Here is a 66,383-nt window from a genome sequence, read left to right on the forward strand (position 1 = left end):
GAAATTATATGGCCCACACAAACCCTCACAAGAAGACAAAGCTAGAGCTGAAAATTGTCTCCAAGATATTCTGGGGTCTGAATTCTGGCATTTCTATTTTGCCTGTTAGCCAGATCAAGGAACTGCACTGACACAGTTTAATCAGAAGAAAACTATGTCTTGCACTAAATATTCTGAATATCAAGAAGGTTGTTCGTACCTTAGATGGGTTATAGTTCTATGAAAACGTTCTCGAGTTCCGATTTTATCCAAACTGGTTCAAACCTAGTAGAGTACCAGATTTAAGTTCTGTATACAGAAACTGTTTTTTTCAGAAAGAGGAAAGAAGGAATGATTCCAGTGCTACAGAAGCCATATACTTACATTGATGCATGTTTCCCAGTCTGCTGTTTCTTTTACCTGGCGTAAGAAAAAAAAAAAAGAGAATAAGAGAAGAAAAATCATTGGTAGGGAGCACAATATGAAAGAGCTGCTACACAGAAGAAAATGACCGAATATGTTAGGAAGACTGTTCAAACTCCAGATAAAATTGCTTAGCAAAATAAAGTCTTCACAGTAACAGCGGTGCAATGTAAGGCTCGAATTTGCAATACCTGAAATTCTTACCACATTAGGTAGTCTTTCCTACATGATTAATATATAAAATTAGACATTCTAGGATTGTGAGTAAAGTTTTGTTAAGTCAGGCCTCAAAGTTGTGCCCTTAAAAATGTTGAGAATGCACCTGTAAACAACATTCGCACATTTTTCAAAGGGAAGCCTGAAACTAACATCACATCTAAGTATCAACAGCAGTGGTCTACAGTCACAAAAAATACTTCTTATGTAAGAGACAAGAGGTGCTTAACCGGACATTGAAAGTAAAATGGACTCATCCTTCCCCCACCCTATGATGTCCTTGTTTCATGTACTGTTTTAAGCTGCATCAGAAAACTACTCACACTCCTGAAGCCCTTCAATATGCTAATTCAGTATAGCTGTACAGGTGGACCAATGAAAAAGGAAGATTTACAGGACGGACAGCTTTCTGAAGAGATTCAATTCTCACTCACTGTCTCACACGTACATCTTGTGCTGTCAAAGGACTCTTTGGTGAGAACACAATACCACATCCTCTGGGCATTCAAATTTCTGCTGCACTTAACAGAAGCATCCAAAATATATAATCATATCGCTGTAAATTAGAGAAGAGAAGCAAACTGCATGCTTGATAAATGGCGTGCAAATTGCATGTTGATCTTTAGCAAAAATTAAAATTTAAAATGGCAACAATATCATCTTTTAATACCCTCACAGCATTGCTAGACATTTAGAAATGAAATTACAAGTCAGTCTAGGTTATCTAAAGGCCTCAGCCACAAGAAAACTCATGTGAGATCTCCCAAACAGGACATAATATTAGCAAAAGAAAGGCTGAAATTGTAGGCCTATTACTTCAACTACTGATTGCTATCCCAGCTCTCATATCTTCTTCCTTTCCAAATTGCAAGAATTGCGGGACAGGAGTTGTCTCTGACTATGCATCTGTATTGCGTCTCTTATCCACGTACTCTAATGTAATACAAATGAACAAACAAAGAACACTAAAAACATGTTTAATTTTAACGAGAGACAGAAGGAGGAGGAGAGAACAGGTTCTCTGTCCTCTGCTACTAACCCTGCAGTCCTTACTAACTTTTTGTAATTTTAGCATCCACAATGAGAAAACGTTACAACAAATTTTTACTTCTATTACTTTCTATGAAAATTGAGAATAATTTCCTAATATAGTTCTTTCAAATTAAGTTTACAGCAAAGTTAACACCTCACGCTATGCAATCTGTTCACAATACCTCCCCTGAAGATAAATAAACTTGTAAAATCTTCCTTCAACTAAAAGATCAACATTTGTCATATTTAATCAGCAATAAAGTCAGACACATAATTCTTCACAATTTATCCTTCACCAACACCATGTCATTTCCAAGCTGAAATGTGGAAAAAAATTTGACATTTGCAGGCAGTGTGGCAGAAAGGCAGCCTGCCATGTTATCAAAACAATTTATGTTCTATAATTCCTGCGAGTCCGATGTGAAAATAACATCTCCACTGTTCCAGCTCTTAGTTTAGACAACTCCAGTGTTACTTGATATGACATGCCCAGGAAGAGAAATCATCTTAAATTGACATTGATAGTTCCCTGAGCTGACAAATACAAGTTGCTTAAATTCACTGTGTGCTTTATTTTCTTTTCTAGTGAGCTACGTTTGAAACAGGAAAAGGGGGTCAGATTGGGGAGTTGAAGAGATTAAACTGCAATTTTGTTTTCCTTATTTTCAGGCTAGCCACTAGGATCAGTCTCAGCCTGCTCTAAATTACGTCCAGCTGTCTATTGCCCCCAGGGACAGTTCTAGCAGCCAGAATTAGCTGGAGTGCAGTGACATTTTGACCACACACGGGCTTCCTTCAGCCTACCTATCCTTGGGTTTTTGAGGACAATAAAGGTGGCAGCAGGTTCTGCCGAGAAGAAAAAAATGTGAGCATTTAAGTTGAAAACACAAGCAAGTTAAAGAATGCATGAAAACTGTGTTTTATAAAAGAAGCAAAAACTGAGATGTAACAGAGAGTTCACTAAGAGCAGGAAATACAGTGCATCATTTTCTGAAGGAGCCAAAAGTAAATAAAAGTAATCAGAGGCCAGCCACACAGGGCTGTTCCTGATGGGAAAAATGATAGGAGCAACTAGCAGTAGGGGTTGGCCTCAGCTACACGACATTGTATGGTCAGCAAGACAGAACGGATGGTTTGACCAATTCTTACATGACATCTGCAGACATATTTTAAATATGTAAAATTAGTTCTACTGCTGAGCAACACAGATAGCTCAAGTATTTCCCACCATTCCCAGGGTTTAAATCCTGCTATCCTACATCAGGCATATGTCCAATTGCTTCAGTAGGAAGTACCTGAACTACAGAATTATGGGCTGATTCTATTACTTCCATTTAAAGGATCAAGAACAATCCTTGGCAGAGTACAGTATTTCAGCAAACAAAAAAGAACTAAAGAACCAACGAAAGGACCATCCAAAAAAGAACTCATGTTTACGTAATTTCTATAAAGTCACTCTCTAGGCCAGCTGTGCCAGAGATCTGCAACTGGGTATGACAACTTTTCAGGAGCTCTCAGAGAGATCGGCTTGTCTAGGAAGGAGAAAGAGGTTCCAGGCCCTTCACAGTCAATATTAAAAAGGTAAAAGCTCTTAAAAAATTAAGGGCCTCATGGGTTCAGCTAAGACAGCAAAAAAGGGGAGAGCTGCACTACCCCAGCACAGCACATTGACCCCAACAACAAAGCTGGGGGGGCCTAAAAAAATAGGCAGATTCTCTTTAGGTAGAAAGAACTCTTTGGCCCAGTTGCTTACCGGCTCCTCACCCCAAGCAGCCCACCTACAACCCTTTCTCAGTCCCCATAACAGCCCTTCCTCCACCAGCTCCAGGCCACCCAGGACCGGCACGACCCACTTCCCCCTCTCGGGGTGACTGTGGGGTCGTTGTTGCTGCAGCCACTCCTGCCATCCATCCCCTGCCACCCCGCTGCCTCCCGCGCTCCCTGGGCGGCAGCCACCACCGCCACTGGCCCAGCCCTCGCACGCCCAAGATGGCAGCGGGGCACCCCGCACCTGCCCGGCCCCGACCCGGCCCTCGCACGCCCAAGATGGCAGCAGGGCACCCCACACCTGCCGGGCCCCGACCCGGCCCTCGCACGCCCAAGATGGCAGCGGGGCGCGCCGCACCTGCCCGGCCTGACCCAGCCCTCGCAGCCCAAAATGGCGGCGGGGTGCCCCGCACCTGCCTGGCCCCAGCCCGGCCCTCGCAGCCCAAAATGGCGGCGGGGTGCCCCGCACCTGCCTGGCCCCAGCCCGGCCCTCGCAGCCCAAAATGGTGGTGGGGCACCCCGCACCTGCCCGGCCCCAACCCGGCCCTCGCACGCCCAAGATGGCGGCAGGGCACCCCGCACCTGCCCGGCCCCGACCCGGCCCTCGCACGCCCAAGATGGCAGCGGGGCACCCCGCACCTGCCGGGCCCCAGCCCGGCCCTCGCAGCCCAAAATGGCGGCGGGGCACCCCGCACCTGCCGGGCCCCAGCCCGGCCCTCGCAGCCCAAAATGGCGGCGGGGTGCCCCGCACCTGCCTGGCCCCAGCCCGGCCCTCGCAGCCCAAAATGGTGGTGGGGCACCCCGCACCTGCCCGGCCCCGACCCGGCCCTCGCAGCCCAAAATGGTGGTGGGGCACCCCGCACCTGCCCGGCCCCGACCCGGCCCTCGCACACTCAAGATGGTGGTGGGGCACCCCGCACCTGCCCGGCCCCGACCCGGCCCTCGCACACTCAAGATGGTGGCAGGGCACCCCGCACCTGCCCCGCCGCAGCCCGGCCCTCGCAGCCCAAAATGGCGGCGGGGCGCTGGGCCGCACCTGCCCCGCCTGGCCCGGCCCGGCGGCCGCGGGCAGCGCCGCTCGGCGGCGCCACGCGGCACTTCGGGGCGTGACGGCGGCCTCGCCGCCGCCTTCGCCACCTCGACCGGCAGCGGGGAACAGCGCGGGGCAGCGGCGGGGGCCGTGCCCGGCTGCCCCGCCCGGTCGCCCGCCGCGCGGAAGGGGCCAGGCGGCCGCGGCCCCGGCAGGGGGCGCCCGGGGCCCCGGCGCAGCCGGCACCGTTTGTATTTAGCCGAGGGCCCGCGGGGGGAGGGAGAGTGAGCGAGGCGGCGGGCAGGCAGGCGCCGGCACCACAGCGGAGCCAGCCAGCGAGCAGGCGGGCGGAGGGGGCCGATCCACCGCGGTGACCCGCCGCCGGGAGCAGCTCCACTCGGCGCGGAGCGGCCCCGCCAGGAGAGCCCCGGGCGCCGCGGCCGCAGGTAGGAGCCGGCGGCGCGGGCAGGCTCTGCGGGGCGCTGCGGCCCGGCTCGGCCCGGCGCTGCCAACCCAACCCCACCCCGGCGGGGCGCCCCGGGGGCCCGGCTGGCCGGCGCGGGGCCGAGGGCAGGGCGCGGCCCGGGACGGCGGGGCACGGCGGCCCCGGGCTGAGCAGGTGCCCGGCGGGCGGTGCGGCGGGGCTGGGGACGGGACGGGACAGCAGAGCGGGCGGTGCGCGGGGGATCGGTTCGCCCTGGCCCCGGCTCCGGCCCCCGCCGGGCGTGTGGCGCTGTCGCGGCGCCGGTGGCATCGAGGTGCCGCGGGCGCGGCGGCGGCGGCGGAGCCGCTGCGCCCGGCGAGGCGGGTCGCGCTGTAAACGTGCCCGCGTCGCCCCGGCTCGCTCCGCTTGCGCGGGGTGGCGTTCGCCGAAAAACTGCTTTGCCACCCAAATCGTGCAGTCGCAAGATCGCCGTTGCGCTACGCGGTGCTCGCTCAGGAGCCTTCCAGGCTGCGACGCTGTGAGTTGAGTGTGGGACTAGCTGCTACCTCGTTTTAAAGCGGGTTTTCCCCCCCCCCCCCCCCTTCTTCAGCTGAATAAGATATAACGGAGTGGAAACGCTGGCAAGCCTTAGCCGCTTCTTAAATTCCAAAGGGCTACGTCCTGGCCTCTTCGCGCAGGTAGGAGTTCAGCAGGCGTTTTGCACTAGTAATGAGTGCAGGACCTGTTCCCAGAGGCGGTGACTGTGTTTTCTAGCGAAGAAGTGCTAAAAATATTTCTGGTGTATTTGTTGTTCTTTCTTTCAAGGTTCATGATGTTGACAGCTATGGTCTTGGCCGCTTTCATTCTTATTACAGTACATTCACAGGAAACTGAGGAAACCATAACATACACGGTAAGGTTTAATAGTTTGAGGTAATTATTGCTTAGCAGGGATTCTTTTCTAAATGACCCTTAAGAAAAAACAAATTTCTTGCCAATATATAGCATGCAATACCAAGTTCCTTGACTTTGAATGTTAACCAGAAAATAAGCTGTTTCTACTCTGAAATCGTATTTTAAAAGTTGAGGTTTACCAGACCGAACAAAATCAGCTATAACTCCCTGCTCTGAAAAGCTTACCTACGTGAGCCTGATGAACTGAACAAAACTGTGAAGTTAATTTTCTGTCCTTTTTTAAACTTTCTTCAAATCCTGTTTTAATTATCTATGAAGTTTCATATATTTGGATCAAACACTTTTGTTTTTTCTTCTGGATATTTCAAATTTTTTTAACAAAATGCCAGTATTTCAAAATTGAGTGTTCTTAATGAAGCATCTAGGTTATGGAGTGATCATATGAATGTCAGTTTCTGAGCTACTTTTGAGCAGTTCTTCTGCATGGCTTGAAGAAAATCTGCTAGAATATTAGAAATAGGTTCTGCTTATAACCAAGAGATGGGGTAAGAGATTGAGAAGGCCTTTTTTGTAAGGCTTTTTTTTTTTTTTTTTTTTTTTTTTTCCTCCCCCTTCTGCCAGTGTTCACTATTTGGCTTACATAATGAATGTCATGGAAGGAGTGGTAATTACATCGACTTGGGCTGGGGAAAAAAAATCTGCATTTTCACATCTGATTACAGTTGTAATCCCAGCAACTTGCTTCATATGGGTGTACCTCTGGATGTGTATACAGACATATTTTGCTTGTGTGGCATTGCACTAGTTCTGCAAGAAGCTAGAGAACCAAAGACTGAGATTATGTCTTATACAAGTAATCCCACTGAAGTCAGCAGGATGGCTCCAGCAAGTAAATATTGCAGACCCGGACCTTAGCATAGAAGACAGGGCTCAAAGAAACCTCACACAAGCATCAGGCAGTCAATCATAAAATATTTTAACTGGGCTTTAGAAGCAATAGACTTTTGAAGGTTTAGAAGCTTGTGAGATTTTGAATATGTATATATAATCAGTGGGCAATGAAGACCTAAATACCTTTTGAAAATGTAGGTGAATATGGAGACCCCATCCTTTCCCACTTTTATTACATATTCTCTTTAAAAAAAATTCAGTAGCGTTTTTCTGATAAACTTACGTAGTTTATACCAATGTTAAATTTCTAGCGTGCCTGGGTGACTTGGATTTCTGTAGTCCACTTTCAAATAGTTCTTAGCGTTTAGGCTCTTAAATGATCATTATAATCATATAAAATTACTTTTAAATGTGAAACTTAACTTCTGGGAATTTTACCCGTAGGATGCTACTGTTTCTCATACAGACATCGTATTTATTTAGGGCCAAATCCTTTTCTGTTGTAAAACTCCCTTCAGCTTTGGTAAGAGTTGGACTTGGCTCCTTACTATTAAACAGACACAACTCCTGTTGTGCATTAACAGGAACTGGGTGATTCAGTAAATGCATGAATTCGCTGTTTTCCTTTGGGTTTGCGTTTTCATAGCTACAGTAACTTTGGTGTTGTCAACTCAGCATGTAGTCATTCCTTTAGAGATTGAGAATTATAATACAATTAGCTGTCTGCTTACCCCTTCCTGACATCGGAGGCTTTTCCTTCCAACTCACTGCTACGTTTGGCAGATCACTGATGTCACCTGCAAATGAAAAAAATATTTTCTAGTCTACTGCTGAGTCAGTGTCTGTTAGTAACAAGTTTCTCAAAATAACTTGAGGATAGTAGAACATGGAACAAGTGGATCTCAGCATCAGAAGGTCAAATTTGTCACTTTATAATTCCTCTGAAGCAGAGGAGTGGCAAAAGATTTAGTTTGCTTGACTATGACTAATTCTTTTTCCCCTATAGGGCCATTAAAATAATATTCTAAACGGCATAGAGTGCATATGCACCTACATAGTACAGCTCCATTGATTCATTGCTATTTTAAATGTCTACTGTATTTGCCTTGTCACAGTGAGCATTGTGACACTGGTAATCAGTTTCTGGAATTGTCACATGTGATGAAAATTAGGTTCTAAGCAATTAATGCTTTTGAGCAGAAGGAATATGAAAATATCTATCTAAACTATAGGGCAGAATATTTAAAATTGTTTTAAAGTTGCTAGTTTGTGTTGGTATGAACAGTTGCTGAGTATAGTCTTGTTTGAATTTTATGAAGTCTTATTTATATGAATAGTACCACTGTTATACCCTTTAACAGTTTATTGTAGGCTCACAATATAAATTGTTCTTCCTAGGCTGTAGTTCCTGCAGTCATGTGTGGCTTTTTTTTTTTTTTTTAAAAAAAAAAAAAAAGCATGTGAATGAATTTCCAGCAGTTGCAGGATTTCTCCCCATCACTAAAGTGCTAATGGGAGAGAGGATGAAGTAGAAGGGCATAAAGGCTCATTGGTCCCTCTGGCAAATCTGCTGCAGGATGAAAGGTGTTTACCTCTTGGAAGGCAATGAACCATATCAAAGTCTACAAAAAATTCCTTTCCCCCTTCTTCCTCCCCCCCCCCCCCATAAGGAGATTGATACTGGTCAGTTGGGTCAGTCCAAAAGTCCATTTATTGCAGTATTCTGTCTCAGACAATGATCGATGGCAGGTGCTTTTAAAAAAAAGATATATAGGAACAAGACAAGGAAAAAGCAATGCTTTTCTTGCCTTATTCCTTACCCCCAGTAAAACCTCCCTACTCACAACAAACTGTAGGTTAGGAGCTTCCTGAGATGGAGGCTGTATCTGTATATACTCTTTATTCTTCCTGCACAAGTGCTGCTATGTTTCTATATCTCGATAAGCTAGAGGTACATTTCTTCTAATGTCAGAGTTCGAGTTCATCCTTTATTTTTCTCTTCAGAATAGAATCCTGATTAAAGTAACGATTTAAGTACTCATTGTTTCTTCTCTGTATCTTTCTGTATAGCAATGCACAGATGGCTATGAATGGGATCCTATTAGGCAACGGTGCAAAGGTACAGTAAGTCATTGTCAAAGAAAGACTTGTCATTGGAATTCTTTTAGTATTGCCATTACACATCCCTGGACAAAGAGGTGTGCTTGCATGTCATTGTATTACTTGTATTAATGGCTGTTGCAGAATGTTCCACTGTTAAAAGCATGACTTGTGTTGTTGCTAACCACAGATATTGATGAATGTGAAATAGTCCCAGATGCATGTAAAGGTGGTATGAAATGTGTTAACCACTATGGAGGATACCTATGTCTACCTAGAACAGCCCAAATTATTGTAAATGAACGAGAAGAAGCAGCAGCAGCTGAATCCACTAGTGGTCGAAATAATGTAATTCGACGGACTCCTGTTGATCCTCACCGTGCCCCTCCAAACCCAACTCATCAAATACAGTGTGCAGCTGGTTATGAACAAAGCGATCACAATGTGTGCCAAGGTAAGCAAGTTGCTGTCTTACTTTCAGTATAAGTAGAAAGTATGTGATGATAAATCTGTTCCTGGAAAAAGGCAGCAAATAACTTCTGCATTTATTAGAAATAGGTTGTTGCACTATTGTATTGAACACATACACACTTCCCTAAGATGTATAATACATGCATGTTGTTGTTCAAGGTGGCAGAATGTGCAGTTTCTTGCACCTTACCACTTGTTTCCTCTATTTCAGATTAAGAAGTAGAATTAACAGTTGTCTGCAGATCTTCAAAAAAAACTTAATACAAATAAGCAATTTTAGTCAAGCACTTTGGACTGTATTAAGTATGTGCAAGAGGCAGTGCTTTGAAGAAAGTAGGTAACATAGCAGGGCATAATATAGACAAGTTCCAAATATTTAAACTGTATTTTTGACCCTGCTTGAGCAGGGAGGTTGGACTAGATGATCTCCAGAGGTCCCTTCCAACCTAAACGATTCTGTTACTTTTTTTTCAGTAAGTGAATGCTGAATAGAACAAAAATGAAGTTCACTATATGAACTTTTGCTTAGATCAGATAGTTCTGCAGTAGAATAGTGGGGGGGTGGGCGGGGTTCCTCCCTTCCCCCCCCCCCCCCCCCCCGCCATGCACATCATATTTGTATAAGTGATGTTTCCCAAAACGGTAGGAACCAAACATCTGTACAGCTCGTGCTCTTCTGAGCTCTATGGAAATAGTCATACACAGACCCTGTCAGCTTACTTCCAGTCTTAGTTTAGCCAGTCCCTGAAACTATGGCAATGAAGAGCTTTCACTTGAGTGTACATACACCACCCACAGTGCCAAAATTCTCAGGGTATTAGCAATGTTAATTGTATGCATTTAGGAATCAGACTTGCGAGCACTACTATAAACTAAGACTGTTTCATTTATTATATTATATAAATAGTTTACTCTTATATGGGCTGAAGTAACAAATGTTTCATCCACTGTTTTTTCTTTCATAAAAATATATTCTACTCCTTGTTCATGATCTTCTTAGCTTTCAAGCAAGTTAGTAAGATACCCATGCAAACATCGGAGGGCAAAATTTGACCCCATTGTTCATCTCTTCCATTTTGTGGCCCTTAACAGTATAATCGTATAAAATAGTACTTGAGTGGCTATAAACAGGGCAAGCTGTATTACACGCTGGTAGTTCCATTCTCTCTGGTATTCATGCATACAGAACGTTATTTATCACTAGTAAGTAAATTCCCTGTCATTCTGAAGCATAGTAATCATCATGGGCGCTGGATAAGTTATTTTCATAAGCCAGAAATGCAACTCTGAGACTCTGCCTATCTAGTAATGGTCAGCGTTTCTGACACTCTAATTCAAGAATGTCAAGTAATGAGTCACCAAAGGAGGTCAGTACCCTGATCCCCTTAAACCCAAGCTTTCACATGAGAAAATCAGTGCGAAGTGAGGCAAATTATTTTCCCCAGCTTTGCAAATTAGTGGCCAAACCAGGGCAGAATACTAGACTCCCGCTTTCACTCTAGCGTTCCACCCATTACATTACACCGTGTTACTGTGACACTCATCTTCACTGGTGAATTGTGATTAAACTGCTTTAACTTTAGCATGTAACAACATTCTCATTTTATAAAATTTGCAAGTACTGCTAGAAGATTTCCAAAAATGGAACATCTCTTACTACAATGTTTTCGGATGCACAAATAAGTGAAAGCATAGGAAAACTTAACTGTGTAGTACTAGTGCATTACTACATTCTGAATAACGATTGTGAGTTCAGGTTAACTTTTTAAGACTGGTTGGGGAATGTCGGTTTTGTTGAGGAGATTAGTGATACTTCCCGCTCCTCTGCATACTCTGACGGCCTGAAACTTGCAGGTAAACACTTGTATACAGCTTACAAGTCTTTGGTTAATTTTAACAACAACCAACTGTTGTTATAGTACTGGAGTTTCAACTAGGAGAGACGCAAAGTATGGTGAAATCTTAGGCTTTACCAAGTCAATCAGAGTTTTGCTACTAATTTTCGTGTTCCAAAATTTCATTCTAAATGGAGAAAGTATGGAAACATTACTACTTAAAAGCTGAAATGTATTGTACTGAATGAATTCCAGCTGGAAAAAGGGTAGTGGACAGCGTGCTTGAAAGAAGGGATAAAAGACTTTTGGAGCACTTAAAGTATGCGTTCAACTTCATGATCTTCATGCATTTCACTGCCGAAAATATCTTATAAAAGATAATCTTGATCAACGATGGTCCCACTGTGGTTTTATTTAATTATGGTTAAAAGACTTTGCTATGATAACTGCTTGAGGCTCCTAGGGAGTGTAACTTACACATATAGTCACACTTAAGCTTGTTTTATTGTTTAGTAAATCAAATATGAAGTCCTGCTCCTTCTAATTGTTTGCAGATGTATGACATTTTCCTTCCAGTCCAGCAGCACTAAGTATTTTATAACCAATGTGAAAGTGTGGAGACCTCTGTTTAAAACAATAACATGCTCTGAGGAGCTATATTACTGACATCATACTGGAGTATGAGGGGCCTTCTGTTTTAATACAAACGTCCACTCCCTTCTTAAACATTGAGTAGTGAGGGTATGATAAGCCAAACGCACTCATGTTGGTTTCTGCGTGTGGCATAAACAGGCACAAATGACATTACTCATGTTTGACTTCAAGTGACTTCAGCGATCTGCTGAGCTTAATCCTTGGGTAAGAGATGATACAGTACATCCAGATTCTGTTTCTGCTGAAGTGAATAAGAAACACACAGGGAGGTGTGTGGGATTCGCTGCACTTTGTAGGCATATAGCAATCCTTTGGCAGCTTAACTTAAAAGAGATATTTAACACCTTTTTAACATCTGGCCTGAAGAAAACAAGTGAAAATTAAAATATTTATCTATGCATGGAGCTTTGCATGCCGTTATCTTAGCATAGACCACATGACACATTAATAACAGATAGCAGGGTTGGTAGCTAAGCCCACTGTGTTGCAGAAGACAGCTCTTGGGAAATGATTGTGGTTTCCTATCACACATATAAAAGTTATTTTTATAACTACTATCAATCAGAAACGTGTTCTTGTGTAACTGTGAGAAGCAAGAACTTTCTGATAAATTCTTAAGGAAGTATGTTTGAATGGTAGGTGCCAGGAACCTCCAGAACTGATGACAAGGTGAGGGAAGAGTATTTTTTAACAAAGATCTTTTGTATACAAAACACACAAAGTAAAATTCAGTGCTTTGATTTAAGACACTTAAGATAAATCAAGTTCTCAGTTCAAGGTCATTGCTAACTCTATCTTTTTTTTTCTTTTGTATAGTTGGTTCCTGCTTCAGTTACTTTTAAATTTGTCTTTAACAGAAAGTGCTGCTGAGTTGGTGACCAAGTAGATTCCCATGTGTAGCACCCGCCTGCCTTTTCAGGAAGCCACTCAGATGTTGTTACTTGTTGATGTGAAAGTATCCCTCAAATTAGGAAAAGCCAAAAATAGCATAAGAAATATTTTTAAACAAGTAGAGTTAGGCAAAAAAAGCATCCATCAAAATTAGCTCACAGTAAAAATGAATGCCTGCACCCCATTGCCTGCATACAAGAAGACTGAACTGTATTTCTGCCATGTTGTTCAGGCACTCTGTGATCTGCAACTGCTCCTACCAAAGTCAAAGGAAAATTGCCCAATCCATTCAGTTTTGGCAGATCTAGTCTATAAGAAAATACTCGCTCTTCCCTGAACGTCATGACACTTAAAAAAAAGATTAAAGAAAGACCAAGCAAAGGCACCAAATAACCTGTAACCTTGAGAAGAGAAAGAACTCTTTTGACTTCCCATCATGCTGGTTGTACAAGCAATAAAATAAATAAGCAAACTCTTTTGCTGTTCAGCTAAACCCCTAATTTAGCTTCCTGTGTTTCTCCAGGCTTGTACACAGTCTCTTTGTAACCCTTTGTTCCACTCTAACGGTAGACGACATTGAGGAGGGGCTGTAAGAGATACCAATCCTTTCTTGTAGGAAAGAATGACGTGTCTTAAACAGTTCTGCATAGCATTTGCAGGGGGAGGAGGAGGGAGCAGAGCCAATTTGGGTGCTGTGGATATTTTTTTTTTTACCTGTAGAATCTTTTAAAGTATCTCTCATTTGTTGGAGGTTTTTCTTGGTTTAATTATCTAGTGCTGTTCAAAGTAATTTACCACACTCAATCTAGGCTTTTACCGCAAGAAGTTAAATTAATTGTTCCTGCATATCTAGAATCCATGTTTTGCAGGGGAGGGGTGAGGGGGAGCAGTTGATGATGCTTTGTTTTCCACCCACAAATCACTTTGTATACTGTACAGCAGGGATGTGCAACTAGTATACGAAGGCAGCAAAAATTGTATAAATGCAGGTGCACTCAGAGAGCTCTTTGCAGAACCAGTTCAGGTTTAAGAGTCTGGGTGTGTCTCCAGTAGGGTACTCTGTGTTGACCTTTCCGCTTGGATGCAGGACGTGCTTTTGAAATGCATCTCCTAATGAGCTCCACTTACTGTGCTTTGATTCATTTCCTACACATGAAATGGATTCTATTCAGATGAAACTAAACCTGAAATGCGCTGCAGGAGTGCCACTAATATGCTGCAACCACTAACGAGCATTCAGGCCTCAGGAGCATACTAGAGAGTACAAAGACACTCAGAAACGCAGAAACTGGAACAGCTGGAGCCTCTGCACCAACTAATCTGCTCATGTTGGTCCACACTATTTGGTAATAACAGATGTAACTTGTGTTTAGTACATCACCTGCACAGCGCAACGTGAACACAGCTATTTAACAGCTTCTTAGGTTAGCCCCAGAACCGTTTTGTGGGGCCTTTTTTTAAAATTATGCCTGTAATAAGAAGAGCGTAGCATCTCAAGTTTTCTCACGTCTTGTACTTTAGGAGTACATTAAGAAGAGTCTGAGTTGCAAAGTCTAATTTCAGAGGCATTAATCAAAGCAAGACATTTTTAGTTTGGTGGGGGGTAGGAGGAGAGGCACTGGAAGTAAAAGTAAGGTCTAGTTGTCTGTTTTGGGAAGACAACCCAAAGTAAATTATTCTTTTGATTGCCATTAGTTCATCACACAGCTTATTGAGGCGTAGTTCATATGTACCTTTGTTTGCTGCGTTACTTCAGCAAGTGGAAAATTCTTTTTTTTAACCTGTAATAGCCTTCCGAAGGGACGGACTTTGTTGCACATGCTATTTGCATCCTAATTACTTGGAAAACCCATAGAATTTTGTGGATCTAAGGGAGCCCACAAAAGGATACAAGCTGATGTTTTCACAGCAATTTGTACTGAGTGTTCAGAGAAGCCAATTAATTTTGTGTACATCTGGGTGTATCGTGCAGAGATCATCTTTCATCAACACATCCTGAACTAAACACATCCTGAACCAATTGTTCAAGTTGTTAATCTGTGAAGTTGCTGCATTATACTGCAAAGAGTCCTTTCTGGAGGATCTGTCTTAATTTATCTTGGGGAAACAGGGAGGGGGGAAGGGAGGTCACCAGAAAACATCTTGTTTTGAGGGCCTGTTTTCGGGCATTTTCAGAATTTGGCTACTCTAAATCATCTTCCCATCTGTGCTGTTTGCACAGCTGTGAGTGTCATGTCAAGACCTTGGACAGATATTCTCTGTTCTGTCTGATCATTTTACTGTGAACATCCATCACAAGCATAAATACTAGCAGCTGCTTCACTTCCTTTAGTTACTTACTGCTTTTCCGTGATTCTGACCCCTACAGGAATATGCTCGGTACGTTGCCACTAACGATGCATAGCGTGTGCTAATCGTGCTAAACGTTGTAGATTCAAGCAAGCCTCAGAAAGTTGTATTAACTTAGTTACTTGGATTGTGATTACGCAGGCTATCATTAGACTTAAAGCTTAGCTTAACAAAATAAACTTGTTAGCAGTCCTCATGGCTTCTTATTAGAGAAAAATGGGATCTTATGGGATCAAGTTGACTGTCATACTGGTTTTGATTTGTTGATTGCGAAGCCTGTTTGCTTAATAGCTCTGATTAGGCTAATTCTTACCGGACAAAATACAGCAGATGTAGTCAAAAGGCACGTGACATCAAATCTGGACATCCATCCTCCTTCAGAATTTCAGTTTCTAAGCTGGGCATCTTTTTCATAACGCAACCAGGAATAACACCAGATAGCAGAAGAGAGGACATGGTTATATCTAATCCTTATTGGGTATCACAGTATATCTGGCACCCTGTTAAAATACATGGAGCATTTATATATGTCTACAAGGAATTCCCTGTACCTGTCACAAACACTCAGTCAAAAATTTCCTAAAAGTCAGTGAAACTTACAAGTAACAATAGCTACCATCTGTTGCGTTCAGCAATGTTGGGTAGCATAAAACAGAGAAGGGGCTGGCTTTTGTTCCAGCTCTTTCAAAATCTGCTGTTAATGAATTGTCATCTGTAGAGTTACAGTGGTACAGAGTTTCCCTAGCAGTGTGAGAGCATTCCAGCAGCTGCTCTTGTCACCTTTCTTGGAAAATTTTATAGTAATACCATTGCTACTTTGAGGATAGACTCTTTCTCCCATTCTTTCATGAAGTAAAGTGATTTTCTTAATTTCTGTTTGCTTTGAGCAGATCTGCAGTTATTTCATCCTGGACTACTGCACTGTAGTTTTTTAGCCTGCTGAGAAGGGCTTTGTGTTCCTCCTTTCCCCAATTGTTTGCTCCAGGTAATTTTCTCTCAACTAACACTTTTTTTCCTCTACGTTTTCAAACGTGAGACTCGTTTCAGATTACATAATATGTAATGAAAATGCTCTTACCTCTGTTTTATTTCATTTTTTTCAGCAACAATGAGAATGCTTTCATGTTGTATTCTTGCAGGGCCATTACAGTTGCAACCAGTTACTGAAAAACCTTCCAGTGGCCTGACAGGTCACTTGTTCTGCTTTTTGTCTACCACTTCCCCTTGGTCAAGTTGTCTATCAGCAGCTATACATCTTTACTTCTTGAGTATTTTATCAGTGAGCTATTTCCCTCCATCTTGTTGCCAGCATGTTAATTTTCTGTGTGGTACTGGCACTGACGTTAGCCAGCTTTTCAAGCTTTAATGTTAGCACCCCAAATAGTTTTGATTGCCCAGTCGCCTTTCCTAACCATAAAACATCGCTATTTGTTCTCAGCTTTACTAACAATACAATACATTCCAGAGACTTAAGAAGCTTCTTGCAGATCTCCAATAATGGGATGCTAATTTAGCAAGCTGGGCAACTAGTTCAAGAGCTGCAGTTCAGAACTTATTTTCCTTATATTATTCTCTTTCCAAGTGATTTTCTTCATTTAGTTTTCATGCTGTCAAAGCAAGATGATAGCTACAGCTAGTTTTTGCCTTTCTATGTATATGTGCCAAAATATTCCTAAAGGAAGACAAAGCTTTTGAAAAATAAGGAAGTGAGTTGTTTTATTCTTCACTGTACCATCTAAAGAGGCATATATTCCTTTGCATAGGCTTTTCTAAGGAAAAATATTTCCTGCACTACAGCAAAGTAAACTAGGCTCTGTTATTATTTGAATTAATTCAGTATATTGTTATCATGCTGTTTTGCTATCGTCCAGGACAATGAGAATGTAGTATTGTAGGACTATACTAGCGATTTCCTTTTGGTCTTGTAGCAACTGCGATGAAACAGTCGTTTCGGAGTTTACCTTATTACACAGCATCTTAAGCATCATACTCATCCAGCATTGTATAGTCAGCTGTTCTTGTATGACACTTTACACAGCCAGCGCCTGTCACAGGATGGCAACCCACTTGTCCTGTGCGTGTTACTGAGTAGGAACTTTTATACAAGCTGAGCTTGGCCGTCTCCTTTTCGTTACGCTCCAGGAATGAATTTATCCTCATTTTCACTCTATGATGTTGTTTGAGATGTTTTTTCTGGACTGTATCATTTATGTTTCTTCTAGAACTCTACATAGAAACTTTAAACATCCTTTCAGCTAGAAGGTTTTTATCACAGGAAAGGTAGCCGAGTGCCTTTCATACAGTTCAGTTGCTTCTAAGCACAAGATCCAAAGATCTGAATTTGGCTAATGAGATCTCTCTTCTCGATATGTGACAAGAGTATGTGGAATAGGTAGTCAGCCGGGTAAGGTTCACGGATAAAAGCATGAAAGTTCACAAATTGTATCTGTTTTCATCTGTAATTTGCTAAGTTTCATTTCCATAGTACCCAGAAAGCAGTTATTCACCCAGTTAAATACCCAGCGAAAGGCTATTTGCCGTAATTCAATAATACAGCAAAATTTGACTTGAAAAAACATGTTCAGTGCTTAAGTATCCTATTTATACCTTCTTTCATTTACATTTTAACTTTACAGGAGGGGTTTGCAAATTACAGAGTTATGAAACAGTTTAGTACACATATAGTACACACATATTATTATAAAATGCCTTTTATGCTCATTCACATTTTTGTGTTTTATTTGTTGCTCTAAAATCATATTAAAAGTTGGTTCTGTTGTAAGTGTAGTGGGAAAAGGTCTAATTTTTGTTATGTATAATTATATGGTAAAACCTGTAGCTTTGAAACTGAAAGAAAGATACTAAGAAGACGGCATGTGTTACACACACGTTTGTAAATTACAGTGCTAAGAAAATGTTCTTGAGGCATAGAAATTAATTAGACCTTTTCTGGCATCATGTATCCCTACCTTTTAATTAAACATTTGTAGAACTAGATACTCAGTAGACTCTTATCTGTCAGTATTACTGAATATCTCAGTAAGTAATTTCACCTAATCGAAAAGTGCCAACTAACTATTCTGACTAATAATTCATTCTGCAGTTAAAAGGGTTTTTTTCTACATAGCTTCCCTGTTTTCATTGTTCATTTTGTTTTCTATTTTCTTTTAACTTCCACATCAAAACAGTGTATTTCTGGAGGGGGAAGTATGGTGCTTGTTTGGTTAAGGATGGTGGTGGTGACCACAGATGGCTACCCACAGAAATAATTAAAATTCTAAAATAGGATGATGTAGGATGTGGTATATAAAGGTGTATCTCCTGGGAGCACCTGTTTACTTTGTGAAGCTCTGAATCTCTGTCTTTATTACCTACTGATGAAAAAGTTCAGCCCTGCAATTGAACATACCTAGGCTTTTTTGCGTTGTTTAAGCCTACTTAACACCATTCTGAAATGGAGAAGACATGGCTGGGCCTTCTTTTGTAAGCTGAATTTAATCTGGAGTAAATATCTACTCTAATGCACGACCTGCTATGATGTGATATAAGCAAATCTGACATTGCACTTGAGGCTGTTTAGTCCATGTCTGAACAGATGCGCCATGTAGTTTTCTGAGTACAAACATAACTTGTTCAAGGATTTTTATATGCATATGCATGCATGCACGGGATTTCTGTTAACAGCCAACTGGTCATAATGTGTGCAGTCAATTCCCAGTAGATAGCGAAAGCAATGGAGAGTATGGTGATTTCAAAGTTACAAGCCTGGATGACTTCAGGAATGCATATTGTCCATCACTAAAACCTTCAGCCTGACTTTTCAAAGTAGTTGGTGAGAGTTCACCCATGAATCTTTTATTTCAGAAAGACTGTCTTTAAAAAGGACTACTGGCCTCTTCTGTTTGTGTAAATGATGCTCATGTACCTTGATAGTATTGATACATAAAGTTCACTACCAGCTGTAACTTTCACTAATAGAAAAGAAAGACTTTGATACGTCAGATAGTAATATGGCTTTATAAAACTAGTGTTTATGCAAAGAAGTTTTAGGAGTTCTCATTAGTTAAAATTTACAAGAGCTGAAGAAATCTGTCAAAAATAGAAGAAATCTTATGAGAAGAAAAAATGACACGATAGCAGAAAACAGTGAGTAGTAGTATGGACAATCAATTACTGCAGATTTCTTAGTATAATAAATGATATAAAAGGCAATCCTTTCAAATACTGTAGCAGTTACCTGTTGTGATAGAAGTTTAATGTTAGAAAATGGATTGGACTTTTAACAGGTAATAATTTTCTTTATGGTTTAAAAGAGGCTGCCAATAAACTAACGTCTAATAACAGACTTGTGCAGAGGAAAAGGAATAAAATATGGCAAAACCAGTAGGTCCATAAGTGAATATTTAGCTCATATGATTTAGCTCATAAAACTATCTTGGTCAGAAAGATGGAGAAAGCAATCTTTCTCTTGCCTAGACAGTCAATGGAGAAGTTAGTATGTCTGAGGTGCATTAGGAAAGAGCTGGAATTAAATACGTATTTAGAAGCAACAAATACATTTTCGTATTTTGAGAACAGTTCATCTAAGTCAATAAAGACAGCACCATTTTAAGAAACTGATCTCTTTTTCAAAAGTCTTCATGAAGTAGAGTTACACATCACAATTTTGAAACCATTTTGTTAGCCAGCACCTGCATTACCAGATCTTATTTGTACTTTTATATCTTATTGTAGTTAAAACTCCTTCCTAGTGGATGAATTTGGTCTAAATAGACTTAATTTGGGCTAAATATACTTTCTGACAAAGAAGTTCTCAATATAGTTTTTAGGTGATATAAAATAATCTATTTAACTAGTCTCAAGTGTAAGAGCCAAAACAGTGATATTTCAATAAACACCACTGCTGTTAGTGCATAGATACATCAGAAATCAGCAATACTTTGGAGCTCCTACTGATCTGCTCCCACAGGCTGTGGAAGATAAGTTCTTATTTTAGTCCTTCCAGAAGCTATTGGAAAGTAGAGGAAAGTGTGGAGAATCTGAAACAGTCATTCCTGTTTCCCATTGGTAAAGAAAAAAAGCTTTCTTATCTAAAATCATCCTGCTTGCATTTGCTTTTGGTCATGATTTTCCTCAATTGTATGCGGCTTAATTTGGATGACTGGGGCCGATTTTCTTTCCAGCTCACTCCCTGTACATTACTTGAGTAGACAAATTAAGGATGATCACAAAACTCCAACTAAAGATACTGCCAGCACTTGTAAGCCCAGTATCTCTTTCTCTTTTATCTAGAGCAGAGAACCTTGTACAAGCAGATAAAGATGACAGGCCCAAGTCAGCAGTATTGTTCTGGTTGAGTGTCTGTTGGACTGCTGGTATATGTAGAAGCAGCTGAGTGTTACAGCCCAAATAAGCCTCAGTTGAAACAGACTTATAACCATCTTCTGGATAATGGTTTGTGTACTGTAAAGGTTGGATGCAGGAAAAAAAAGAAACCCTTTTTTCCCATCTTGAACCCTGCTGACCTTCATTATTTCAACAGTCCAGAAGCTATATTCATAAATTTCAGTCTGTTACTGCTCAGTATGTGTGAATGGTGATGTGGAGAGTGGATTTTTTTTTTTTTTCATTCCAAGCTATTCCTCTATCAGAAAATGTGGTTCTCTACTCCTATAGAAGGCAAAAAACTCCGTTTGTAGAAGAAAGCTACATGAATAGGTTGCCTCAATATGTATTTAAATCAAAATGTACTCTCAATTATGATTAGACTCGAATTTCAGTATGCACCATTAAGAGATTCTCCTTCTTACTATGTATGCAGATTTATAAGGCTCCAGGCCCCTTTGAAATAAATTGAAAGCACAGCCAGGTAATAAAGCCAAAACCAGAAACTAGCCAAGGAGATCCCCTCAGCAACACCCTCGAACACCGTCAGCCTCTTCCCCTAAGCGCAGCTTTAGAGCACTTGTCTTGATCTTGTCTCTGCTTTCTCCATCCCTGTGAAAGCTTCTTAGGGGATTCCCCAGCCAACAGAAAAGTCTAAGCTATATTAGTGGCTGTTTGTGATGGAGAAACAGTTTGCTTGCTTGATTTCCTTTACCTGTCAAACCACTCACAGGGAATGTTGCTGTGTGCAGTACTTCTCAGCCCATTTCAGGGAGAATATTGCAAAACAGGAGTAGTTAACAACAGGAGAAAGCAACAGGGGATGAGGAGAGATTTTAAAGGTTGAGAAAAGAGATGAGAAGTGTAGCAAAATAACTGTATTTCCCCACTTTACAGCACAACAATTCAAAATGTCATTTCTGAAGCTAAAAGTTGGTTTGGTAGGAGAACCCTAAAAAAGTGAAAGCTTCTTGAACTCACTGCTATAGGATATGAGTGAGGCCAAGAACTTACAAACCTAACTAAAGAAAGGACTTGGACATTCTCCGTGCTGAGAACAGTCGGAAAGGGATATCCAATCTAATGGATGTATAGATGTTTAAAGTAATCTTTAATTATTAACAAATATCAGGATGAGATTTAATTGTTGGGAGGTAGATAAATTCACATCCAACTGGCAATATTCTTACCCTTCTCTGAGGTTTCTAGTGCTGCCCAGTTTAGAGAAAGCATAATGGGTTAGAAGAACTGCAACTCTAACTCAAACTGTTAAATTTCCCATCTTGCTGCATTTAGTGACTCCTGCATATGGATTGGGCATAAAGCCTGTTTCCCATAGTTTTGCTCAATATATCTGGTGGACATCTGATCTTCAGTATCATGAGGGAACAATTTCCTGCCATATGAGCTGCAGAAGGTTGAGACTTTTTTTTTTTTTTTGAACAGGAAGCAAACCAGGATAGTTTTGTTGACTATTTGAAAACATTAAGAAATTCAGGCAAATATATCTGTAATTCTGATAAATTTATGTACTAATAATCTGATCTAAGTGAGTATTAACTATCAAATGCAATTTAAAACAAATAAAAAGAAGTCAGGTGTTGATATCAGAATGTCTTCATCATAGAAATCACAGTTTGTTATTGTGAGGAAAACCATGCAGTACTAAGTGACAAGTGGCATCATTTTCTACTGCAGTAGCTTTCAGGGACCTTACTCAGGTTCCATTTTTCTGGACAACAAATCTATCCTGCCTTACAAGAAAAGATCCTCATGGTGCATGCACTTGCATATCTTAACAAGCACATACTCTACACAAAGTTGTTGCCGTGCTTGGTGTTATATTCAGGACAAAAGTAGCTGTTTCTTATATCATTTGTATTTGATTCTTTGTTCTAATATCAGTCTTGTCCAGTCTAGTCAAAAAGGGCCTCAGCAACTTCTGGCTCATAAATGCTGCACGAGCCTCCTGGGCTCCATACGGATGCCTCATCTGTGATCAAACAGGGCCTAACAGGCCATTTCACCGTGCCTTGTCCTCAGGGTGGAGTCACACTCCTATGACAGTTACGATCAGTAGGCTGAAAGCAAAATATTGAAGAGACCAATGGCACCAGTTGGGATTTTCACAGACTGAATTCTAGGGGTTTGGCCAGAAGGAATGATCCTCAATGTCTAAAAATATGAAAAATGGCAAAAATATGACACAAAAATATGGAATTTGGCCATAACGTTCCAAGCAGGACAGCCATGGGTTCTGCCTGGGTCAGCTGGAGACTGACTGTCTTTGCAGAAGCTCACCGACACACCAACTAAAACACGCTCCAGCTTTATGGCATAAAGTTATGGAACTGTTTTTGTCACACAAATTCAGCTTCAAGAGAGAATTACTGTCCCATTGGGATGCAATTGGGGTGGGTTACTTAGGCAACAGCCCTTTAAAACTGGGATGATAATATGCAGGCTTTTCCATGCCTGTCATTTGTCCTTAATTTGAAAAAATTAAATGCTTCTGTCCCATTGTTAACTATTCTTAGCCCTAATTTCACAGTTTAGCCCAGTGATGACCGAATGGCTTCCTTACAAGTTTTTGCTCTCAGCTCACAGCTGTCCTGAATGTATTTAGTTTGGTGCTTAGCTTGCATTAAAAAAAAAACTCTGACTCAGCCTTCATAAATGTTTTAATCAAAAATCTCACTAGACTGAAGTACTGCTTAAGCATCGTTCTCTATCTGTAAGACTGCTGCATCTTAAATTTAGCCAGGGAAAAGAAAGCTAATACAGTTTTCCATCATGGGTAATAGTTTAGAATATATTGCAGAATCACAGAATTAATTCAGGTGGGAAGGGACCTCAGGAGGTCTCTAGTCCAACCTGCTGAAAGCAGGGTCAGCTCCTCAGAGCAGGGCTTTATCCAGTCGAGTCTTGAAAACTTCTCTGGATGGAGACTGCACAACCTTTATGGGCTACCTGTTCTGCTTCTTGACTGCCCTAACAGTGAAAAAGTTTTCCCTTATATTGAATTGGAACCTCTTTTATTTAAATTCACCATAGACTACTGATGGAGATAGGTAGGCAAAAGAAATGTGCTGAAGATGAAGAGAATGTCTGGGGTTTTTTCATTTATTGTTTTATTTCTAGCTCATTTTCATTGATCCATCAGTTTTACTTATCAGACTATTCAGAATTATTATTCATATGGCTGTAACACAGAGAGGGTGCCAGTATTCAGCAAAGTTTCATTCTTGAAAGCATTGTGTACACAGATGCAGTGACAAGCTCATCTGAGAAACCCTTGCTCTGTGCACTTTTAAACGTTTGGCTTGCATTCCTTCTTTACTCTATATTTTCTTCAATAAAATATATTAAAAAAAATACACTTTCTTGGGTTTTACCTACCACTAAGACTATTTGTTACTTTAATTTTCAAAACTGAAATTTTTGTAACTGTGCTCTATTTACGGGAAAGACTGTATTTGTTTTCTTCAAAGCATGAAGATGAGGAAATGCTTTCCACAAGGCAAAATAACGCAATTCTGGGGCAGCCTGGAGTAGCACAAACATATTTTCAGTGGAAAGCAGATTAGCTTAGTGAGAAGCTACAAGTGAATCTCTGCAGCTTTTTCAGTTTAAATCTGTAAAAATTGGAATATTAATGTTTACTCACAAACCAGGAAAAAAAACTATAAAGTTTCACTGATGGGTGTCTGTATGCTACTCGGAATATGCAAAGCTCTGAATGAATGCAAAGATTTTTTGATAGTTATTGCCCACCAAACTTTATAGACTTTAATAAACATAATGACTGCTTATACTCTGAGGCATCCTATCCTATCCATTTAATTGTATTCCAGAATTTAAAGCACATGCTTGCATCCCAATAATTTCACTGGTATGTTCTTTAATCCTTAAATTTAAACGATGAGCTAAGGGTATCCTGAATAGGAAAGCTTTCCTGAATTAGTCCTTCACCATGTTGCTAGGAACTTTTGTTTGAAATAGCCTGACTAAAAAACTTGCAAGTAACTGCAATTCTGCAATACTAAATGCAGACCAATCCTATTTACAGGTGAGTAGGAAATGCTTCACCGTAAAGGAAGAAGAGTAGCCTTGATCTGAGGGAATGCTAATGTTTGCTCAGCTTGCAGTATGATTTCTGGGACATGATTTTAGGATGAAGTATTTTGCTGAGCATCCCAGTTTGTTTCACAGCTAACATTGCTGTCTCTTAAATATTTTTCATGTCATTTTTGCATTTCCTCTGAATTCTTTATTCTCTCTTCCTGTTTTTTTTTTTTTAACTTAAACTGGCAACAAGTGCCAAAAATTAACTGTAAACATCAATTCTCACTGTGATCTTGGATAAATTACTACACAATTAGCAATTATGTGCCATGAGTTTCAAGATGTTAATGAAATAAAGCTGCTGCTCTAGGAAACTGCATGCTTTACAGTATATGATTTGTGATAACTCTAAATAGGGTTGCGAACAGTTTACAGTGCCAGAGGAGAAGATACTGTCGCTTTTGCTAACTAGATATTGCATGCCTCATCTCTAGGAAGTGTGACACTTGGCTTGACTCAAATAGTCATCCCCTCAGTATCCTCTGTACAATTTTAGCCATTCTAGAATTCGAATTTCAAAATTGTTATGGTCCGAAAATCAGATATATTTTCCTCATTATGAGAAGCAGAAATGAAGAGTGATGCCATAGACATTGTCCCTGAATCACTATTGTTTTTTTGGCAGAAGTGTTAACCTGGGGCAACTGTTCCATGTGTTCAGAGGGTTCTTTTTTTTGAAATTCTCTGATTCATTTTTTGACTCAGGAGGATTTACTCTTAACTACTGGACCCCTTGGGCAAGTATATGTACCTAATAGGTATGAAGTTTTGTAAGGTAAATAGCAATAATAAATTATTGAACAAATATTAAAATAAAATAGTAATTAAAGCCCAATAGGCTTAGGTAAATGTCCAGGCTTAACTTATTCACTTAACATTTTATAGTTAATAGATTGTTGTTCTTTTCTTTGAAAAGATTTTTGTTCTTATTACTTACTCAGCCATTACTTATCTATTATGCTTTGCTTCCTTTTTATTTTCCTTTCATTGAAAATGAGACCCAACTCCTTAAAAATCATTTGGACTTGATCCTAAAGTACATTGAATAGTTTCCAGTCCCTTTGAAAACAATAGAATACAAGAGCTTTCATGATTTAGTTTTCATTTCTCTGAGGTGTTTTTGAAACTTTGAAATCAGTTCAGAAGAGCCTGTCTTGCTGTTGTCCGAGACATTTTATGTCTTTTCTTTAATATCAACCTTTTTGCCTGTCCATAAAATCTTCAAAACACAATGATAGTATGTTATAGTCTAAATAAGTTTAGATACAGATCTAGCTACTGAGGATGTTCAACAAACTGCTAGAAACTAAACTTGTCGTCGTTCTTCCACCAGTGCATTGCATATTAATGATACAGTAGTATCTGATGAGTTAAAACCAGCCCCTAAATCAACATTGAATTTTCTTACAGCTGCAGAAACAATTCTTGAGCCACTGTCTTTAATCGCTATCGATACTTTCTGTTAAAAAAAGAAGTCCTCACATGAGTGGTTTATTGTCCATATCCAGATGCTTTCAGCTACCTGCTGAGCTCAAGTCTCTTTCTCACCTCATATCCTTTGCTTATCACTTGCTTATCCTCGCTCAGGGAATTCGTGTGCCAGGGAGAAGCAGGTGGAGTGGAACTCTCTCCACTGGTGGAGTCAGCTTGCCAGACCCTAGCCGTGAAGGAGAGCAGCAATGACCGCTGTGAATACCCAGCAGAGTAGAATGACACTGGTGTTCAGTATCTCTAAGAAATTAGGCCGCTTTGGTTGGGTAGGAGTCCAGACTGAAGTGCCTAACTCATGCACTGAAATGTGAACACTGTGTTTTACCCGAGTTGCCAGCAGCCCTATTTTTGTATTTCGCAGTACAAGCCGCTAAATATGCTAAACGTGTCTGTTCCTCAGTAACGGTGTTTCACCCTAAGTGTGACTCAGGTCTCGGAACGCATGTGCTGAAGGCCTGTTTGTTCAAAGATGATGAACGCAAACTCCTTAGAAGGCAGGCAGAGTTGCAGGAATTGGTCAGTACTATAAGCCTCATGTGTCTTCTCTAGGACACAAACTGATTTACTGAAGTAAAGAGGCTGAGTTTGGCCAAGATTCAGGTTTCCTAAAAATAAGCCTTTGCAAGACCAAAGGCTCCCCCTCCCCCCGCCTTTCTAACCCTCCACACCTTCCAGCGTTTGAAGATTGAACACTTCAACGTTTGGCACAAACTGTCAAATTTGAAAGTGAAATTAAGTAGGATTCATGTGCTTCATAGCTTTTCTAGCCAAAGAATAACATCTCTGCCACACACCCTTCCATCCCAAGGCCATCCGTACATCTTGCTGTCCATCTCGCTTTCAGGGAATTCCTGCAGTGCTCTATCTGCTACCCCCTGCACATGCCAGTGACACTCTGTATACCCCTCCAAATACTATCTCCTGTTCTCTCTGCTCCATGACACAGTTTTGGGTACTCTGCAACCCTCTTTTTATTTCTGCCAGCAGGATAAGTAATTCAGAGTAGACATTAAAAGTCTCTTGGCAGGATGAGAATAGGGAGACACACTGCTCCTCTCATGATATAGCTGTTAATAGTGTCTTCAGTCAAGTTTTTCAGTGTTTCACCATTGCAGCTGTGACTATGCCATGGTTCCAATATAATTACTTTTCCTTCCTGATTATCCTTTTGTTCTAAATCAGCAGGGGACACTTAGAATATCCCCTGAAGTACTGGAATTAGTTGGATGCTATATCCAAAAGTTTTCAAACTGGACTCAAGCCTACATTATTTGCGGTCTGTAAAGAAGCGTCCCCTCCTCTTCCCTCAGTAGTCAATCTGTAGAAGGTTCATCTTCTCCAAAAGGTTTTACAAAACTTAACAGGCCACAAAGATCATTACCTACCAGGCTGGTTCTTGTTGTCCTTTGTAATCCTCCACTCTCTCCTCTCCCAAATTTTAAATTGTTTGAAGGTGATGCTGTCTTTTGTTTTAGATTTTGCATATCAGCAGTACAGTGGAATCCTTATTCATGACTAGGGCTTCTAGATGCACACAACATAGCGAAATACAAGTACGATGTTAAACCTCTTAAGCTTAGACAATAAATTTGAACTTGATTAGCCTGGAATAAAGGACCTAATGTTGTGAATAGTAGTTTGAGTTATTCAAATTAAGAAAAATCATAGTACTATGCATAACAGTAGGATTAGTGAAAATGCTAAAAATTAGGTTTTTCAAATGCTTTAGATTCAGAATTGTAAGTAATTCTCCCCATTTTCTTGTGTTTAAGAAACTAACATGTTTGTAGATGTTTGCTCCTCTTTTCCTCCACTATACGTTGACCATATCACTGGTATTTAGCAAGGATATCTCCTTGCTTTATGTTTTAATTCTGTTCTTTGCTCTTGGCATGAGTTACTTCAATATAAGCAGTCTCCTCCAGATTCATCTTCCGTTAACTCATTTCTTGTCTCATCCGTTATTGGAAAACACCACTTTCACAAAGAAAGAACCACTAATCACTTTTTGCCATCCAGCACGTGAATGAGCATGATGTGAGCTTTTCCCTCAAGCGCACAGCTGCAAAGCTGAGTGGTCAATCTATCACACTGAAATCAAATCCATCTGGAAGGCATTTGAAGCTGCAATACCTCTATGAAAAACTTGAAAGTGATTGACAGCTTTTTCCAATAGCTTTAATGGAAGTTTAAATTGAGAAATCTCTTCTTCCAACCTGCAAGAAGTTATAAGCAAAATGCATTTTGACCAACCAATATCAGCCTGTATTCAACCGCGTATGAAGCCCTCATGTTCCCCTGTGGGCTTGTGCTCATTAGTTAACCTCTCTGCAATGGTCATGGAAAGGCTAGATTAGAACTGTTTGAGACAGGTTATGTATGTCCTCGGCAATTAGCTCAGACACTTAATTTGCAAGAAAACAAAAAATGCATGTGGTCCCCAATTCTGAAAGAGTGAATGGAGTGGACTAAAACGCCAAATACCTTCTGAAAAAACGTGAAGCAAAGAAAGAGCCTCCCTGACACCTTTTCAGGAAGAATGGCTAAAGCTTCACGTTCATCTTTACTTCCTGGAGCCAGGAGTGAGAGAAATGTCTCTTGCCACAAAGTATTAAAGAACTTGCCCGGTGGTTCAGTCAGGGCCCATTTCCTCCCTTCCCCTCCCCATGTTTGCTATAAAGAAGGCTTCTAGTTACTCCTGCAGGTCTCTGAAAGTAAAGGATTTGGTTCGGATGGGCATCTGTACTCACAGTTGTCCCACAGTAGATCTTACAGTGCAGGCATCCTAGGCCTTATGCTGCTGGCCCTCCTAAGTGCTGGAGAGTGACCTAGAGCCAGAAAGAGTTGCCTGTTGTTGAGGAATTGCTAATGCTAGTGTACCACTTTAGGACTTAAATGGTTAATTCCTGGCTATCGCCAGCTATACTGCCTATGTAATGTCAACATGTTCTGGAGACTGCCTGCTACACTTTGTCACAACCACAAATAGTTTCAAAAACAACAATTTTCTTTAATTTAGTTGTAAATTACTCTTCATGGAATTTCGTTATCTTGCAGGGAGCAGAATGGATTGTTAGAGGAGCTTCATATCCTTTCTTGACCATCTTACAAAAGCTGATTTCTCACAGAACTATTTTTTGACCAAGTGTGTTTCTCAGTGCTCACTTACCTGTGTTCTGTACATTTTAAGATCGTCTTGAGACTTGCACAGTGCTGTATCTATTTTAGATTGTTTTTACTGGCGACTAATGTATACTACCATGCACCCACGTGGACAAAATTACAGAGCCCAGACAACTTTTGTACAGAGTTCCTTTGGCCACAACTTCTCTGTGGGTTTCATTTGGCAGAAGTGATATCAAGCAGAAGTCTTTCCCTCAGCTTCTGATGTAAATTGAAATACACCTTATAAATAGAAAATACAGGCACTGCGAGCAGTGCCTTTGGGCAAACAGCCACCTTTGGACTATGGGAAAAATGCGGTTAGATGTGATTCATAAGTATAATGAATAGAGTGCCATAAACTTGCTTTGCTCTTCGCAAACAAAGACGCATTCTCTGCCTTGAAGAATTTGAAGGGTAGAACCCAAAGGAGTACAGAAAGGAAAACAGGACGAAAGTGAGAGATTTAAGGGGGAGAAAGAAAAATGTGGGCTTGACTTGTCAGAGTGGAAAGTATAATTTTGAAGACATTCAGACAATGTGTGGAATAAAACAAATTTTGCAAAATTCAAAGTGTATTATATTTTGAAAAAAAGTTAGTTTGTTCTTTAAGCTCTAGTCTAGTTGAAGGCTCCTATTGATTACATCTGGAACTGGATCAAACTTGTACTGACTGTATTCTCCTGGCAGACTCTCAGCTGTAAATACCTTTCATCTCATCCAGCAGTGATAATGATGTGCTTAGATGATGTGGCAGCAATTATTTAGCTGCTGTGTTAGGTTGTCTACTTTACATTAGCCAAGTACCCTAAAATCAGACCATACAAAGGGAAATTAGCATCTTCATTATATCTTAAGATTTCATTGGAAGAAATTATAACAGCTCTACTGTAGTTTAAGTAAGCCTTTCTTTCTTCACTCCTACTGAAAAATTTAGAAGCAAAGGGCCCTATTCCACCTTATTTAGCAAGTTTAAACATATTACAAATAACTCTGTTATCTGATAGCACACCCCCAAAGGAAAATCCCTTGAAACTTCCGTTTTCCTGAACATGCTATATACTAACCAAAGACAAAACAGAAACAAGGGGGCTGCATAGGCCCTGGTTACTCTCTGAGTGGATTTACACACTTGCTTAATACCGTGTAAATACTGGAAAATAAAGCATGGATCTTGTCAAACTTAAGAACTTAGCAAATATGGAGCATTAGAAACAGCATTAATAGCAAGTAGAGCTGATGTGTCTACTGCCAAGTCAGTGAGAGATCCCACGTCCTGCCTGGCAATCAGTCTAAATACATCTTTTCTCCCACTTCATCTGACCTTTCCAGGCCAGCAGTGTTGTGTGTTAGCTTAGTATTTGAAAACTGGAACTTTACTGGTATTTGGCCTACTTTTTTCTGTTTATTTTCTAAACAAATGATAGCCACTCCCTCTTCAAAGGAACCTTTTAAGCTTCGCCAGAAGTCTATGAAGATCACAAGGTATATAAAATCACATGCTCAGGCAAATAAAAGCAGGTTGCTGCATTCCACCCTTCTGACAGCCCTGCAAGCAGACTTAAGGAGTATTCTACTTTAGGAAACACTTCAGAAGTGTCATCTTTCAGTGAAAAATGCCAGGATCATGGTAGCATAGTCCATATGCAAGGCAAACGCGTGCAATTTCCCAGCCAAAGACTGGGGCGGGAGGGAAGCCTTCCACCTTTCCTGATTGCTACTTCTATTTGATTGTCTAAAGGCAGCGAGGAAGTTCTTAGCCTGAGAACAAAGTTGATGCAAAGTAATTCTAGAAGAAAAAAATAGCTCTTTCTTTAAAAAACAGAAGTTTCCTCGGGAAATGTTAGTTTTTATTTATTATTTGTTCATTGAAAGAACAAAGTTTTTTTTTCCCAGTGTCTTTTTTGTTCTCAAACATTGAAAAAAAATGTGGCTAAACCCCAGAAAATCTTAGTTTGGGGCCAAAAATAGTTTTCAGTTTTAAGATTTTTTGGCAGTTTTTTGAAAAAAAAACAATACCTCTCAAGGATCATTCTGACTTACGATCTGCAGTTGACTGCACACCCTCCACTATCATTCAGTTAACTGTCTTGTTTTCTCCCCCTTTTCCCTACAGCCCACCATATAGTCTCCTTTGAGCTCGTGCCTCGTGCTCTCACTGTGTCCCAGTCACGTACCAGCACAGCAGGACACATTCTCCTGCACTACACAGGATGCATTGTACCACTTCAGCACTTACCATTTAGTCACTCTTCTGACAACTCATATATACTTTGAATCAGAGAAATGGCTGTAAAATACAAACATTCTGACTTACCAGCTTTCCAGGCAAAAAGTAAGCATCCAAAACACCCTGGTGACCAGAGCAGATCGTGCTGCTAGTCTTACATTCTAATAAAGTGTTTAATAAACAATATTTCTGTAACTGAAAAGCAGTTACATTAGTACGGCTCTTATTTATGTGCCCTTCTCTCTTCCTCATTCCTTTCTTTAGCCTCCACTTAGTCATCTATATCATGATATGTCTTTCAAATGTTGATGTTCATTTTTCTTCCTTCGTAAATGTTCTGGGTTTTTTTTAACCTTCAAAGAGTAGATTTCTCTTTCTTTGGTGCCTGTGCCTCTCTTTCTTCTCTTTTGACCCTGCCCGGCTTTGTCTCTGGCACCTCTTTGAGAAGATTGAGAGGCGATCTCATCAATGTGTACAAGTATCTGAAGGGGGAGTGTCAAGAGGATGAGGCCAGCCTCTTCTCCGTGGTGCCCAGCGACAGGACAAGAGGCAATGGGCAGAAACTGAACCACAGGAAGTTCCATCTGAACCTGAGAAAAAACTTCTTCACTGTGAGGGTGACAGAGCATTGGAACAGGTTGCCCAGAGAGGTGGTGGAGTCTCCTTCGCTGGAGATATTCAAAACCCGTCTGGATGTGATCCTGGGCAATATGCTCTAGGTGACCCTGCTTGAGCAGGGAGGTTGGACTAGATGATCTCCAGAGGTCCCTTCCAACCTAAACGATTCTGTGATTCTGTGATTCTCTCTCACGCTGAACATTTTGCAACTTCATTCTAAGCCTTATTCTTGTTAAAAATTACTTGGAAATTTGGATTTTCCACTTCAATTTAAATTGAGAGCCAGCTTATGTGACGGTAAGGCTCTTAAGGCAAGACAGACAGACAAATCAGATACCATTCCTGCTGGTTTTGTTAGATCCGTACCATGTAATGTTGCCTGTTTGTAGCATCGTCAAATTAATGTTGCCACAGACTCTTCTGCACGTCCACTTCACTTCACTTGAACTGTGCAACCTGAACATTCTGTTTTTCTATCCTAGCTCTTCCAGCCCCCTCCCATCCCTCGAGTATATTTTGGACCAAATCAAGTGATAATGTGTCTTTTTGAAGTCTTATTTCCATAATTTGGTTTATTACTTTATCAGTCGTTAAGTTGTAGAAAGCACGAAAGTAAATTTTTTTTAGCCATTCCATTTTGGTTCCATGAGAAGGTAAAATACAGGCCAGCACCCTCCAGTTGTACTTCAGAAGTAGATATGTTTTGGATACGTTTCTTCAAAACAAAGTATCTACGAGTACATACAGAAACATGCTAAAAGTATCACATAACCATGTAGGAAAAATTCATAACTAAATAATGCTTTCAGAGGCATTTCTGAAGTTGGAACAGCATCAGGAATCTGCTTATTTACGTAGGGAGTTGTGGAGACTGCAGAATGTAGGTACTGCCAACAGATAGGATGATTAGTGCTAAAAACAATATCATCATTTAGATAAGCCTTCTCCTTCTGATAGTTGCCATTGAACTCAACTTGAACTTAAATGTTCTCAGCCTGGGAACTGTAGTTATAATTCCTAAAACAGCCCATTCACCAAAGGAAGCTAATATCAAAAGGAAAAGAGAAGAAACATTCAGATGTTCTGACCTGTGCTTCTTAATTAAGAAAGACGCTCCTGTCGAAGCTGTCTTTTAACAGATATTACTAAGAATTTGTACCTGTTTGATTCAGCCTGCAAAGGCATAAGGAGAATAATATTTTATTGATAAAATTGGTCCCTTGCATCTAATATTTTATAGCCCTTCTCTTTTATATTAAGTCCCTTGTATGTTAAGATCCTTTATTTCTTAAGTTAGTAAAGGAGCAGATATGCACTGACAAGCTGTACTGCACTGCTAGAAAAATCAAGCTATTGTATTTCAGACTTGGGTCAGATTTATGCTCGGTGCATCTTTTTGCTGGCTGTGCTAATGAAATTTTGTTCAGTGTATAACTGACTGCCTTCACTAATTCTCAGAGCTGCCATGGTAGTGCCACACAGACAGATTAGATTCTCACCAGACCACATGCCACCTTTGCTCACACCTCCCACATGGAAGTGCCTCCCCCGCCATAAGGAGACACTGTGGTTCCTCACAAGAGAAATGGTCTGAGGAGGGTGCCCACCCCATCAGGGAGATGGAAGCACCACTCATGGAACTAACACGGCTTAGAGGCACCAGAATAACAATTCTGAATTGTCGTGCTTTCAGGAAACTTCTACAGAAAAAGATCCTGGTTTTGACCAGGTCTGCTGGATATTCATCTACTGAGTAATGAACATACATGCTTAGAAATGGCTTGACAGCTTATACGTGACTTTGAGGCTACTATTAAGATTTTACTACAAAAAGTACATAAACTAGTTAAACAAGGAGCGTGTGGGAATACTGCCAACTACATTTTAAATACTTTTGTTTTGTAGCATTACTTGATTTTGGTACGTATGCTGTTGATCTGAATAGCTGTCGGTTGTCTATACAATTACCCTAGAAAGAATGGCTTTACAGAAGGCACTGAGGGCTTGCAGTTAGAAATAGAGCCATTGGGATTTTTCCTAACAAATTTTTCACCACAGACAGCTTCTCAGGTTGGGGAAGGCATTTCTCACTAAAGTTACAGGAAAAAAATAACAGCTATACACCCAAATGGCCAATAGCCAGTAAGAGCACTCACTTCAGAGGCAGAATATGAAGTTTCAGATTCTTTTTCTGAAACAAGATGTGTAAAGATTTGAACTGACCGTACCTGAATGGAACATGCTAACTACATATACTAATTTATACTAGATACACAAGCGTGCTGACTTTTGGGTGAATGGCTAATTGGAGGTCTGCCTTTCTAGTTTTTAGTGAATGTCTTTGAGATTGGTGTTGTCCCAGTGCAGCACAGAAACACATTGTTTTATTTTGCTTCTTATCCATGTCAGAAAATGTCTTCAAATAGAGAACTGTTTCTCACCAAGCACTACCTAGGAAGCATGGAGTTTGTTCCTGGCTTTGCCACATACTTGATACACGTCCTGCAACAAGTCAGCTCACTCAGCTAGTTAGCAGGTCTTTGCTGCTTTGTTTGGTAACTGCAAAATGAAATTAGGAAGAGCCCTAGTTTCTGTGGTCTATTTCTACTGCAAGTTGCTTGAGACAAGCCATTTCTCCCTGTGCTTGAAATATACGATAATACAAGTCAGGGTGGACTTGTAGCGGTTTCAAATGTATACGATATTTGAAAAGCTGTATTTCCTTCGTAGATTAAAATGTTCCTCTTCATTTGGCTGCCTCTAGGTTCTTCTCATACTCAGTCCCCCGTTTAACTTGTTTTTGCAGCGTTCTCAAATTCTGCCCCTTCTGCCTATGTTACCCTCAAATTCTCTTTTCTGTGTACCTTGCAACCCAATGCCAGCAAAGCCCTTTTACACCCTGATACAATAATAGATACTGTATCTATTATACACAGGTAGTAGAGAGAAAAGTAATGTCTCGAATTGGAAGCTTCAAAAAGGATTGTAAAAATTACTGTAATCTGGGAACCTAGTTATCTATTTCATGTCAGCCACTAATAGTTTTTGGTAATGATTCATTTCTCCCCATAAAATTAAAAGTGTATTTTTAAAATGTAAAATGGGCAATTAAAGAAGATACAGGATCCATCTTTCTAGCAGAGTTTTCAGCTATTTCATTCTAGGTACCTGTGATATGCCTGATGAATGTAAGAAGGAGATGCTGGCTAATACAAAAACATATAAAAAACCCCGAAATATCTACTACTACTTCTTAACTGATGTAGACACTGAATTTTATTTTAGATCTTAAAAGCAGGGCTCTAGTTCCTGCAGAAGCTTAATCTTGCTTTGCAAGTAAAATACTGGAGTTGTTTTTCACTAACTTCAGTGACAGCTACCTCCTGCCTGATAGGAGATAAGTCCATGGTTTGTTTTAGCCTTAGTGGGCTTCTTCAGAAACCTGCCTCAGGTGTCCACAAAAAGAGATTCATTCCCCTACACCTTCCGCCAGTTATTGAAGAGCTATCTAGCTATCTAGGTACCGACCTCCTGGAGCACCCGACCCAGTGCATGGCTCCCCTGTCACCCTCGAGCGCCTCTCCTGCCACCCTGGCAGCCTGCCACATCCCCACTCTGCTGCAGCCTGCCAGCGCTTCTCTGCCTGCAGGACTGTCCCCCGAAACCTCCTGCCTGCAGAGGTGCTGCTACGCGTCACTGCTGAACAGTCCTCCAGCTGCAAACCCTGCCAGAAGAGATGTTTCATACCTGCTGTTCTTTCTCTGCTTGAGAAACTTGTATGCAGCTATCTAAGGCAGGTTTATTACCAGGGGCTACCCTGGTGTTAGTATCCATTTTTAGGAGCATAAGCTACCCAGTGGCAAGCAGGACAGTCTCAGTGCTCTCTCAGTCATATGCCCTACTCTGTTCCTTACGCTGAAAAAATTACAGTTTGTTTCTCTCCAAAACAGTATTTCAAGAAATGCCAACATACAGAAAAGGCAAGAGTCTTTTCTTTTCAAGAAGAACATAGGTTCTTCTTGTCTCAGAATAAAAAAATATTTTTTTTTAAACTGTAAAGCATGCTCTGAAGCATACTTTTTGTGTAGACTTCTGTCTGTGTTTTCTTTTGCCTGGACACAGCAACTGCCAATATAAGTGCTGTTAAAAGGCTTGCAAAGATTTAATGAGTGACTCTTCAACTTCCTAATTAAAAACCACAATAAGCTTTCAGGCCTTTATCTCCCTAATATTACAGGTTGTAGCAGTAATATTATGTTCAGTCAGGCCTAGCTAAAGGAAAATGCTTATGAGGTTTCCAAGGAGAGAAATAAACAAAATGGAAATGAATAGGGAACTTGGAACTTTCAAGTGTATGTAATTAAGAAAAAAAAATACATCCTTCAGATAATTCTGGAAACTATTAGGAGATATTCATAATTCATAACCAGTTGTTTGGTTTTCTTTCAAGCAAGGGGGCAGCTTTACATCAAACACTGACTAGCTTTTCCATTAACTTAAATAAACAAAACAGTATGCTTCAAGTTAAGAGAACATCTCTTTAATTTTTTTTTTTTAATAACTGGGTGAATTAGAGAATAAGAACAAGACATTTACTTTTCAAATAGGAAATTAGTTTGCATGCTATTTCTTCATGTTAAAAATACTTTGGAACACTCACAAAAACAATGTTAAGCTGAATTTATGGAAATGTTCCATATCAGTTTTGAAGATGATAGGCCAGATGTCGGGGAGAACTCTTTCATCTGCAATAATGGAATAGTTTAATCCACCCTTGTTGTTTTTGAGTATAGTCCAAGTGTATTGGTCATCATGGGTGGGTGATCCTCACTTGTGCTTTTTGGTTCATGCCTGCCTAAGCTGTTAGACCTCTAGCACAAAATCACAAGAAAGCAACAGCAGGAAATACTCAACTGAAAGTAAAAATAAGCTCTTACAATGTAGACCAGAAAGTTTACCATTATGACAACTCACATTCGGAAGCACTCTGAGACTTGCTGATACATTGCACCAAATTATTAGATTGTAACTTGAAAGTAAGTATGGCCCAGTTTATGAGCCCTTTAGATATAGGAAAGCCAAAAACACAAGCTTCAAATGAATATAGAAATTAATCAGAAACATGGAATATTTGTCTTTTTGATGAGCAGGAAGGCTACTAGTTAATATTTTGTTCTTCTATTGAGAAAGAGAGTATTCTTTCCTTTGAAAGGTTTTCATCACACGTAAAGATGTAGGCATTACATCTATGTTCTTATTTTAAGAGCGTATGTCTTGAAGTAACATCAGATAGAAAACACAGTTAAATGTCTTTAGGAGATAGTTTTTATGGCCTTGTGTTGGACTAACATACCGTTGTTATATTAGCCGTATTACTTTTAATTGTAAAAGTAATTTTAATTACTATATTACTTGAACATTTCTGCATGAAGAGTTCATTTAGTTCACCCTGGTTGTGAGTCAGTCATCAAGTATATCTTCTTGTCAGATACAATCTTACGTGCTTTGTTGGACCATGAACCATGATAGAAAGCTAGAGAGGTATAGACTACAATGTAGAAAACGTAAGTTGTCCTTATGTAGCATTATGCTTTTTAACAACTTCTCTTAGCATTTCCAGCATGGACAACTACTATGCAGAAGGCATGGGAGCAGGATATAGGTTTGGGCACTGAAAGAGTTAAGCATCTTTCTCTTGTCACCCAGAGGTGCTGTCCTGAACTTTAAAAGTATAAATATTGTCTTATGTTAAGAAACAGGATAGAAAAAAAGTATATTCAGTTGTAGATGGCATATCTTAGTCTCGGTCTAAGTCAAATAAAAATAATATCAGAGTCAAAAGCACTTAACCTTTTCCAATGTAATTTACAAACTGCATGGCGTAGTCTTTAAAGAAGGAAGCTAGCATCACAGATGCAGGCAAAGTAGAGGAGAAAGGAAGTAATGCGTCAATTCAAAGCTTCATTCATTTTTTTTCTTTTCAGCTGCCTGCCACTCCCAAACAAACATGTGGGTGATGTTCTAGTGCTGAAAGCTATGGCTCACTCCTTTATTTAGCTATTCTATGTGAAAAGTCAATTCAGTTGGACATACCAAAGACAATACATAATTGTGACAAAGTACTGCAGTCCAGACTTGATGATTACAGCTTGATCCTTTGTTAACTCTGTTGAGTAAATAAATAGAGGAATGATATTTATTCTATACCTTCATATTCATGAAGTCATTGTAGTTGGGTAACTTTCCCAAATACATGGTAGTTGCTAACACTTGTAGGCCACATACAGAACTCACACAAGAAGCTATGAAGTTGTACTGCGTTACTTAGATTACTTGAGCATTTTCTACGTTAATACTTTGCATTACTTCTATTCTGCTATGCCTTGATATCCAGGAGTACTACAAGACAAAGGAGCTCGCTTTGCTGTGCTCACAGATTTGAGAGAGGAAATGTTTGGGCATACCAAAAAATAATCTTGCCATTTTTCATTTAAATCATATTAATTTAAACATTGTACCTCACGTTTTTACTTAAATGTAGGTACTGGCTCTTACATATGTTTTTTCCTGTGCAGACAAGCATTTGTGCAGGTTATCCTCCCTTAACTGTGAAAACTTGTTACTAGGGCATTCAGTCCAATATACTTAACATGAAAGGCCCAAAGGAAAATTTAAAAAGGAAAGAGAAAAAATAGCAATAAAGGGGAGTTCACTACCTGTTGTAGTGTTATACAATATTATGGATACTACCTCATGACACTACTGGATGGTGACTGTACTGTTACAGTGCAGGTCTATAGTATCAACAGGTCCTGTCACTGCAGAAGCAAGAAACAGCTCCAAGTATTGACCAATTGGTCCGATTTGGTACCTGCTTCTCTGATGTTATGTAATAGTTTTTCTGCTAGTGTTTACCAGTGCAAAATTCAGGCTCCCAACACCAACGAGTTAAAAGTTGTCTGGGCATCTAGCCCAGATGAATAACATCCCAAATGTTGAAGGAAGTAGCAAGGGAAATAGAAAAGCCTTTGACAGAAATTGTTGATAGCTTGCTAAGGCTGGGGAGGGAACCAGGGAATTTGGAAGGTTGCTAATGTTGTTCCTATGTGTAAGAAAGGATCAGGGAGGATCCAGGAAACGACATAGCAGTGAGTTTGGCTTCAGTTGCAAGAACAATATAAGAAACATAAATAAGGGACAGAATGCTTAATTTGGTAAAATAAAATAAGCCCATGCAAATGGAAGAACTGTAGTTGTCTAATTTCTTTCTTCAGATATTTTTACCCTCAGCTGGTCGTTTCTGCAAAATACTAATATAAAATGCTGTCTTGCAAATGGACAGAGGAAAGTTAATGAACAGCTATGGACAGAAAGTGGAAGGTGTTACAGAATCCTAAAGTTAAGTAAATTGTCCAGGATACCTGCAATACTCTTCAGGTCATTGTATGTCAAACATCAGACTCGCATGATGCTACTGCTTTCATGGGAGACACTGTCTTCAGTTCAGATGTGTCTATTAGAAAAACAAACTGGGTCATATTCTGGTCTCACTTATACTGAGATAAATCTGGAAAAATTTAAACCAATTAACTAAAATATTTATCATTTACGTTTAATACAAATCCAGAATGGCTTCAGTGGAGTCAATGACAAGTGCAACACTGGTGTCAATGGAATTTTTCTGGATTTAGATTTGTATAACCATTCAGAACCTGGTCTGTTGTCACTGTTCAGCAGCAGCAGAAGTAAGAAGGTTCAAACAGGTGAATATATACACAAAGAGAGCACGAAGATGGTGTAGTAAATTGCATTATGTTGAGAGACAGTGAGTGGCAAGAAGCCTAGCACCTCAGTCCCAGGAGTAAGATATACTTGAATTAGTTAAGAATGCGTTCTCCAGCCCTGAGCTCAATATACAGGTATGAGCTAGAGGAGAAGAGATTTTTGAGTGGCTTAAAGAACATGGAGGATAGATGTGGATTGAACCTCTTTCTACAAAAGTTTAAAGCGCTGGTGAAATGTATCTTGTGAATTTATGAGTACTTCTCATAATGATACGAAGAAAATTACAGAGATTAAACTGTTGCATAAGTGAGCAAGCAGCATGAGTCAGGGGGTTTGGGAAAAATGAGTCACAGAATGAAGGGAACAGAGCCAGGTTTGTAGCTCAGAAAGAGAGAGACTAGGAAAGAATTTTGTGGATGTAGATAAGAGCCTGACAGAGTGGGTTGCAGTAGAGAACTAGAAAAACTAACCAGCTCTAAAACAAGGAACCAGACAGTAGATTTAGAGAAAGCTATTGCTAAAAGCAGGTCAAGCAAAATTTTTATACACAACTAGCGGCTGAAATACAGAAAAGGCTGCCAAAGTCAGCAATGGAAGGACATAATTGTGTAAATCACTTCAAGAGGGAGTGTGGGTACATTTTTGGAAAATGAGGGAATCACTGGGTATAGCTATTAGTGAGGCTTGTGGAATTAAAACTATGAAATGTAAGTTGATTTATATTTTGAAGGAATGCAAGGGCAAGCTCTGCTCCCCTCAGTGGTTCTCACATAATTTCTGTAGCACCCTGCAAACTTCGAACAGTAGCCTATGCCAAGCAGAGCATTTTCTTAACTTACAGATAGTAATCAATAAGAAAACCTTCTAAAAGGAACTTTTTCAAAGATCCCTCGAGATTACTGCAAAATGCATTGTTTATATTAGGATGAGTCAGTGGGGTCTGATGGCCATATTTACCATAGTATAGTTGAGGACTTCCATAAACATTTCTGAAAGAGCGGTGTGGCTTACATGTAACTTAACTGAGACATCAGTGTCCTTAACTGTAATATTCCTCCCCCGCTTCTCTATTGATTGGGCTCTCTACGCCAGTTTAAGGTTTTTACGTAGCACTAATCATTGCAACTTCTGGGCTCAGCAGCGTTGAGCACAGAGATAGACAACAATACCACCTACCCCATTCTGAGATTGGTAAGGTTTGACTGAGCACGAGCCTGCGGTAAAAACACAATATGAGATTCATATAATTGAAGATTGTGTCATAATCCTTATGTATGATGGGTTTGAATTAAGACTGTTCAGAGAACCTGAATTCTGCAATTTCCAGTCCTGAGTACTTGACTTTGCAACTGTAAGCTTCTTTAAAGGTAGTTTTTTGAATATAGCACCTATAAACAGCCTATAAACTAAATTACTCAGTCCCAGTACAAATGTTAAAAAAATTATTAAATGTTTATAACGATGTAAAGTACAAATAAATCCCGTAATAAGAGTTTACTCTCAAGCAGCCTATTAAAAAACTACGTAATTATCAGAGCTTAATTATTACGGCGATCGAGTTGCTGAAGATGACCCAGCTCAGCAAAAGGATTGTTAGAGACACCCAAGTCATTTCAAAGGAAGTTCAAGAGTGTCTCAGAATAAAATGGTTCCAGCCCAAACTGAAAGTGTATTGACTCCACTGAGATCAGGCTAGGTAGCCTGGCTAAATGGAAATACTGAGAGTTGCTTGGAACTTGCATTGGCACACAAAAGAAGGGATTAAAACAAAACACAAAACAGACATTTACAGAAAAACACGTATTAGAACCCAAAGGCTCGTAACCGCATCGCTGTCTCTTGTGATGGCTTCCAGGAAAGGCCCATGGATTTTTATACTTGAAGACCAACAACTGGTAAACTCAGCTGGAGAGGCCCTCGTCACGGGCCTGCTCTGGGACTGTTTGTCAGAGAGAGCAGTGGAGGGCTCAGCTTTTCAGCCTTGCCCTTTGCTGCTATGGGCTTGGCTATTGATCAGCCTTTTACATCCATAATTTTTCATTATCTTTTATGGTAAGCAAAAGATAGCATGTCAGGGGTAATTCTTATCTATTATTTCTTTATCTGAGCAACATCTTAGATCAGACTCAAAGAGCTGCAGAGAGTTTAAAAATTAATAAATATTGTGTAGGCTGCATGTATCTACCATCGGACACCATACAGTTTGTTTACCAATTTAATACAAACCTACAGCTCTTGTTTATCTGCAGTGAGCAGCATGACCTTTTGAAAAGTTAACTGAGATTAGAAAATACAAAGATAGAAAGAAGGGGTAATGTTAAAAGAGGAGATCATTTTAATTATGGGTTACCAGTATGATTTGAAATAGCCTACCTGGGTGAGCAAACAGGTGTGTAAAACATGTAGAAATTAAACGATGAAGTTACTAAGGAGTGAGCTGAGGGTATTTTCAGGTACAGCTTGCATGAAATTTGTTTTGAGATAGAAGCTTCAGCTATGGCATCAACTGCTGAAACACAGAAACAAACTCTATCATGATGACACTAAATTTGGAAAAGAGGATGCAGAGGGAAGAGAGAGATGCTCAAGAGTGAGCTTGTAAAAGCCAATTATTTTCTTTCTAGATCTGTTTCTTATACTGCACTCATCACTGTGGTATCTTGAGTGCTTTCCAGTAGTGCATTAAGCAACATGACAAACATCTGTCACATGTTTGTTCTCTCACCCTCTCTCCAGAGAGACAAGTGTGTGCAGTGGAGTGTCTTGTTTTAATTTCTTTAATTATTATAAATACACATGCACGTACAACATTCATGCTAGAGAGGAAAGGTCACACAAATCTATCTTGCTCTTAGAATTAAAGTTGGTGAGCTCTGTGATGTTCCTGCAGGAGTTTCTATCACAGCCTTGCTCCAGCTTGCTGTGTCTTTGCAGATGCCGAATCAATCTGGTCATGGGTGTCTGCATTAGGTAGAAACCAAAAGTATGGATTCCCAAAACCCTCGTTACTGTTCACATTTAATTCTAGAGATTTTTTTGAGAAAGATCAAATTGAATTAGGTGGCAGGATTTAAGAAAAATTGTATTTTACACACATGCTTTGTGTAACTGCTGTCTCATCCCAGCATTTTTTGCTTTGATACAGAGTAAAAAGAGGAGTGGATGTAGCTTCCAGATCAGTCAGAAGATCAGAGGGCACTGTGCAAGTCATGATCCACAAGCTAGGAATCTAGTGAATTGAGAAAGCCTGATTTAAACTGGAAAAAATAAGTTCTTTGAATAACAGAATGAAGACCTCAGAGTTGCTGATTTTTCATACAGTGGGGACATAATGGGAAAAACAATCTGAAAGCTTCAGACTAATCACAGTTCAGACAGACTCTAAACAACTGAAGTTAGTCAGTCTGTTGATCCCAGAATCATGAGCAAACACGTAAGTGGGAGTTCCAGATCAATATTGGCAATGCCGGTTTAACGTTATGCTGTGCCATATGGGGAAGAAAGCCTGTGTGCGTAAAACATCAGAGAAAAATGGAGCAGATCTGCCTCGTCCCAAGTCAGACCCCAAGCATCATTGTTGCTTCTTTCCTACCAGTTCCATTCCTCTGTTGCCTCAGTAACTTTCAGGACAGTTAGAAAAAGGAATATTGCCCTAATGGAGGATGATTCAGGTCACATTTGTCAATACCAAAAAGCTTAGTACTTCTATTTGGGCTTCAGTCACTGAGAGCAGAGTTCTGTGCAGCAAGATCACGTTGCAAAATCCACCAGTGCTTCCTTCCTTACTCCACAAGGGCTGGGCTGCTGCTGGTATCACACCAATAGAATTCACATTTGGCACTGCTTTCAGCGCTGAAATCTTCCACTCGCTTCCTCACCCTTATATCAGTCACAACAGCAGACAGATCTATAATTATTGCAATACTAGAGATCTCAGAACTGAATGTTCCAGCACAGAAACCTTTCTAGCGTAGCTGCCTGTTGTCCTCCTCCCAAAGTATTTTCCTTGAATCACTTAAGAGACCTGACCTTCAGGCCGTCGGCCTTCTTCTAACGTTACGGATTTCTGTGCATAGACGTGAGGAGAACAGCTCCAAGCGCGGCAGCTGCTCCTCATCCCCAGTGAACGTTAGAGGCCTAATCACCTTCACTTCCCACCTTGGGCACTACATCTTCTTCCACTGAAGATACAGTAAAGCCACAAAAAGAGGATTGGAGTTCTCAAGGAACTCCTTTCAGTACTTCTTTCCTTGTATCTTTTTCCCTAGCTTGCCTAGCAACCCTATCTCAACAAAAGCCATCCAGGACAAACAGCCAAAATAGCAAAAACTACCATGACACTGCAGAATAGCAACACTAACAGAGAAAGATCTCAATCTGTAGAGAATATGCCACATGCTGATATGTATTTTCAGGACATCTGAAGGACACATAGGACATACATGGTCACAGCTAAGAACCAGTCCAATTCAGGGTACTCAGTTGAGGAAGAAGCTTAGTTTTAAGAGAGTTCTGAATGATTCCTTGAAACAAGTCTTAAGCAAAAGATTTTGTGAACACAGGTCTTTAGGGCCATTATGTCAAATTCTCCAAGAGTTTCCAAGTGAAAAGGAGGCTAGCAGTCACACAGTACTTTTGAATTTTTTTTGTTTTCAAACTTACCATCAGGAAAATCAAAGACCGTGAGTGCATAAGCCAGTTTAGTTTACTTGATTTTAGCTCAAGTAGCTTATTAGTCCGTAGAGAAACAAGCTAAATGAAATTCAAGTCATGGATGCAAGTGACCCCTATATAAGGGTTGAATGCTGTTTAATTAATCTGCCTTAAAAGCTAACTCCCATTAAGTGTCTTCAAATCTGAAGTTTCTGTAGATCAAATATGCTTTCTTTGTTGCAGTACACTGCAACAATATGTATACTTAAAAAGGATTTATAACTGTATGAGTATTGTGGCAATTTTATTTACAGCCTTTGTAGGCACTGGAAATAAATACATGCAAAGCCCAGTGAAGTCCCTGCAAAGACTTGCACTGAGTCCACAGTACTTTGGCTCTAGCATTTAATGATGTGTCTAGCTGGTATGAGGCAGCCAGATCTAGTCCCTGAAAATCTGTACACCTGAGAATGTGCTTTTCAGCTGTCAGTACAGAACAATGTAGTCAGCAAGTTCTGCATCAACACAGCAGCTTTAGGACTGATACTACACAGAAATGCGAAGAGAAGGTTAACATAAAAGGACTTTATTTGTTCTGTCAGATAAAGAGGAAATATATGTAAAATATTTGGACGTTTGGGGAAAGGGCAAATACTGAGAATTAATTCAAACTGTTGATGGTTTATTTTTTATTGAATCTTGTGGTCAACATTGTTTTCATTTGCTATGTGAAAGAATCCATCATTTTTTCCAAAGCACCACCCAGAATCTGCCACTGGTGATGTTCTAACGTCCCAAGTGCCTATACAAATAGAGAGGTCAGCTGAGATTTGTAAACTAGAGATCATAAGTTGTAAGGAATTTGTTTATTCAGCCTGGAGTCTCCAATTTGTCTAGGTTGCCAAAATTACAAAGTCCTTTCACTGTACTGTGTCAGGTTACAATAAAAAGCTCTCTAACATTTTGGGTGTTCAGATGAGAAAGAGAATTGTAATTCCATTGTAAGCAACCTATTTGTCAGCACATGCAGTTTAATTATAATTAAGTACCTCCAGGAGTTACAAGGAGGAGGCGAAATCAAAATGTCATTTTTATACTTGTATAAACCTGTATTCAGTATGAATGAAAAGCTGCCTGAATTGCCTGGCTAAGTGTGGATCTAGTCTTTGCATTTTTAGCTATACTGCTCAAATCCAAACATATGTAAACTGTTTCCAAGGACTTTAACAGATTGACTGAATCAGGGAAATTTTCATGGGAATGACCAGAGACAGATATATCTCTGATGAAAAGGCCACCACATACTATGTTTCAAGTCCCTGTCCAAAGTAAGGGGCACGAGAACCGTGCAAAGATGATCACCACAATCTTTTTAACATTAGCAAAAGAACATATTTCTAACTTGTCTCATTCTTGGAAAAGGCTGAACTGCTTTTATTGAAATTTTCCAGAATAATTTAGCATGCAAAAAACCACCAGCATGGAAAAAAATCAAATGGTTAAAATGTGATAAAGTTGCAAGAAGTTTACCAGAAGTTTCATAGTGGGAAGTACAACAGAATTATGGTATCTAACAAGTATGTGTATCTGCTTGTTTAAAACAATAACCAAATCTGAAAATATTTTCAGATGCCGCATATCAGAATTAAAAGCTGTTAGAAACCTGACAACATTGTATGTCCTGCAAATGGAATAAATATTGTGATTACATCTTTGGCATATATTTGAACTTTGCTGCCTTCATTTGTAGGTAGCCTGAAGATGGGTAAAACATATTTCAACAGTTTAAGTATTTTAAGTAAACTTCATGGCTAATGTTGTGTTTGCTATTTTTATAAAGATATAGATGAATGTGCAACAGGAACCCATAACTGTAGAACTGACCAAGTATGCGTCAATTTAAGAGGGTCCTTCAGCTGCCAGTGTCCTCCAGGTTATCAGAAGCGAGGGGACCAATGCGTGGGTAAGTCTGGCTCTAGATTAAATCATTTTCTTTCATTATCTAAAGTTTCAAATGTTATACTAATTGTAAAGTGTTTCTTTATTATACTGTAATATGTTATAGCGTGAATCACTATGTAATTTTGAAAGGCAATGGAATAATCACTTTATCGTAGTAATTAATCACTGAGACATGGAACTAGAAACTATTTTTAGTCAACACTTGGGAGTTGAGCTTCACAAGATTAATTTTCTTAATAGTTACTGCTGTATTTATTATTTGTATAGGGGTATTGCCTAATGTTCCTGATATAATCGTGAGTTTAAATATAGTGGCAAACTAAAGCATGTCTTTCCACTGACCTCGGTGAGACTTGAATCCAGATCTGCAGGACAAAGCAGTACCTCCACACAGACCTAATCCCTGCTCTGCAGAGCCCCCTTGCGCAGTCTGTTTCAGTACTCAGTCTATGAACAAAAATGAAAGAAATGGCAACTCTGAATGCAGGTGTAAGATGTTTGTGAATTCTAAACAACTGTGCTTAATTCCTTACACCAGTATAAACTATCAGCACCCTTAGGACCCATCCAAGCACAGCATTAAATTAGATCCATGAGCAGTGTAAACACTACGTCTTTCCTATTCCACCCTCATTTGAGTACGTTAGGCAGAAGTGCTGTAATTCTTTTCCTTCAGACCTCCTTTAGCTTTTATTTAACAACTCTTTAATCATCATTTCAATAGACAAGTTGCTTTTATAGGCACTCCAGCCTTCAGGCTTACATTTGGCAGAGAAAATGAAAACAGCTATGAAGTGGTAGAATCAAATGTATACATCGTGAGGTGACATTCAAGTGTGCCTCTCTCTATAAGACGCAGGACTGGTTTTATGTGCTGTAAGAGCGTTTTTTTTTGTCCTCAGCAGACCAGGAATATCAGAACTTCAGGGTTTTCCTCTTTTTCTTCATGTTAGGGATCCTGCATTTGAAGGCCTTACAAGATTTTTTTTGTCTCTTTCAGAAAGCCTTGCCAAGGCTATAGGTAGTCACTGCCTAAAGAGAGGAAGGAAACTGAGGCAATTTCAATACACATTAAGAATAACTTAAATTTCTGGGCATGGCTGAACCTCTTCTTTAGGGTTCTGAGCTATGGGCTACAGAAATCAACAGAAAAATTCTTATCTCTTCCAGAGAGCTGTGGATCAGGCCCTGAACTGACAAATGGGTGTAAACACAGATGTCTCTGATATTTCTCAGTACTCTGTGCAGGAGTAGGGTGAGTAGTTTGGAATGTAGGTATAGGAATAGCTTTGACAGGTTGTTGATGCTAAAAAAAAAAATCCGAGTTTTGTGTATTACTGCTATGCAGTAACACTTAATGTCAGGACCCGTGGTACTACCTGAAAGTCTTGCAGGATATATGTTACTGCACTGAAAATAAAAGCAGCAGTAGAATACACCCTCATATCTACATGTGAATATGCTTGTGCCTCTAAATCTGTACATGAAGATGTCTGGGAAGGGATTTTTCCCTTCTCTTATTTAGGTCAAAACCAAGAATAACACCTGTGTTACATATTACACACTGACCTAAATTATAAGTGTATCGCTACACTTAGTACTGTCAGCATTTCAGAATAAGGGCTGTCTTTGGGGATTTTCGTAACAGCTTAGCCAGAAAATGTTCTTGGGGCCAGATCTTGATAGAGATTCTCCATATGGGAGGAAACGTTTCTCTCAAATTTGAACAAAATTTTTCCAGACTTTCTTGGCTTGAAGACGGAGAGAGAAAAGGACTTATTTCTAACAATTGATTGATATTTATCTAAAAAAATCACTAATTTGCTTGTTTGCATATCATGAAATTACTCTTCTCTGAAAAATGGGACTGCAGATAAAAAGAATCGTCTCCCAGCATTACTTCAAACAGAAGATTTGGCTGTGTTGATTAGATCGTGCTTAGCCCTTAGATCTGCATGGAACTGTGTGCACAAAAGTTTTAGCCCAATCCCTCAGGGAACACTCCCATTGAATTAGAGTCTGGTCCTGGAAGCACTTAGGTGCATAAATGTAGTTCCTGAAAATCAAAGCATTGCTCATATGCCTATATTGTGTAGTTAGATCTTGAAACAGCAGTTTGTAAGAATTTGGTCCTGTAAAAATCAAGATGTGCTGGGCCTCCTAATTTATTCCGTTTCTACTTCAGAATTTCTCTCTGCAACAAGAGTTACAGTGACAGCAGTTGCTACTGTACAGATAGCCAGGAATTTTCCAGTCTAACCTTTTCATTCAGACTCATTCAAAACGCTCGCCTTTTAAGCTTAGTCCTGAACAGTGCCTGCCACATTGACAAAGAAAGGGTTAACCTCTAAAGACTATTTTTTCACTTGATATTAAAACAAACACTTTGCGCATTATAAAAAAATAAAAAATCTTGGCCTCTTTTTAAACACATCTATGGTGGAAACAGCTGGAAGTAGGAAACTCAAGATCTGGCATGGATATGGGAAGTGCCTTTCTTTGTTCCAGTGAAAACTGGTCTTATTTGTCTGAGCGTTGAGGCTTTGAAATATCACATTGTGTACATGTACAGAACACGGCATGGATTTCTTTACCAAGCTCATGCAGGCCACAGCTAATGACATCTGCTGCATACGCATACACAATCAGCACTGTGGCACAGTAAAAACTATTTTGCAGGTACGTAAAAACACAGGCAGTTATCTCCTCCAGAAGGCAAGGAAAACTTCTGAAAGGAAGAGAGGGAAAAGAATGGGCCGTTGCGCGTTTGTATGGTTTGCAGGTGAAAACCTTGCTCCAATGCACATTAGGAATGCTGAAACTTGGAAATGCAGCCTGCTCCGCCTCAAAACTTAGGCTAATCTGCAGGGAGAGTCTGTGGAAAGTTAGTGCTGCTTGAGATAGCACCAACTTCCAGCCAGTCTGACTGCCGTCCTCAGAACCAGAGAGCACAGCCAGAAGGTGCTGGGACTGTTGTGCTGGTCTGTCTAGGAAGGTAAGTCAGAGGAAAGAGAGGTGAAGGTGTGAGGGCAGTATCTTGGGATAGGCAGCTAGTTTCTGTACGATCACCGTGGGAGCAGAGCTGTCCATTTCCTTTTCAGACTTGCTTTTCATAGATCCTTGCTGTTCCCCTTTACTCACAATAGAGAAAATTCAGTCTCTATTTCTGATTGAACTGAAAAGATTTAGCATATGCTAAATGCAGTGTGTGTACTTTTGGGGAAAGGAAGAACTGTGAGCCACATTCACTGTGTTGGTCTGCGTTATGTCTGATCATGGAGTCTCTTGGTTGAAAAACAGAATGAGGCATTCTGGGTTTTGCCTGTACAGACTAAACAAGAGTAAGCAGTACCATGGAACTAAATAAAAAATAAGGTTGGAATGTGTGTTGGACTCAGTAGCTAGAGGACAATCAGCATAAAACAAATTTTAACAAAAATTACTTAACGAAAAGAAAGCATACAACAGTGTTCCCATTAATAGCCATGGGAGCAGAATCTGGCTCACGTAATCTATTTTTTTCCCCCTTTTAATCAAACTTAATTAACTTTACAGTGTCTTTGGACGCCACACAGCAGCAATGAACTTCCATGATTCCACGTGAACTAATTTTTCTTTTTTAATAACTCAGACATAGATGAATGCACCCTGCCTCCATATTGCCACCATCGATGCGTGAACACTCCCGGTTCCTATTATTGCCAATGCAATGCTGGTTTCCAGTTAGCATCCAACAACCACACCTGTGTAGGTAAGAACTTCTCTGCATGCACTTACACATCAGCTCACTTAGTATAGAGACAAATACTGACACGTGACTAGATTGCCATGGTTCTAAATGAAGTGCCTTCATCCCAGCTTACTCCAGCAAATAAATACCAGCAAGTAAGTCACACCAGCTGTTGTATTTTGAGGCTCACTCCCCTGCAAGTGATCGGAGGAGTACAGGAGGATTAGACCTCAGATGGGAGACTCGTACCTGTTCTCCTCTGTTGGCAGAGCAGGTTTCTGAGGAACATCTAGTTTGGTAACTGGAATACTGGAGGTTTATATACATATATATATACACACACACACACACACACACACACACACACATATATATATATATATACACATACATATATATATATATGTATGTATGTATGTATATAAAATCTTGGACTTGAATATTCTTTCAGTTATGGTGGATTGCTTTCCAGTACCATTGACTTTCATGATCTTATTCCCAGTTCATACAAAACAAAGGCTACTTAGAAGTAGAAACCAGAGGAAGCAATACCATTCCTCTACAGTTAGGTGTAATTACTGTTAGCATATGATAAATGTAGTGATGAGAGAAAACGTCTATGCATTCCAGTGTGAATCACTGGGAAATAATGTTAAAAATGAAGATGAGGGTCACTATGGAAGACTCATATTCATGCCTTTAAAAATAAACCACTGACAGAAGCGTGGTAAAGCTATAAGACGGGCTGAGTTTGAGAGCGTAAGATCTGTACTAGAAGGATTAGAGCTAGTAAAATAATAAAAAGGAGACGATCTTTGCCGAAGTTCAAGGTACTGAAAAAATTCATGTTCGGTATAGATATTTGGTAGCAAGATGCTATTTCCTATGCAAAGTTGATAAGATACTTATTTTCCAGGATTCGAAAAGGCATTTATTTTAACATATTTCAGAAACTTCTCAGTAAAACCATTAAAAATGTAAGATCATTGTTAAAACATTCATAAAGAACAGAACGTATGTTTCCATTTCATGGCCTGCTATTTTTGGAATAAAACTAAGATGTAGGAAGTCAGCAAATCAGTTTTCTCTGACTACAGTAAGCAAGACACAAGAATAGCCATATTGAGTCCGAAGAAAGTTTTACTTAGTGCAGTATCCTTTTTCCAAGACTCCTAGTAGAGGTCATTCAGGAGGAGTGTAAGAAACAAGGTAAGTAGCCTAATGGTTAATACATTAGGGTAGGCCAAATCCTCCCCTGTTGAGTACTGAATAATTAAGGGGAAGGCAGACTTTCATTTTCTGAAAAACTTACATTCTCATGCAGCATGCCCTCTTGGAGCTGAAATTCCAGCTCCTTGGAAGTCAACAGAAGTTTGGCTGCTGAATTTAACAGAACTGGGAGGTCATCTCGGAACAGGAGAAAGGGAATGGCCATGAAAATCAAGAGACTGCTGATGGAGATGGCCAGGAATCACTGAGCTTCTATATGGCCAGGAATCATTATCTCTGGGGGTTTCCAGCTGCCACCGTTACTTCCAAGCATTGCCACATCCTGTCAAGTACGCTGGTACACTGCATGTTTCTGAAGTGACACAGAGGGGCATTTATTGCTGGTTATCAAATGATATGATAAAAAATTGCACACAGACTCGACATGCACATGTGACACGCAGCTGTTATTCACTTGACCCTTTCCATGGCTCAAATACAAGGTGTATTATTTCAGTTATAATTACAAAACCATATCACAGCTCATAGTTTGCTAGGTACTTTACCAAGAAATCCCGTCTCTGACCCTTGCTGGCCTCCTGCTATAACAGAACACATTCTCAGAAGGAAGGGTAAAATATATATCAACTAGAAAATTTGCAGATAAATGGTTGCCACTTCAAGACAGGCTTTCACGTCTGCCCCAGTCACCTGCCAGAAATGATACTCTACAGCTGTACAGATTACATTCGTATTACAACTTTTACATATATTGAAAGTGGGTCAGCGTTTTTTGAGAGGAAAATAAGCAGAATTGTGGCTTTGGCTGGCTTATTTTAGTCCTTCTGGTAACTTTGTCACGATATACATTCTTTGCACTTTGATCAGAAATTAACTAAAGCTTAGGGGGACGGTTTCTATTCAATTCTCCCCTATTACCAATCATTTTCAGGACTGGAGGTTCACTGTATGGTCAACATATCCTCCTTGTTGTTTCTTTACGTTTGTGAACAGCTGATCTTAGCAGATTTTGTCAGTTTTGTTAGTTGTATCTGTAGATGACTGAATATTGCTGACATCATTACTTATAAGCATTAGCAATAGCTATGAATTCAAAAATTATTTTAAATGCAGCTGTCTGCTATTGGTTATATTTGACAGAAAATGTGCAGGGAGGGAATTCAAGGGAAAATACACTAAAATCTAAAACGTGAATGACAGAGGAGCAACAGTTAGTCAATAGCGTACGAAAAATAAGCAGTATAGATTCCAGAGGTAGTTACACTTATATAAAGTTGTCATTAAAATTGCCTCTCTTCTCAAATTGCTGTGTCCTCATATATGTTCCTAAGATGGGCACATCATGGAAAAAAGTTAGCGTAGAAAAATACTTTCCCCGTAGTATGGTTTAGGCCTTAGAGCATTGCAGAATGCTCTGCTGGTCTCAAAGGCTCATGTTATAATTGTAATGGAATTCAAAAGAACAGATTTTAGGAGTAATAAATAGTTCAGATAAATCTTAACCACTGCATTCTGAGAGGTCTTATCAGTGTGTGTTCCTTATATCAATTATTTATAGACTTGGCATTTCATACCTGAAAAAAAGATACTGGAATGTGGAGTTTAATAGCTGCACTGAACATTTTTGGAAGAACTCATTACATATTAGAATAACTCTCATTCCTGGAAAAATATTCTTTTTCTACATGGAATGAAAAGCATAGATCTGACACTGCTCCAGTGATTGCAGATCTGTATTAATAGAGTCAACTGAGCTTCTGCTAAACAAAGGACCCGCACTAAGGACTAAGACACTTAATCAGCCTAATTACCAGCTGCAAAAGATAAATATCTGTAATTTTTCCTTTCAGACATAAATGAATGTGATGCCAATAATCCATGTGCACAACAATGTTACAATATACTTGGTTCTTTCATCTGTCAGTGTAATCCAGGATTTGAATTAAGCAGTGACAGAATCAACTGTGAAGGTAAACAACTCCTTGTTCTTAGAAGCATGATCATTTCCAATTTATTTTCCCAAAAGTCTTTCTATGAATTAAGGGGAATAATTCAAGTGGAGCCACGCTGTTTGTACGTGCAATTTCTAAGCACAAACCTAAAAACAGTTATTTCTTATGCTGCAAAAGAGGTTGCTGACAAGACATACACACCTTAAGTAGTTGCAGCTGCATTCAGGTACATGTAGATGTGGGTATCCTCACTTTAATGGCAAGTGCAAAACGGTACAGACATTATTGTTCAGATCACAGATGAGAAGAGCCAGGCTTCTGAATGCTTACTTCACAAACTCACTTGAATTGTGTGTGGTCTAATTCTGATGACCATGAAAAGAATTGGAAAGGAATGCAAACCAAAAACAAGCGCAATTCTCTGTGTTGTTAGATTCCTCTGAAAATAATACCTTAAATTTGTGATTGTAAGGAAATGGCAGTTGTGCTTTTGAGGTGCTTTCAAGCCTGTGTACACAAACAGCATGTCTCCTGATGATTATACAATCGACACTTTATTTCCTCTGCCAGAGTCTCTACAGGGGTCCTCTAATCTCCTTTTGGACACATGATGATCTCACCCTTAAAGCCCATATCCTTTCTCCTGGACTTTGAGCCAAAGAGGTCTTTTTGGTTTACCACTGCACCACTAAACGAGCCAGCAGAGCTATTACAGATGCTCCTTCTCCGAGGTTCTTAAGCTAATCCTACTTGCAAGTGAAAAGAATGGGGAGCATAAATATGCAGCCTCCAAGGAAATTCTTGCCATAAAATCAGGAACTGGGCTCAAGTCTCGGAGTAGGAGGGCGTTACACTGTTTTTCAAGTCGCTCCTTAGTTTTTCATTCATTTAATTTAATTTTGGGGGCACTGCAATACATTGTTACATTCAGCTTGGTGCTATACTTCTCTGGCAAAGGACTGATGCTTACACAAAGATACAAAAAGCAAAAGAGAACGACATAGATCATGTATGATTTGGAGGCAAAAGAGAGGCCTTATCCTCCTTCCCAAATTGCAGCTCAACTGGGCTAACACACAAATAGAAAGACGGTATTTTGCCGCACTAGTTAATCTCAGATCTGTGGCTTTTTTGGAGGGAATACTAAAAATGTAGGTTCTGCCTGCAGATATTTTATCAAACCTGTTCTGAAGACTTAGGAATTTAACTTCTGCTTCCTCAAAGTAAATGCAGGTCTCATTTTTGAAGATTATTGATAAAACCTGAGCAGAACTAGCATTTTTTGTTTAAGACTGAGATGTTAAGCTGTACAGTTCTGATTCTGGAGGATGTGTTCCTTTCAGACTAGATTCATTTTTCTTCTGTTAGAACTAGCATTTAGTCATTATATTTCTTTCCGTAACAAGTCAGGTGCTAAGAATAGTAATCTTGAGCTGTTTTGCTGCTCTGCAGATACTGATGAATGCAGAACTTCAAGTTACATATGTCAATATCAGTGTGTCAATGAACCAGGAAAATTCTCATGTGTCTGCCCTGAAGGATACCAGGTAGTAGGAGGCAGAACATGTCAAGGTAAGTGCTGTCATCTTAACAGTTCAAATATTGCATTAATAACAACATCTCAAGCAAGACTAAGAATAGATGCCATCTGTACGTATACATTTCATGAAAGCATTATCATTATGCTACAGAAAGACATGCTGATAATGTGTTTGATGATTGGTTGCGTACTTTATGTTAATTTCTTTTTTATGTGAATCCTTCAGCTCAAACTCTAAATCCTTCGAATTCTAAGGACAAAGTATTCAGTCTTGGGAACCATAAAGTTAAACTTGTCTTGGATGCCTAGGTAGGGAGTCTAAGTTTCAGAGATAAATATCTCTGAAGAAAGTCAGGCCATTTGTTATGAATGCTAAGCTTGGCTTTATATCATCTGTTTCACTTTACAGAGGTTCCTAAATCCTGCCACACCAGAAATGAAAGACATGTGTTCTCTCTGATAACAGGAAAAAAAGTGTGAGAATTTTGAGCAGCATATTAAATTTGTACTGTGTTTAGAAAATAAGTGTTGAGATCAGTTGTTCAGTTCTGGTTAGCTGCCAGAGAATGCGGTATCATAATTTAAAAATCTATGCGTTTTTCCTCGCTGCGGCTAGATGTCTCTTTGCATCTAATTATGAAATACTGTAAGACAATGTATGAAGTTCAAGGACTGTTGTTTATGTAATACAGAACCTGATTTAACAGTGTATTTTTAGAAACAAATAGATGCGCTAATTATTGCCAGGAAGGGGTGAGGAAATAAATGGTTTATGTAAATGGCTTTGCCTAGAAAATTCAAATTATTTTCATTCCGTTCTTAAGAGTAATAGCTGATACTGAATGTGTTAGGGTGGTTAGATTGACATTCTGAAATCTATATTTGTACCTTCCCAGAAATTACAATTGAATAAACCCTTTCTGTGGCTAGGTAATTTCGGGAGAGTATGTGGGTAGATAATAGTTGCGTTCTGGCACCAAAGGGATAATAGAGCATTAACAGAACTGCAGTGCAACAATCCCTATCTCTATTCAGGGTTATTTCCCAGGCTAAAAAGAAAAAGGAAAGAAAAAAAAAGGAAGCTCTACTTTAGACAAAAACTAAACATAGCTTAGACATAAATCATGAAAATTTTGGTTAGTTAAAATGTAACCATTAACTAAACATTTTAGTTAGACCTTGCGACCCAGGCAATTAAGAATGAGAGCCTGCAAAAGATATAAATTACGTTTCTTTCTCAAGGCATCTTTCCTCTGTCTACCAGATACCTTCTGCTACAAAATGATTCAGCGAGGCATCTCTTTACTAATTAGAAACTTTACAGTACTCATACAGTTGCGTTTTGTCTAGCATCATTAGTGTGCTTCTTTAGTCAACTAAGTATCTTCAGCAGACTTAATTAACACTCAATAAACAGATGTGTTCAGTTTTTGCATAGAGGAATCCCTTATAGCCAGGCCCCAGAAAAGCAGGCAAAGAAGATGGAAACCTGTTTAATTTCGACAGATAAGCACGCGGCTTCTTGGTTTTTTGTTTGTTTTAATTAAGACATTCCTTGTGCCTCTTTCTTCGTAGCAAACTTTCATTTCATCTGCTTTCCTTGGGTTGGGAATTGACACAGTCCCTTTCCCTTCCTCTTAGATATAAACGAATGTGAGACTACTAATGAATGCAGAGAGGATGAAATTTGCTGGAATTATCATGGAGGCTTTCGTTGTTACCCAAGAAATCCTTGTCAAGAACCTTATGTCCTTACATCTGAGAAGTAAGAGAAACCACTCAGTTTTTTAGGGTTATCCTCAAAAGGCAACATGATCAAATACAACAGAATGCAAGTATCACTTGTTTGCAAGTATCATTATAAGTTTCATCCATTTTTGTTTGTTTTTCAGCCGCTGTGTCTGCCCGGTATCAAATGCCATTTGCCGAGAGCTGCCTTACTCTGTTGTATACAAATACATGAGCATCCGTTCGGACAGAACGGTGCCCTCCGATATCTTCCAGATTCAGGCAACCACTATTTATCCTAATACTATTAACACATTCCGGATCAAGTCTGGAAATGAAAATGGAGAATTTTATCTGAGAGTGAGTATTGGCGGGAGGCAGACCCTGAGCAGGGCGCAAGAACCACCGGTACTACCAAGGCATTGTAGTGCCTAGCTATTTCTGGCAAAGCCATCGTATGTTCTGATCAGAATGGTGTCATAGCATCCAAAGTTTATCAGCTTTTTAATATTTCCTTACTAAACACACTTGATTTACAAATTTTAAGAAGTTTTTTCTCTTCTACATGACATCTCCATGAACTGAGAATCAAACTGTTTCTTTCAGCTGAATACAGCAGTAGTAACGATCTTGAAGGTGTAGCAAGCCTGTGACAGCCATGTGAGAGGTTCAAATGAGATGCCTCTATGCTTTGCACTCTCAGTACACAACATTCCTTATATATTTTGGGGAAGGATTACAGAAAGATTCCCTGCGCTCTTGACTGCAGTGAAATGATTTCAGTGAAATGTCTCTTTTTTTGTGAGAAAATAAAAAAGCCAAAGAAGTCAGTAAGGGTTTGGAACGAGGCACTGGTTTCTGGAGTGCTAAGTTCAGGCCAACTTGCAACAAATGTGTTGTGCTGAGGGATATTTAAACTTTCTCACACAGTGCTGCAACTATTTCAGAAAAACATGCAAGTTTAAACGACTTGTGACAGCGATACTTCCTGTTGGTATAAGGCAGTTTGAGTTGATACACTTTCATTCTTGTGTTTATCGTCTGCTTAAGATTTTTTGAAAGAGGTATCTGATTTTTTTGTAATATTTACGAGTTCTTGGAAAATCCTTTTTGGTTTGTCTGTTGTTTTACACACAGTAAAACAGAATCAGCACAAAAACTTTAATCAGAAAGGTGAAATTAAATGGAAGGTTTTCATCTTCATTTGTTTATTCCTTGAAATCTGTTCATTTGTTTATTGCTTGAAATCTGAAGGCTGGGCCATTTTGATAGTGCATCACAAAAACAAGCATATTAATACATGGTGTTACCTACTTGCACTAAGTTTTCTAAGATGGGAATGAGGAACTCCTCGTTTGAGCGTGTAAATTATAATACAATGCTCTTCCCTAGATTTATGGCACATGAGAAAAATCCATAACCACTCCCACGTTATGGACAGCTGTCAAAATACCAACTGTTATTTGTTAAAAAAAAAAAAAAGTAGTAAGTCAATCACTGTTAAGAACAAGATCACTCCAACTCTCACTAGGATTAGACCTCAGTATAGTCTTCAGACTGACTTTCTTACATACTGTAATTAGATTTACTGTTCCAATATTCTGTTGCCACCCAACAAGAAATGATGGGCCTTAAAAAGGGAAGCTTGTGTTTATTCCTGCCAAAGGACTGCAGTAAACAAAGACTCGCTTAGTAGTTATTCCTATTGTTTTAATAAAAGTCTGAATCAGGTATCTGTAGGGCTCAGATACAGCAGATGGCTTGAATTCATATGTATAGCCTACTCATTTCACGTAGTGAGAAAATATTTAAAATAGGTGAAGGGAAAGATGGAGATTATCCTTTCTAGGATCACCTGCAAATTACAAAGCAGTTTAGCAGACTAGTAGCATGCCAAGCCGTTTGTCACAGGCAGGACCTCAGATGTCCCCCAGCAACGTGAGCAAAGCCTGGAAAGGGTACTTCACAGTGGTGCGAGAAGGGGCTGCAATTCGCGTATGAGTTGCAAAAGTCCCAATGTTTACAAGGGGAACCATAAACTTCTAGAGTATGAGCCACGATGCAGACTTACATTTTCCCTCCACTGAACACACTACGTCATCACTGCTAAATACATTAGGTTTCTCTTGGTTTATTTATTCCCCATATATTTTTAAAGCTGATAGATGGGAATAAAAACAAAAACCAACCTGGGATATATTACCACTTTTCACATCCTTTAGGAGAGTCAGCATAACCAGAAACAGATTTTGCGGTGCAGTTTATTCCTCTGAGTCCTAGTCAGGTAAAGCTTTCCCTCCAGCAAAGCCAGGTGTGCGATTAGTCATGGTCATTTAAAAATGTTAAAATAATGCTTGCATTGTGTATCTCTCAGTGCTGGAGAGAGAGCATTTTTACAGTGTAGTAACACACAAGCAGTCTCTTGAAGCAACTAGGGAATCATTTTAGATTTGACTGAATTAAACTTATTTTTTCTTCTTCCAGCAAACAAGCGCAGTAAGTGCAATGCTCGTACTGGTGAAATCACTATCAGGACCAAGAGAACACATTGTGGATCTGGAGATGCTAACAGTCAACAGTTTGAATTATCGTACAAGCTCAGTGTTAAGATTAACAATAATAGTGGGGCCTTACGCATTTTAATGGTTTTCAATAACCCTTCACTGGCACTTAAAGCAGCCAAAGAATATTATCTTAAAGAAAGCACTTACTATTTTATTTATAGATTTTGCTCTTTTTTTTTTAAGATTTGTTTAGTAAGTTGATATCTGTAATCCACACATTACACCTGAAATTCAAAATTAGTAGATGTGTTCCATATTATAATGTGGGCATTGTCACTTTCTGTATAAAGATTTAAATCTTTTTTGTTACCTTACTTGGACTAGATACGTACTACACTTTTGTATGAGAACTGTATGTTCATACTCTCCTGTAAAGCTTCACACACCTCTCCTAGCCAAGTAGGTCATGCAATTGAAAGGTGATCTTCTATGTTGTTTCTGTTTGAAATTCTAATACAGCTACACTGACAATCTCAAAAGGAAAAAAACATATAGTATCAATGATATACAAAGTAACAGTTAGCTGATAAGCTAAAGTATATTTGTTCTTTTTAACTACTTTGTAACAAAAGATAACAGTCAATAAAGACTTATTTCTTTAGACATTTATGTGCTATCAGTTGTTTTTTCTGATCTGGGTTGGGGGTAGATTTACATTGTGAGAAATATTTGACATTGGGTTTCTATATGCAGATTATGTTAAGCATACCATGGAATAACATTCTGTTTTTTCCAAGAAAAATAGACCATAGTAAGAAAATTTCTCCCAACAATGAAAGAAACTCCAAATGGGAAATCTTCCTGCTGGGCACATGAATATTAGTGCTTTCTTCTGAGAACAGTGTTTCTAGTTATTGGTCAGAGGGATACAGCATTTTCAGACATGCTGTATCAACATGCTGTTTTTCCAGGAATATTATGTTGCATTTGCTTATTAAGTTATATCATATATTTTCAGGCACTCAGTCCTATTTCTGTTCTTATAACTCAGATGTCTCATGTACAGTGTTCATAAAATTTATACTAATTCAAGCACTAATAACATCTTTTGTAATATGTAAAATCTTTTATTTCTTGTTTAAAATGTAACAGTTAATCCTTTGATGTACAAAATTTTTAATAAAGAAAGATATCTCTTATCACAGTGTATTTAGGGTTTTTTTTTTTTTTTTGAGGTAGCTTATTATTAGCAGTATTAGAGGGCTGAATCCTCAACTACTGCAGAAGTCGGCAACGCTCCAGTGAATTCTGTAGAATGAGACCGACCCATACTATCTCAATCCATGTTGTATGTTACTTCAGATAACTAAAAATGTTATTCTTTTTAAAAAGGGCAAACATGCTCTCTAATGAGTTCTATTGACAAAGATTTAAAAAAAAAACGGAGACACATACATGTACCAACACACACATGTTGCTAGTTAGTTGCTTAGTTTAAGGAGAGAGCCTCTTTCTAACGTTCATTTTCCATTTAAAATAATTGTGAATCGTGTATGCGTTATGCAAAAAAAAAAAAAAAAAAAAAAACTCCTGTGGTGCATATCCACAGATTCAGATTTACTGAGTAGGTTAATCATCCTCAGTGATTGCTTTCAAAAGATGTGCCCAAAGAGCAGCAATGAGCGTGGCTAGAGCACTTGGCGTCCAGAGGTCCTACGACGCAAAACAGCAAAACTCGATCCAGAGTGTAACTTAGAATAGGCCACAATCGCTTTGGTTTAGGGTGACACATCCCCCACGCTCAGACGAATTGCAGATCAGGACCCCGTTATCCAATGATCATTCTTTCAGGGAGTCATTTGTGGCTTTAAGCAAATATTTCATCTGCCAAAATGGTCAGAGCACATGGTGGTGGTGTAGGCCAAAAAGTAACTAGTGTTGGCACCGTGTGGAGGCACTGAGCAGCCTGTATTGCGTTTTGTGTGTCCAGGGTCCTGGAGCCTTGGGGTGAAACCCCAGCTAGTCCCTGTCCTTCTCTGGAGAGCGCAGTTCAGCAACACAAACCCAGTAACTTTCTTCAGAGGAACTTATTAGCGTTTTCCATGGCGATTACAAGCTATTAAAAATATTTTCTGTTCATACTCTCTCCCCCTTTGACTTTTCATACTCACTGATTGAGCCAATGCGGGTCTCTCTCGGTTATTAACCTGTAGGAGGCTGAGAATAGCTTTCACCTTCCATGACCTGACCTGACCCCTCCCAAACCCATATGCTGAAGCACCCCCGAACCCTTCTCACTTGCTGAGCCCTCTGATTGACAGAGAGCTTGGTACAGTTCTTGGGTACAACCGGTAGGAAGCCTCCATCCTCTTGCCAGAGGGGTTCCTCCCCTTTCATTACCATCACTAGGAATCCACATGATCCTCATCCTACCAGTCTGCAAGGTAACTCGCTACCCCACACAAGCACCAAGCCGATCACCTTGGTTCTCCCCTCTCCCTCTGCCGCCCCTCCCTGTTCTTGCAGCCGGCCGCGCGCGTCCTTCCTCCCGCTTCACTTGGCAGCTAACATCCTCTCTCTCCATAGTCCGTCCTCCAGAAATGAACTGTGCTGGTCCTTAAACCTCCCCCTCTACCCCCAGCATCATTACTGTTTGTTTACACTGACTTTCACCTTCCTAAACTGCATAACTTGGCATAGTCCATTCCCAGAAACTTTTCTGTTGATCTTCTTCTTTCTGAGGTTAAAATGGGCAATTTTCCTCACTCTCTGATAGAAGATGAGAGGTGGCCAAAATGGCTTTGCCCTCCTTCAGCCGTGGCATTTCCAGAGCACCAGGATGATTCCTGCTGGGAAAGACACAGCTGCAGAACAACTCTAACCTACACCAAGCTGCCAGTCTCTGCCCCAGCCATTTATTCTACCTGCCACGGTCTCCCAGTACAAACAGGTTCCTTATTTACGTCAGTTTTATTGCCAGCGCTCTGCTCCCTCAAGCGTTACGAAAGTAGAGGAATATTTGTGGCAGCCCTACAGCTGACTAGTTTTACAGCAGTGAGTGCCCTTTGGGCAGGGTAACACGTGAATTTTCAGGTAAGAGCACAACTAAAGGTTTGCACTGGCCAGAAGGACTGAGACTACTACGTCCAGTTCCAGTTTGTAACTTCACAAAACAGCAGCAAACACAGTTTTTTCATTCACCTGTGTATCTATAATACCTTCTGAATGTCATCAGTACACAGGATGTCTGAGTTTTGAAATGTCCATCTAAACCTATGCTTATCTGACAATAATACAAAATCGCATTATGTTAGCTGGATCCCCAAAGATCCCTAAATCCAAGGAAGTTAGCATGTATTGCGGTAGCTGTACGAACTATACACGCTTAGACTCATATTGCATATATAAAATGGCATAAACAGCACAGGCAGCTCTAGCTCGTACGTATGCCCTCACCATAACCAGTTTGCTGGTTCCTTCACGTCTCATTGTGCTTGTACCCTTGGCTTAGCACACTTCATTTTTGCACAAATGGTACTGCCAACCACCCCCTACCCCCGTCTGTTTGCAATGTTCAGGTGTATATAACACCACTCCTTAAGGCCAAAACTAGCTAAGTCACAGAGGTTATCTTACAGCTCAGGAGCGCAGATTAGGCCACTTGCCATTATATTGTTACAGGTTGGTGGAAATGTAATGTAATTGCTGGGTGTGGGCACCACTCTGCACCCAAGACATTAATCACGGCCTTCTTTTATGGAGGCAGGGAACTGAAAGAAAAGCAGCCCCTCCAAAACAAAACACAGGCAGGCTAGCAGACCAAAATAAAGACAAATATAAGGCTGTTCAGGAATTTGAGTGGGGGAAGCAGGGGCTGGCTGGTATTGTTTTGGATAGGGGTGTGGTAGGTGATGGAGTGTATGTATGTCTGAAAGAAGTCCATAATCAAAATGAGAAGATAGCTCCAGCACAAGCCAGAGCCTGAACAAGGAGAGCTTTCTTACGCATTCCCATGCCAGAAAACCTATGCTCTGTTGGGAAGGAAACTCTCAGGTTTGTCTGATTCTTCCTGGTTTCAGGAAAACAGAACTTCATATGTTCTTTGCAAGGTAAACGGAGCTGTACCAAAAACATCAGAAGACTCTGAATGGCTACTTGGGTTAAAAGGGGTGATAATATCCGAAGAAGTGAGATGAGAGCAAGGCATTCTCTCAGCCTTCACTGTATCTTACTGATATAAATGTTATCAACATCACGCACTTTCGGAGAGATTCTGATACAAATCTCTGTTGTCACTTTTGGAGAAGAAACTGAATCAGGATCACACAGAAAGTTTAATATCTTCTCAGAAATAGTAAAAAGGGAGAAAAATGGAAAAAAGAACTTAGAGTAAACAAAACTTAAGGAAAGAGAAAACCAAGTTCATTCACTTCTAGACCACCTGAACATAGTGCAGTGGGATTATTTTGTTTGGAACGCTCACAAATACAAGTTTATTGTTGAACCGTGTTTCCATGACTGCAGAGAGTTGCTTATGTTTTGAACGATCATACATGTTTCTAACTTTATAACTCTCCTATTAAAATATAGAACAGCTGCTGCCCTAGTCAGATGCTAGGCATATGGAGCCCACCAGGGACAAAGCCCACTGTTAACACATAGAATTATTTTTAACGCCCTCACATTTCTAAACCTAACCATCATCTCAGCAAAATGGCAAGCTTCCATACTTCCCAGCTGGGGGAACACCTGCACAATACTAAACTAAACTGTGCTGCATCTGGTATAAAAACCAATTTTATTTCATCTGGCCAGCAGAAAAAATTATCAGCACTGGTGAACAGAAACAGGGCAAAAAGTTAACTGTGTTTTATATTTGGGTAAAGGCAGATGTCTAGTTAGGTTGTTTATACTGCAAACATTTCTGTATATATTAGGAGGAAAGAGAGCTGTTTAATAAAATGGAGTTGGATTATAGCTGCAGAAAAAAATTTGAAGGACAGAATGCAATAGTTCAGTCCTTTCCATTTTTGCATGGGTGAAAAAAAACCAGTCCTATTTCGTATTGAGACAAGTCTTAGACCTTGTACATAAAACAAGTAATTTTTTTGAAGGAAATGAGCGATCTCAGAGTTAATTCTCTTTCTAAAGCTTCTCGTTAATTGTGTGTGTTTGCTCAGCACAAAAAGCTGCAAATGTTACAGCAACTGTTGTATCACACCAACACGACACAAAAAAGTATTAAAAGTTTCCCCTGATTTATTCTCTGGTATCTCAGAGACTACCTAGATGCCAAGAGCAGGGGCTCACTGCTGGTTCTGCAGACCAAAATACTGGGCACGGATGACGCTCCTGGTTTTGTTTGTAACTGCCGGCATGTCGTGTCAGTCTCTTGCTGTTCATGTTACCTAATGTCCTGGTCCTCTGTCCTAACAGTCCAGAAAGCAAAGTCAGTGCTCTGCAGCTCAGCTCACTCCCAGGATCAAGTGCTCTGATAATAGGATATTTTTGTAATTTCTACACAACCATATGCAGAGCACGTATATATTCAAACAGGGGAAACACTCCCATTAATGTCAACATGCCTCAGATCAGACCTTTAGAAGTTAAAGGTGCACTTTTCAGCACACAGCACCGGTCTAACTCTGTTCTCACAGAAGCCTATCAGAGCAGCTAGCTTCAACAGTACAGCAGCATCAGGCCAGCTCCAAGCACTTTAAAAATTCCTACCTTTCAAATGCACGCTCTGTTTCATTTTATTGCATAGCTTTAGTGAACCGGTCATTTTTTTCTCCCAGAAATACCACCTAAAGCCTCTGCAGTTCGGATCTAGAAAACCTCATTCCACACAAAGGTGTGCGCCACCCCCATTTATACACCTGAACAAGCATATGGAAAGACCTTTGAATTTAACAGGCTGCAAGCTGAGTTGATAGAAGTAGCATTTTACACTTTAAACTCTCTGTAGTCTCAATAATGAAAGTTGCACAGGCACCTGGAAAGCTGAATTCTGCTAGTGTTACTCTAGAATGAAATGTCTGAACTTATAACTACCTAATCTTGAGAGGGTCACGTTTTCTTCTTGTGTTTTGTGTGTTTCTGGAGTATCTACGCACAATATATTGGAATGTTTTCTGTACAGAATACATATAGCAAGCACCCAAGTGGGAAGTCAAAAGAGTGAAATTCTTGCAAGCGGCATGGAAACTATGAAAACAAACATATTTTAGACGCTCAGAGTAAGAGCTGCAGAAAGACCAAAAGGCAGCCAGCATACCTAAACAGCAGGGTAAAAGACATTATTAAAATCAGTAAGTCATCCTCCAAGAAACTAAAGCTGTATACCAATGAGGAAAATAGAAGTGATCCCAAAGTCTAGGAGGCTACATGTAAAAACAAATAAGGCAGGCCAAAGGAGTGACTCGCCAAAGGCTGGACCAACAATCAAGCCTATTTCAAATGCTTCAGAAATCAGAGGCCTCCTAGCGTGCCTCTGGGGCCAAAAAAAGGACCAGCATATTAGAAGAATGATCAAAAAAGATAACGCCATAGCAAAAACATTAAATGAAAGTTTCTACCATGTTCACAAAGAAGGAATTTGGCAAAGGTACAATACCAGATTTTTTTTTTTTTAAACAGGCAACTTATGAAAGGATCGACCTCAAATCGAAGGGTAGATAGAAGAGGTTGTGGCACAAATAAATGAAACGAGCAGTCGGAAATCGCCACAGCCGGATCTCGACCCCCAACTCCTCATGCACCTCGACGGTGAAAGACCTGAACCTCTGCTGCAGAGGGCAGCCTACCACCAGCCCCGCCAACCCAGCGCCCGCCCGGCTCTCGGCAGACGCCTGGCGCAGCCGGGAAGGCGAGCCTGGCGCCCACCACAGAAGGACATTTAATGAGGAACGCCGCCAGCGGCGACATGGATGAACACGGCGCACGGAGGAGGAGGCAGCAGGGCGCTCGCGCAGGAGGTCGGGCTCCGCAGACCTTCGAAGACATTAACAAGCAGGTCATGGACAAGGGGGATCCGGCTGATGTCGTCTACTCAGATTTTCAGAGTAGGTCCCCCACCAAAGCGTTTCCAAGAAAGGAAGCTGTGTTGGGATAAAAGGAAAGTCCTCGCTTACTCAAGCTAGTTAAAAAATAGGAAAGCAAAGGTAAGTAAATATAGTCTGTTTTCACAGCAAGGCAGTTCTCTGGCGAAGCCCCCGGGGGGGCCATCCAAGGCCCTTTGCTGTTCAGCACGTGCATAGACAATCTGAAAGGGGGTGAATAAACATGGATAAACGTAAAGTGAAGCAGATG

The 66,383-nt window shown here is 40.0% G+C and overlaps 1 protein-coding gene and 1 long non-coding RNA gene across 6 annotated transcripts in view; one reads left to right on the forward strand and one right to left on the reverse strand.

The window, feature by feature from the left end:
- LOC138066595 (uncharacterized) overlaps positions 1-2,240 on the reverse strand; it is a 3,755-nt gene extending 1,515 nt beyond the window's left edge. The window contains exons 1-2 of one of the 3 annotated variants that reach the window (XR_011139909.1): positions 1,053-2,240; positions 364-399 (exon numbers count right to left, since the gene is read on the reverse strand). This is a non-coding gene — a long non-coding RNA (uncharacterized lncRNA). Of the gene's footprint in view, positions 1-199; positions 265-363 lie in introns of all 3 variants that reach the window. The other 2 variants (XR_011139911.1, XR_011139910.1) reach the window with 2 other exon arrangements.
- A 2,482-nt stretch (positions 2,241-4,722) lies between these two features.
- EFEMP1 (EGF containing fibulin extracellular matrix protein 1) lies at positions 4,723-59,739 on the forward strand. 3 transcript variants are annotated; one of them, XM_068939906.1, is made up of 12 exons: positions 4,723-4,893; positions 5,482-5,569; positions 5,697-5,784; positions 8,748-8,796; positions 8,968-9,231; positions 46,267-46,389; positions 50,020-50,139; positions 53,199-53,318; positions 54,753-54,872; positions 56,482-56,605; positions 56,733-56,928; positions 59,053-59,739. In XM_068939906.1, the coding sequence occupies exons 3-12, from the start codon at positions 5,701-5,703 to the stop codon at positions 59,209-59,211; spliced, it is 1,359 nt and encodes a 452-aa protein (XP_068796007.1). In that variant the 5' UTR covers positions 4,723-4,893; positions 5,482-5,569; positions 5,697-5,700; the 3' UTR covers positions 59,212-59,739. The 3 variants fall into 3 exon arrangements, with proteins under 3 accessions (XP_068796007.1, XP_068796008.1, XP_068796009.1); XM_068939907.1 differs by lacking the exon at positions 5,482-5,569 and having other exon boundaries at positions 4,724-4,893; XM_068939908.1 differs by lacking the exons at positions 4,723-4,893; positions 5,482-5,569 and adding an exon at positions 5,389-5,409.
- Positions 59,740-66,383: the final 6,644 nt, after the last annotated feature.

This window comes from Struthio camelus, chromosome 3 (genome assembly GCF_040807025.1).
Source record: "Struthio camelus isolate bStrCam1 chromosome 3, bStrCam1.hap1, whole genome shotgun sequence".
In the NCBI taxonomy this organism is placed as follows: Eukaryota; Metazoa; Chordata; class Aves; order Struthioniformes; family Struthionidae; genus Struthio; species Struthio camelus.

Excerpts from the sequence above, each read along its gene's own strand:
- EFEMP1 (XM_068939906.1), top strand. The coding sequence starts at position 5,701 with ATGATGTTGACAGCTATGGTCTTGGCCGCTTTCATTCTTATTACAGTA. Across the intron at positions 5,785-8,747 it reads AGGAAACCATAACATACACG|CAATGCACAGATGGCTATGA; the intron begins GTAAGGTTTAAT and ends CTTTCTGTATAG. Across the intron at positions 54,873-56,481 it reads AGGAGGCAGAACATGTCAAG|ATATAAACGAATGTGAGACT; the intron begins GTAAGTGCTGTC and ends CCTTCCTCTTAG.